Source organism: Perissodus microlepis, chromosome 4 (genome assembly GCF_051167445.1).
Source record: "Perissodus microlepis isolate ML-2025 ecotype Zambia chromosome 4, ASM5116744v1, whole genome shotgun sequence".
Taxonomy (NCBI): domain Eukaryota; kingdom Metazoa; phylum Chordata; class Actinopteri; order Cichliformes; family Cichlidae; genus Perissodus; species Perissodus microlepis.
The window spans coordinates 9,560,833-9,632,921 of record NC_140464.1 but is presented as its reverse complement, the minus strand read 5'-3'; the positions used below and the strand labels follow the sequence as shown (position 1 = coordinate 9,632,921).

Sequence of the window (72,089 nt, the reverse complement as noted above, 5' to 3'; positions counted from 1 at the left end):
AAAACCTTCTTGAAACCTTTGCGAAAGTGTTTGGAGACCAGAGCGTACACGATGGGATTGACACAAGAGTTGGCGTAGGCCATGCAGTGAGAGAGAAGCCTGAAGGCATATGTGGTCTGATTAAATGGGAAATCTCCATACAGGTAACACAAGATCACCACGTGGTACGGCAGCCAGCATATACAGAAAAGTACAGTGACGATGATGATCATTTTGGTGACTTTGCGTTTAGCCCTCTTGGATTCTGACATGCCGTCCAGAGGGTCAACAGCCGTCCACAGGTACTTGATAGTTCGAGTGTATGAGAGGCTCACGATGAGCACAGGGATGACATAGCCAAACAGGAAGGTGCACGTATCCAGCACCTTACGATTCTGCTCCTCCCAGCCGGGGATACACACAGTGCTGTTGGCATAATCAATCAGGTCATAGTAGCTGAGATATGGACCCGCAAAGACCAGGGAAAGACCCCAGATAACTACCATGGCAACCACAGCATTACAAGGGGTTCTTAGCTCCCTGGAGCGCAGAGGATAGCGAATAGCCAGATACCTATAAAGACAAGAAAATAACATGTTTGAGCTGTAATCTCGACTGCAAAATACAGAAAAATGGGGACAGCAGGTTAAAAACTTTAGTAATTAAGTCTGAACTTATAACTGTATATGTCAAAAAGTAGAAAGTGAAAGATTACTTGTGACTGCATATCTTTAGTCTATATAGCTGTAATTTACTTTAAATGTTTTAACTGTAATAATACAAGACAATACAAAACAGTCAACATATCAAAAGCACTTAAGGGAGAAAAACAGCTCACATGAGTGTGTGATTATGTTGCATATGTCTCCTAAATTCTTGTATATACTCATGGATAATATAACTGACAACAATGCATTACATTTCATTAGATTTACATTCTGTAATATTTATTCTTAATTTGCAAAATAACCAGTAACCAAAGCTGTAAAACCAATTTTGTGGAATAAAAGGTGAAATATCTGCTAGAGCTTCAAGAAGCTGAAATCAATGACTTGTCATTTTATCATTGTCTTGACTCTTAAAAGTCACTTGAAAGCAACAGTTTCCTCAAAGAATAATTTCAAAGGCAACAAAATAATGGAATTTTGCACACAGTCACATGTTCAACCACAATTTTCCCTAGTGTGATTGTACTATAAATCCAGAAATTTATAGTAAAGATACCAGCTTTTTGGCATATTTTCCAATACAGCACTAAAAAAATTAAAGAAACACTTTGAAAATAAATCAGATCTCAATTGGGAACAAAAACAAAATCTACACTAATATGAACTGGATAATGTATTATGAATGAAAGGATGCCACATTATTTGATCAAAAATCAACCTACAGACAGCTGAAGACACTGAAAATCACAGAGGATAAAATGATGTGACACATTTGTCCATTTTACTGAAACTTCATTGCAGCAACTCAAACAGGTACTTAGTAGCTTGTAAGGCCCACATGTACTTGTATGGATGCATAACAACACTGGGGCGTGCTCCTAAAGAGATAATGCATGGTGTCCTGTGGGATCCTCCTCCCAGATATGGACCAGGCCATCACCAAGCTCCTGACCGAAACATAATTCCCCTCAGGTGTTCTATTAGATTTATGTCGTGCGAGTGTGGGGGCCAGTCAATGATATCAGTTCCTTTATTCTCCGAGAACTGCCTACATACTCTCACCACATGAGGCTGGGCATTGTCACATACCAGGAGGAACCCAGGACACAAATCAGTGCAGTCAGACCATCACTGACTCATCCACAAAATGGTCATGCTGAACAATGAACGTTATGCTGCCTGAACAATTAAAGTCACTGTGGGGGGTTGGGAAGCGTATCTGTAACCGGAAGGTCGCCGGTTCGATCCCCAGGCTCTCTGTCCTGGTCGTTGTGTCCTTGGGCAAGACACTTTACCCTACCGCCTACTGGTGTTGGCCAGAGGGGCCGATGGTGCGATATGGCAGTCTCGCTTCTGTCAGTCTGCCCCAGGGCAGCTGTGGCTACAACCGTAGCTTGCCTCCACCAGTGTGTGAATGCGAGAGTGAATGAATAGTGGCATTGTAAAGCGCTTTGGGTGTCTTGAAAAGCGCTATATAAATCCAATCCATTATTAAAGTGCCATCCTGGAGGAGCTGGACTACCTCTAGTGCATCTCTAAGTAATTTCATTGACAACAAAGCACCTGAAATTGATTAACCACCCTCTCTGCTACTTAACCAACCAGATCAGTATCCCAGAAGTTTAACTGACTTGATTAAAAAGTGTTTCTTAAATTTTTTGAGCAGTGCAGTTGGATCCTTTGAGTAGGTATTATTGTAACAGTAGTGCCACCTATACATTCACAATGAATTCACTCACACTGAAGTTTTGTGGTTGACTGGTAATCATTCACTTACTCCACTGCTGTTTGTTGGTTCTACTGAATAAGACACCTTAGAGACAGTAATATCCACAGAGATGGCATATAGGCTTTTTCACTAAGACGAACTTGCATAAATTGTAAAACAGCAGGAATAACAGAAAACATGCTTGGTGCTGTGCTTTTGATTTTACTCAGCAGGTAGGAGATGAAGGCACAAATCCCACAAGACACTATGATGCTTTCAATAAAAGCTGTCTCTTTCACTAATCTTACAGCATACTGATTATCACATATTATCTCTGCAGTTGGAACCTCATCATTTCTTGGTTGGTTAGTCTTTAAATATTTGGCATATGTAACATGCTGCTTTATGTGTTATATGTTCTCCAAGGGAGTATTTTGCCAAAGGCAGGAATTCTCAGAAAACAAAATGTCCATGTCCTTGCTTTTCACATTTGTAGGACACTTCAGAAAGCCCAGTAGAAACTGAGAAAACAGCCTTTCTGGTTTTTGAAAGCTCAGTGAATTGGGGCCACGGTGTTTTACATTAAATTCAAAAAGCAGTCACTTTGAACCTGATGGTAACTTGAAACCTCAGTGGTTTGGAAAACTACAAGTATTCAGACATTACTCTTTAGTTAAATTGAATTAGCTTTATAAGGATTAATATAAAACAAATGGGTCTGTTTATGCGCTTATGGCAGAAATTAACTGTTTATGTATCCAAATAATGTTTTACTAAATTTAAACAGAAACAACATTTATGAATGATTCATCTGTGAGCCTTTTTTAATATATAATTCTGCACCATAAAAACAGAGGATACATATTATCTGCCTGCAGATAGCACATTCAGCAGCAAGTCATCCCTTTACACCGTTTTGTCTATGTGTGTGTGTCAGTGCTGCTATTCCCCCAGGCTTATCTGTGGCTTAATTTCTGCTGGGGATTCTTGGTGTAAACTGTAACAGTTAGCTTTTTGTATGCGATGTTGCTGTTTTTGTTTTGTTTTTCCTTAATAATCAGTGAAAGACGAAGGAAGAAGACAGGACATGTTCATTACCCTCCCGACTCAGGTGTTACTGTTCTTTTCCACACTGAGGGGGAAATGACTATTGAATCCTCTGGAGTGTAAACACAGCCAGTGTGAACAGAGGGGTCTGCTGAAGAGGGCAGCTGCACACTTACAGCTCATATTGACTGATTATTGCTGCCCAACAGCTATAATGGTGGCTTACGGCTTATTCTCCGAGGGATATAATTTTTAGCTTCTGGAGTCCATGTTTAAACTCCAGATGCGAAAAATGCATTTGTGACAAATTAAATGTGTAATATTTCGGAGACATTGTGGGAGAGTAAACAAAATAAAGCACAACAAAAAAATTAACAGCGTGACCAGGCAAATAAAAGCTTTCTCAATGCTTTCCTTAGGGACTTTTGAAGGCTATTGTATGTCCTAGAAATGAAAAACAATGGATTCAGTCGTTCAGTTTTTCCCAAAATCTTGGCAGATTGATGTATTTTTTTTTTCTTCCTTTATTTAAAACTATATTTGTTGTCATATTAGGAATGTAGCAGGTGGAATATCACATTTTTCATCATTTACACAGGCATTTTTCATCTCACCTTTAAACTAAATTTGTATTTGAGCCCAGATATTTGTGCCCTCAGTATCCTTCTCATTTCCTCTCTTTAATAAATTTATGTCCTTGCATTAAATAATTTCCTTACATTAATAATCCATGCCCTTGCTTGTTTTTCTCTTCTCCTTTCTTTTAGATATAAGACACTAGAAAGCACTGGCGATACACATTGGCATCAAAGACACTGAATGTCTTAGATGTTAGAGAAAGAACATGTCAGCTTTTAACGTGTTTTGTGCAAAATCCAAATACCTACATTTAGAGTTTAACAATAAAGGACAGACTGTGAGAGACACAGCTATAGCTGTTGATTTGATGGAAGTAATTTCTGTGTACAACAAACTTGAGGCTAATATTTTCTAGATTAAAGAGAAATATGTGAGTGTGTGATTAATTAGGTTTATTTTAATTTCAGATCCAATTTTTTTGTGTTAAAAAGGAGGTATATTAAAGTATGTGCCACCTGAGTTCCCTGAAAATCTATGTTGACACCAAGAAAATGACCAACACCTACTCATAGTTTAATTAATAGAATATTAGTAATGAATTTTGGGTGATATATCCAAGCACAAACATAGAGACAAAGAAATAAAGCAAATGCTTAAATTGCTGTGGCTCAGACTTCGGTGGTAGATCTGCTAAATGAAACATAGGTGGTTTGATTTTGTTTTCTTTTTCTTGTTAGCCAAAATGATCGTCCTGTTTAATAAAACAGAGTATTGCAGGGCATGTTGCTAACCAAGCTAGCTAGTCTCAGCTAGCCTTAGCTGATAGAAAAATAAGAGCAATAACAACGAAGTGGCAATAGCCAACATAGCAAACTTCACTTCAAAATGTTATCCACAAATGGGAGATGTTATATATAGGCTATGCATTTATCAAGCAAATAGAACAAATATGATTGATTTCAGATTCTTAAATATGATAATTTGCTAATTTTTCTGTTCTTTGTGGGTGAAATTTGCTTTAGATGTTCGGTATTTCAGCAAAACAAGTATTTTGAAGCAATACCTGTCAACAGACACGGTGGCCAATGTGAAGCTGCTGGCGTACATGGTAAGGTTGATAAAGAAGTGGACGACTTTGCACATGAAGGAACCGAATACCCATCCCTCCAGAGAGTAGATGGTAGCTTGGAAAGGAACGCAAAAGATGATGAAGAAGAAGTCAGCCACGCTCAAGTTGAGTATGAACAGATTGGTCGTGTTGTACGCGACCTGTCCACTTCGCAGCAGTACAGCGAGCACCAAACTGTTGCCAATGGTGCCGAGCAGGAATATGAGAGAGAAGACCACTGACACAATTACACTGGTGGGGTTCAGTTGATAGCTTTCAGATACATTGGCTTGCCCTCCCGGCCAGGTGAAATCCTCAAAGTCTGACATTGTGCAGGTCTGGAATGAGAGAAGAAAGGAGACAAATGTTAGACATCACTATCTTGGTGGTTTTAGAATCACTTCTGTGTACGTCTTAAATCCCATTAACTGATAACACTGTTGTCCGAGCCAAACCCTTTCTTATCGGCTTATGCACTGGTGGTCGATGTTGACAATATGATGAAGAGGTAGTTTCTTGACAAGTTATTTACAACTTTTCAGAGTATGCAAAAAAGGCTGCATGCACCAGAGGATTTTTTCATCCAAATAATCCCCAGTTGGCTCATGTTACACGTATTAATGAGACAACAATGAAAGGCTGCTTTTAATTGGCTGATGTTTTTGACAGATGTACTGGGAATATTTTGAGTGTTTAATTGCAAGAAATGTTGCCTTTAAATGTTACAGGATGAATTTCAGCGGTATTGCTTATTTTATTCCCTTTATCACAGCATTAAGTATTTTTATTAATCTTTCTAGGCTTATTCATGTCTGGGAGACTTGCAGTTAACAGTTTGCTGCTGTTTAATCATACACCACAGCTGCTGGTTTTCAATATGAAGCAGGTGGTTTTCAGTTTAGTGGATCAATCCATTAACAGGTGCTGATTGAGTAATTCTCCTTTGTAATTCAAGGAATTTTTGCAATGCTCACCGGCAAAATCACTCTGAGAAAATCAGAAGACCAGAAGCTCATCTCTGCTTGAGGGGATTTGCTCTCAGGAAGATTACATCAGAAGGGATCATCTGTTCATGATGACAAATGGTGAGCAGAGTATTTGTTTTTCTTTTTGACCAGCAACAATATCATATTAGAGCTTGTGATGTGCTTCAGTTTCATAAAGTGATGTCTCCAGTGAAATCAGGGTGCACTTTCGGCCATTTGTGGTAAATTGTTTTGCGACAAGTGGCGCAAAATAAGGACTTGAAAGTAAAGAAGTGCTCTTAATTGTGACTTAGCGAGACACACATGAGGTAGTCTCCAAACGTTTTATTCAAGCCCTTTTATTTGTCTGATTTCAGCTAGATAAAAATGTTTCATCAGTTGTTTTTAATTATTATTATTCCCAGCTGTCATTTAATAATACTATTAGCTTCTGGTTGTCATTAAAAAGAATGCTTGCTGAGCACATAAGAGCCTAGAGTTTGTGATTTATCCATTGTGCTTTGTCCTTTTGGGCCATAAATATTTAATTCAGAAAATTCTGAGTACCATTATAGGTAGCTGGAAACAAATACACTGCTTCCAGCTGTTGGGAATACTAATTTTTCTACGGAGTGAACTTCAAAGCAAACCACCAGTAGGTGGAGTGTCTTGCCCAAGGACACAACAACCGAAAGTGTCCGAGCCGGGGCTCGAACCGGCAACCTTCCGGTTACAAGCCGAACACCCAACTCTTTGAGCCACGATCGCCCTTCCTAAAACTGAAATCTCCCTAAAGAAGGAAAACAGTTGGACTAAATTGAAGCGATGTGAATAAAGGATGCTCATTATCCTACCTTAATCAATTTTTTATATGAAAGACGTGGTGAATGATTAATGCTTCGAGTCTGTAGTAGCAGAAATGTAACTGCTTGTAAAAGAAATCACTGAGCTTTGGGTGAAATTACAGCATGGACACGTTCCGACTGAAAATGGACAGAGTGGATTTTAATTTGGCAGTCTCCTTAGAAATTATGAAGAAATCAATCTTCTGTTTTTTAAGAGAGGGAAGCAAAATCAAAATGAACAAAAATGCTGTTAATGCAGATAATAAATCGTCGTATGTTGTGGCTTACTTTGACTCACTCTCAGCCTTTTTTGCTTTTATGTATCAGTCCTCAGCAAGCTGAAGATTAATTATTGAACATTGCTATTAAACGTTCAGCATCCTTTGGGTATTACACTGTACTGCCATCTACATCCACATAATCAAAATTGTGACTGAGAGCAAAATTAGGGGATATACTGATTACAGTCAGTGGCAAGTAAGTGGAACTTAAAGTCGTGAGAGGAGATGAAGTAATATATCCTCATTAACCTTACAAAGAGACAGGAGTATAATATCAGCTGTTTGTTGCTGCAGAGGTATTTTCCTCACAGCTTTGAGTTCATGCCAGGCTTTAACTTTCTCAAGCACGGTGAAGATGAGTCCCCTTCTTTCCCACTAGGAAAGGTAGTTGGGGCTGATATTACATTTCCAACTGCAGAGGGATATCTTGGCTAAGACTCCACTGAGCAGGGAAGATGTTTAAGCCTCAGTGGAATCGCAGAAAACAGAGACCCGTATACACGAGTTTGATCGTCTCATAGCAGAGCGTGCAGTACCTAACAGGTTGTGAAATTTACAGACTGTGATTGAACTGCAGACTGAATTTTCGGTGGAGAAGCAATGAAAATAGCTAGAGCTAGAGAAAAAATAGAAGTGCGATGGGGATGTAGGGCAGCCTGAAGCAGACATTGCCAAATGCGGCTTTATTGTGAGTCTAAAAATAATGACCACAGAGAAGACATTGCATCACTGGATTTCACATCATTATCAATAAGAAACAGAGCTCGAATAGAGTATGTCATTTTAAACCTTCATCTCTGGCAAACTTTAAATATCAGCAGAGGGGCTACAACATTGTTGCATCCTATAATCAGGTGATACAAATATGCTGATAAATATAGACCGTAAATGTTCTATACATACAAATGTTTACACCGCATGAACAGCAGAATTAGCATGCAAATCAGGCAGATGCAGTATGATAAACCTACCAGATGGGTGGACAGTATCCAAAGCGTCAGCACTCCTCTCAGATTAGGAATGACACTCCCAGACCCTTTCTGTTGAGATGCTCATACTCTATGCTGTGAAACCTCTGTTCTACCAATGCACACTGATGTGCATCTGCCTCCCGTTGCTGGTATCTTACTCTTTCTCCGCCCCCCCACCCCCACCACTCTTCCTCTGGTGAGGACTCCTCCTCCACATTCACTTTAATGTTCACACTTCACTGCAGAAAAGCATTGCAGAGCCAAGGTATGAAGGCAAGCCGCAGCAACTGGCGGTCTATTCATGCTCACTGTAAAATCAGGGGGATCACTGACAAATAACCACAATAAGTGGCAGTGATAGCCCGTCTCTAAAGACTACTCTGCACCCAAGCCAGCCTGCCCTCAAATGAGGTGCTGGTCTTAGTATTTAGGCTTTACCCTATCTTACAGGTTTGTAGCGAGTTTAGCTGAGGGGGAGAACAATTCAATTTACTCAATTCAAGAGGGAGCAAAGGGAATGCAGTATTGTCAGTGGTGGAAGTTGAATTATTGGGTAAAGTTAGGCCAACATTAGGTTTTGATATTTAAAGGGGTGTAAAGTCAATAGGAATGCAATCCATTTTACTGAATGGATGCTGCTGTGATGTCACATGACCAGTGTCAGAGACTATTTAACTGCAAGTAATTAAACAGAGTTAAAATTTGTAGTTCTTTGCTGGATGTTGGACTACTACTGTTAAACATGAATTTGTAAAGCTGAATGTGAATATTTCAGTTTTTTTTCTAGTTACAAGTTTTAATTTTTGTTATTTTGTAGTAGTTTCACAGAGGTTGTTGCATGTCGTTTTAAAAGTGTCCATTAGATGCAGTGCTTCCTCCTGATGGAAGCATACATACACCCAGCGAATATGGGGAAAATGTACTTATTTATTTTTACCGCACAATAAAAAACAGAATGGTCATCAAATACACATAAATAATACTGCACATGCAACATGTAAAACAAGGAAATTGAGATTTTTCTGTATTATATGTATTTCTTAGTTTTATGTTGGCATTATGAAGAGAAACATTTGGAAGAGCCCATGTTTACTACTGCATTATATTTGCTTTTAACTGATACACTGAGCTTGTGACCAAATCTGTGTTCCAGCTGTTTTGACCAGTAAAACAGTTTGCGGTCTCTCTTGTAATGTCTCTTTCAAAATGCCCCAAATGTTTTCAGTGGGTTACAAGTATATCATATTGAAAAACAGCATGCAGGTATAAAACTGTATTTTTGCACCAACGAGGACAATCCCAACATTCCCGTTATGGTGTGCAGCGTACGGAAACTGGACAAGTAGAGAACAAAAGAAGTGGCAGAACTAGAAAATTACTAGAAATAGAAAAACCCAAGAAATGTATGGCTCTTCATTTGATCCATCCACTGTTTGCCAAAGCCTCATCAGAAATGTACTTAGTGGAAGGGTGGCTGTCAAAAACCTCTTAAGGAAGGTAAACAGGAGAAAAGCCAAATTACACAAGAACTGGATTAAAAAGTGGCATCTCATGGAGTGGTGAAAATTTAAAATTTATGGTTCACATTATTATTAATATGTACAGAGGATATCAGGAGAGAGGCACAAGAGTGAGTATCATTCAGTAAAAAGGACTAGACGTTACAGTCCCTAATAATGCATTGCTGTAAATGGAGAGACTCTTGAGGGATGGCTGTTATGAGGAAAGGCAGCTCAGAAACTTTACCAGCAGCACATATCATTGTGTGCCTCAACTTTCGGTCTTTTACCCAAGCTAATCTGCCATCTACAACCATCTGTAAAAAACACGCCGAAGACTCTGTCATTGTTTGGGACTGCATTCAGCCAGTGCTGTTGGGGAGCTTGTCAGAATTGACAATCTATCTAAGCATACCTAGATAGAAAAAAAATACACAATGGAACATTATCAGTCATGGACTAGCTTCCCCAGCACTCCAGACCTAAACATTATAGAAGCAATGTGGGATCATCTGTCATGGCCTGGGTCTAGGGACCCAGGGCTCATGTATTTTAGTGTATGTTTATGTTTATATTTTCCGTGTGGTTTTTTGGTTTTCACTCCTTTTTCTCCATGTTTCTCCGTATGAGCTTCCGGAGGTTTTGGTTTGCTGAGGAGACTGCAAACCCGGAAGTGTTTCTGCTCTAGAGACAGCCACACCTGCCGCTCGTTGTCCTCTGCCAGCTGCAGCAGATTACGCTCGTCAAGGGAGCGGCATTTAAGACTGTAGCTGAGCTGAGGCTGACGCTGGATCCTTGAGTCAGAACTCGTCAGTACAGCCGCGGACTTGGTATAAACCTTCGAGAAAGTAGATTCCCTGCTAACCTGAATGTGTTTGTGTTACCAGGAATCTGGAGCGGAGTGTGTTTTGGAAGTCACGGTGTGGGAGTTTTTGGAGTCGCCACTGTTTCACCTTTCACGAACATCTGCACTGTGTGGGATTCAGGGAGAATCGCCACGGGACCACAGTGCCGGGATTTTGTATATAGTTGTGTGTTTTCCACCCCCTGTCAATAAATCCACTGTCCTTCACTAAGAGTCTCGCGTTTGGGCCCTACTTTCACTGCAACTCCACGGTCTGCCATCGCAGCCCGTGATATCATCTTGACATAGAACAGAACAAAAAGCAGGCAACTTAGAAATAATAGCTTTGGATATATTCCTCAGTAAGACTGGAGAATCACTCCTGAAAACCTCTTAAAGAAATTACAACAAAGCTTGTCTAAGAGAGTTCAGGCTGTGTTGAGGAATAAAGGGTGGTCATACAAAATTATTGACTTGCAAGGTCGTTAGAGTTGTGCAAAATGTTTCAATAAACCTATGTCAAAATTTCCTAGCAAAATATAAGGAAATGAGAGGTGGCTCAAGACTTTTGCACAACACTGTAGTTTCTAGAGATTGTCTGTGTCAGACTTCTGTAGTTCTGCCTAATGTTTTACTGTATGCATTCAAAGCCAATAGTGAGACTTGGGTGTGAGTGCTTTCATATCACTATGCATGTTTTATATCAACATTACTAGACAACTGCTAATGGATATCAAAGCAAACAAACAATAAAAACCATAGATAGAATCTGATTCATGTCAGGTATAAAATTAATGCTTTGAGGGCCAGTAAAGGGTCGAGTTGATCTGATTCATTCAAAATGAAACGGGGGACCAGAATGACTCATGTTGCAGGGAACAGGCACTCATGACATGTATGTTATTACTCATGGCGAGTTATGATTCATTTAGTCACAGCCAAAACAGTCTGCTAAATAAAAAGCCTCTTAATGACATGTTGTCTGTAATACTACAGAATGAAACATCTGCACATCAATCAAATTTTTAGTGTTTGTTTACCTGATAAAATAATTTACATTTTATTAATAGTGCCGATTTTTTCAGGGTATTTTTGTTTGTTTGATATTGCGATGTTTTATTGGTTATATTAAGGATTTAATGTCGAAATGTAGATATGGGCTCCTCATGTTTCCTCTTGTTCTTTTTCGCCCGATCAATTGTTCCTCTGGCCACCCACCCATCTATCAAACTGACAAGTGTGCACTCAGCATTACCCACTGCCTCTGCCACCTTTTATAAACAAACTACAGCACATGTCAGAGGGAGTATGGATTACCACTACATGTTACAATGAGGCCAAACAACTTATCCCTTTTATTAAAGGGCTGAATTTCACATTGTGTATTTACACACTAATTAAAATGCAAACCCAATTAAACAAGCTTTTGGGCATTGTCATTTCTACGCCATATTGAGTAGAAAATCAGCGGGATCTGACGTGGGTCTGCCCTCGCTGTGCTGCTTGGAGTGAATCAAATAACATTCAGATTCTATCCCAGGATCATCAGTCTGACACATTTCCACCTCTTCCTGTTCCAAACACAATCTCTGACAGCCTGTTTTCACTGCTGTCAGCCACCATCCATCAAGGAATTACATGAAACCAGGCTGGACCAAACGTCTGGGCACATCATCATTTCTACACCTGTGGACAAAACACACACACACATACACACACAAAAAACTACCTCCAGCTGCATCCATATTTAAGATGACCATCCTATATAAAAAATGAAGGTCAAAACAACAGCCAGTGAAAACAGCTTAGTTTGGTCAATGTTGGATTGTGCTCTTGGTGTAGCACGGTTTAACATTCAGAAATACCTCTAGGTTTTGTTTTATGTGAGTGTTTCCATGGCAACAGCATGGATCTCTATGAAGTGACACACACACGCACAAACCCACCGCCCCCAAAACAGGACGGATTTCCACTTAGAACACGAGGACTAGAGTAGTGTGACATTTTACAAAGTGGTCTACAAGGAAATGCAATGATTTTCTGAATCATTAAAAGTCAGTCTGAGACTAACGATAGCCAGCATTAGACATTTCTTTGTAGAATTCAGCAGCGTTGTAGTAAAAACACAATAACCTTTTTAGCGTTCACCCTTGACAAGCAACTCAAATCAATCAGGACTCGTTCAATTTAAAAACAAGGGGGCGCACCAACTTATTAGTCTTCTGCTGAAGTACAAAAACAAGCGTTCAGTATCGATGTTTTACAGTATAAGTTATTTTGCGCATTGTTTGTATGCTGCTGTGATCCTGCCTCATTAGTCCTTGCTCAGTGGAGAAGATCAATTACAGCAATGGTCTCAGAGGAAATGAGAAGTGCATATAAGGTGAAATGTTAAACTCACATTCACACCTTGACTCTTGATCATTGGAGCGTTTATATTTGCTGGAACCTGCTTTGCACAGACTGGTGAACCTGAACTGTGTCTTCACTGTGCAACTAACCGAAGCTGGTAATGGAAGAAGCACTTTGATGCAACCAGTATGCAACTTTAAAGACAGAAAGCAAACAAAATCATACAAAATCCCACAGAAGTCCGGTCAGTAGGAGCACAGGTGATTCCAAAATGTCTCCCGTGACTGATGTTTAATATCATAGGAAGTTCTGCTGCACACAGTTTTACTTATTTTTTATCACATTATTTGTCATTGTCAGTCAACTAGCTCAGAGTTTTTACCAACAGGAAGTAATGAATTGACAGCCAGCTTATTCACAGCAATTTCAGCACATCAGCCAGGGGGGCTTTACTCAATATGTAATATTTGACAGCAACACATTGAATGAGACTGAACTGGATGATGGTGCATTGATTTTGTCTCTCTTTGTGCACAACTTTAAACTCTTCTGAAAATGACGCATCATATATAACAAGAGGAAAATCACTATTAAAGGTGAAAATTGGAAATTTACATTTTGTTCACTGCTGAATTGTTATCAGTCACATTTGGGGCCAGTGTTAGCTTGTTCTATAAGCTAGCAAGCTCGGTAGCTAGCAAGTTCTCATTTGTAGCTGAGCTGCTGAACATAAAGAAGCCGGACTGGTGACAAAAATTGGGAAGAAATGTGTTTTAAGCGACTTTGAATGTGGCAGGGTAGATTTCCTTTACTCCTGAGCGTGGTAGAAATATTCTTGCATCACCAGTAAAAGTTGTGTTTTTGCACTTAATATCAACACTGCAGCATGTTCATGGATAGAGCCTGGTCAGTGTTCTGAATGTGGCTTATTTAGCAAGTCACAAATATTCAACAATGGCTTTACAGATTACAAGTTTTAGAGTTTTATTACTGTTTACATGGACTACCACCATCTTGGATCGTGAAATTGGGGTTGGTGTGACTGCTCTAACTTTAGATATTGGAAGTCTGTCTTGAGGAGAAATTACTGTACTCTGAAGTTATGACTTCTGACTTCAAATAAAAAGCATGAATATTCAAGAAACTGCTGCTCTACTTGGATTTACCACAACCATCTCTAATACCACATGAGTATTGTTGCTGAACATTTACGACCACTATGTATCCATTTTCTGACGACTGCTTTCAGCAAGGTAACACTTCACGTCTTAAAGCTCAAATCATCTCAAACTGGTTTCTTGAATGTGAACATGTTCACTGTGTAAAGTCCTCCACAGTTACGATCATACAATCATACCTGCTATTAATCAGTCATACGTGCTATTAATCTCTGTCTCTCTTCCACAGCATGTCTTTATCCTGTTTTCCTTCTCTCACCCCAACCGGTCACAGCAGATGGCCCCGCCCCTCCCTGAGCCTGTTTCTGCCAGGAGGTTTCTTCCTGTTAAAAAGAGTTTTTCCTTCCCACTGTCACCAAAGTGTTTGCTCATAGGGGGTCATGTGATTGTTGGGTTTCCTCTGAATCTATTATTGTACGATCTACTGTACAATATAAAGCGCCTTGAGGCGACTGTTGTTGTGATTTGGCGCTGTATAAATAAAATTGAATTGAATTGAATTACGAGATATTCATTCTGTAGAGCATGTTTAGAATGTGGTGGAGATAAGCTTCATGCCAACAAATCAGCAGCAAATATGTGATGCTAGCATGCCAATATGGACCAAAATAGAATTGGAGCAATGTTTCCAGCATTGCAAAAAACAACAATAAAAAAAAAATTACTCTTAGATGTTAAAAAGGAGCACCTTTTCCATTTTCTCTGTTTTGTTTTGATGGTAAAATTTCATATTAATGTAATGCTACCAGCATGGCTTAAGGACTGTCAGTGGTCAGCCTCAGTTGTTCATTAGGCTTTTCATTCTAGCATCATTAACTAAGATGGTGAATATGGTAGCTTGTCAGTATGCCCCATGTTACCATGGGCACTTCATTAATGAGGCCATAGCAGTCTCTGTGGGTTATCAGCCATAATTGATTATTGATGAAATAAGTCTAAGCAAGAGAGGAAATGTAGAGCGCTAGAATGTCGTACTACAGATGGGAAAGCTAGCCACCCAATCATAAGAGAAATACATCAAAACACCACACTAATAAAATGTGGCACAGCAAACTATATCACCATCAGGAAATGGCAAACACTCAGCCCACCACTACAGAGAGTGAGAGGCTAGATTAAATCAATTCTGAAATGGCAAATAAAATGGCAAGATAAAAAAAGGACTGAAATACCTGATAGTATATTAACTCTAAAGTAAGTGGCAGCCTGCACTCGGTAAACAAACAGGACACTGTCACGGATTTGTTGGCAATCATCTCTTTTCAGCTTCACTACAGGAAGAGCTATGGGAGAACCATTAAATCAATAATAATAAAAAAAAAATACAATGCCACCTCTAGAGCCACCATACAATAAAAACACTAAAATTAATAAATAATACAGCGAGTGAAAGGTTTGGCTTTCCGAAGCCACAAGCGTACCAAACAATCTCAGCCACATGAGTTGACTTTATTGTGTCTGTGTCTCTCATCTGATTGGTTATTGCCTCCTGTTTGGTTCTGAGTGTTCCCAGGAGACATTAGCATTTTGCTCAAAGTGCTGGCCAAGCTACAATTTTAGTCCTCTAATAAGCTTATGGAATAAATTACCTTTTACTGTGAAAGTACTTTTGCTACTTTTTAAGTGAACGTCAAACCACACTTGGGCTGTGTAAAGTACATTAAAAAAAAAACAAAAAAACAGTGTGTTGCAGTGAATCCTTTATGTTTGAGCTGTTCACACTAGAAGTTGTTTTACCAACTCTGCTGTGTGCTCTGGGACTGTGAGCCAGAGGAATTAGAGATGAGAAAAGAAATTGAAACAGAACAGATTTCCTTTCCGACTGTCCTAATTGCTTGCTTCATGAAAAGACTAATCACGGTGACAAAATGAGGGTAGATTGCAGACTGAAATAATGCAAGGATTGCAGTGCTCCCACAGGTCAGTCCAGGTCTAAGCTACACACTGTATATGAATATCCTGTTGTTGTCATAGAAACCGGTACAAATGATGTCTCATCTGTACTTACTGTTTAGTGCAACACATTTGTCTTACTGTGCATCTGGCAGAAGTGTTTGGTTTTTGTTCTTTTTCTGTCAGGCTGTGCTGAAGCTCTGTGAACAGGCTTCTCCTTCAAAGGGACTTTTTTTTTCTTGAGGTCTCTGCAGATGACAATGTTTGAACTTTTGCCAGGTTTACTTTCTAAAAACTGGCATCTTAAAAAATGATATCGATCCATATTACATGCTGTGTTCACGCCATGGGGTTCAAACTGACTGTGAAAACAAGCCATCGTTTGACTTACTTGCAACAGGCTAATTGGTTGCGTTACAAACAACTAATTTTCACCACTGTGCTGTAAACACATCTACTGTTATTTATTCAAGCATCCAGTTCAGCTTTGATGTGATCCAGACTTAATGTGGTGACACTAAATGACTGTGTGGATTTTGGTGTGATTTAAGAGAGAAGTCAGTAGTGGCTTGTTCCTGCTGCGAGTACAGTTATGAATGATAAAGGATTATTATTTTTTCAATCCAGAAGTCCCAATGATGTTGAACCTTCTGCTCCATGGAGAATCTGACTGATTTAATTGATTAGCAAAGAGAGAAAACATTCATTAGCCTTAGAGACACCACTTCAAACAAAACATCATCAAAACAACAGATGCACATCTCTTGTGATGTCATGATGAAAGGACTGCTTCTACATAATTAAAACACTTGAAGAAGCAAGAACAAACAATGGAAAGCTGATTGAAAAAGAAGACCCAACTTTTGTCACTGGAAAGAAGACCATGAGATAACTCAGATACGGTTTTTGTGATATTACAAAGTGAAACATTTCAATTAGTAATGTCATAGCTAACTCGTGTCCTGCAGTTTTTAGATGTGTCATCAATCCAACACAGCTGATTTAAATGGCTAAATGACCTCCTCAACATGTCTTGAAGTTCTCCAGAGGCCTGGTAATGAACTCATCATTAGATTCAGGTGTGTTGACCCAGGGTGAGATCTAAAACCTGCAGGACACTGGCCCTCGAGGCCTGGAGTTCGAGACCCCTGCATTAGAGTATTAGCATGAGAATTCATTAATGCAAAAACATTTTCCTGTTTACCCCAGAAAGGTAGGCATATTGGTCTGTCAATGAAATTAATCTATTTATTTGTTTGTGTTGATTCTGATGTACCATTGTTGAGTTCTCCAGATAAAATGTTTTTAATAACGTTGACATCATCTGGTTCTTACCAGTAGGGCTGGGCCATATCATACCATTCACGGTAATACCGGTATAATGTTGGGCAACGACAAGAAAATGAAATATCGCGATAGAATATGGGTAAAACGCGCATGTGCAGTGCCTTTGTTTTCATACGCACATGAAAAAGGCACTTCGGCGACGGAGAACGACAAGGGCGAAAGCGGATCGTTGAATGAAACGGATGAACCAGAATTGGTTTGTAAAAATGCTGCAACTTCAATGGTGTGGAACTGGTTTAGCTTTCGTCTGTCAGATACACAACAAAGCACTTTTTGGTAGAGCATGCTAGAGGACCGTCAGTATTACCGTGTTTTTTGGAAAATACGGCACACTTAAAATCAATCCTTTGATTTTTCCGAAAATCGACAGTGCCCCTTATAATCCCGTGTGCCTTATGTTTGAATTCTGGTTGTGTTTACTGACCTCGAAACGATTTTATGTGGTACACGGCGCTCGAAAATCTGTCAAATGTTTTAGTACGACTTTGCTAAGCTACGAACCCGCACCACTTGATGGATTGTCGGAGCATTACGGCTATCGTAGGCAGGAACCTCGCGGAGTGATACGTACGGTGCTTCAACATAATATTACTGTATTGTGTGTGTATAACCTCTTTTTAAGTTTTGTGGATATTATACATGGTTATGCTGAGGATATGTCGGCCAATTTCCACTGGAAATGCCTTTTGGTTAAACTGTCAGCAAGGAATTTGCATTTGCACTGTTACGTTTTTATATAACTTTAAAGCAAAAAACGGACGCTTGTTTAAGTGAAAATACATTGATGGGTTTTTTTGCACTAATAAAATTGTGGAGTTGTAAAGTATTTTGTCTAGTGTCAATTATATTGTCAGTTATATCGTTATCGCAAATTTTCAAATCTATATCGTGATAAATATTTTTGGTCATATCGCCCTGCTCTACTTACCAGGTTCTAAAATTAGGGAAATATCACCTCAAATAACCAAGAATATATGACATATTACACCATATTTAACAAAAATGGAGCCAAAATGCAGAACCAGTGTGTGGAAAAACTTAGTACACTCCATGATTCAACATCTTGAAGAATCGCTTATTGTAGCAGTACGCTAAAGAAATCATCGTCTGTTTAACTATATCAGTCTTTTACATCATTGTGAAGAATTTTGTCCCACTCGTTTCTTTTTTTTTTTCTTGCATGACCTTAATTCTTTCATAGATTTACTGCTGCTGTCTTTGAAATTACTGACCTGTTGCACGACCCAACTCCAATGAAACCTCTGACATCTGACTCTAGAATACTTTGGTACACAGCGAGTTTATGGTTGACTCAGGATGCCCAGGTTGTCACCCCTCCACCATCATGTTTGACGGTGTTTGTTCTGATATGCTGTGTTTGGTTTTCATCAGATGTATTAGGTTAGATTAAAAAAAAGTCCTGTTGCTGTGCATTACAACCAGGCATCTCCACTTTGCCTCTTCTGTCCAAATTACATTTCTCCAGAAGTCTTGTGGTTTGTGCAACTTTGCAAACCTAAGCCATGCTGCCATGTTTTTTTTTTTTTTTTAAAGAGGCTTTCTCTTGGCAACCATTCAAAACAAGCCATACTTTTTCAGTAAGCCATAACACTGTCATGAACTTTAACATCTATCATGCTAACTGAGGCGTGTAGAGTCTGAGATGTAGCTTTGGGTATTGGACAATCTGAAGGTAAATTTGCTGGTAAAATTGGCAGCCGTCTTAAAAAAAATTTTCACTTGTGAATAACCTTTATCATTACAGAATGATGGATTTCAAATTGTTCAGAAATGGCTTTATAACTGTGCCCATATTGATGAGCAGCAACAGTCACATCTTTCAGTTCAGTGCTGATGCCCTGCTTCCTTGACATTGTGCTAACACACACCTGAATGCTTCAGACCAACAAAACTACCAAAGTCTGTGCTTTTATAGAGGTGCTCACACTTACAGATGAATTTAGATTTTCACTGCTTTTACATTTGGCAAGATTTTTAATGACATGCTGTAATATGTCATTAATATGTTGTGCTTTGTCGTTCACCTGAAGTTACATTTACCTAATTTTAAGTCCTACATAAAAAAACAGATACCTTTTCATGTTGTGATACATAAACCCCAAAAAGAGGGTGCATTTTATTTATCATATGAGTACAAAGCAGTGTATCTGCATAGTTAGTTGTTTTTTAAAAAAAAAACAATAACATGAAATTGCTGTTGTAGGTCAATTGATATCTTAAGCTTGACTTCACACTTAATGATCAATCCCACACTATGACTTCAACAAATCTATGATCAGTCAAAGTAAGAGGTACAAGAATGTTAGAGCTTACAAAAGACCTTCCTGTTATTCTTTAATTATTTCTTCGTGGAAAAACATGCATACGTTGTCTAAAACAATTTATTCTGAGATATAAATTAAAGTGTGCCCAAGCGTCTCCTGCTGTCTCCCTTGGACTGGCTTCTTATTGATCATAGTGCAGTGTCAAGGCAGGCACTCCCCTGGGTCCTTGGACTTACTGAGATATGAATGTAGTGTTGGTTAAATGACAAGCACAGATAATTACACACAGAGGTACAGAGCCATAGCACAAAAGAAGACATATCAATTAATGGGAGCTGAAGTGGAAAAATTGGCAGCACTCAGAAATGCCTCAGCAGTTTTTACCAATCTTCCACTAATGCTCATCCATATTTTATGCTTTGAGATTCTATTGAGTGCTTTTGTTATATTATATAGTCTTTTTCCATCAAGTTAACAGCAATCACACTACCAAGATGTCTGGGTCAGATCTGTTAACACTTATATTTAGCTTAACAAAATGCCATAGGTCTGCAAGACATCACATTGACAGACAGGCACACGATAATAGCTGTGCATGTCTCTCAGATTAGTTCAACTCAGATTCTAATTTGTAACACGACTGAAACATTTGTTCATGATGCATTATTGTCATTCCTGTTGCAGAAAGGAGATATCTGTGTGTGTGTGTGTGTGTGTGTGTGTGTGTGTGTGTGTGTGTGTGTGTGTGAATCTGAGTGAAGGGTGGGGCAGTATTTTTAGTGGCAAGACCTTTGAGTGTTGTTACACCTAAGTAGAGTCTATGCTGCCGCTCTTTGTGTAAAAACTTTAATTTAAAGATGATCTATGTTTGAGTGACATATGTCATTAAAGTGCTGCCACTTTAACAGACTAATGAAACCAGAAACTGGCTTCATAAATCTTTTAAAGTGGCATCATATAATTTTGTTTGAAAGGGGCTTAAAAATGTAATTTTATGTATGACGACTTCCAAACGAGAACATTTGCATTTCATGTCAGTACATTTTAAGCTTTTGCATTCTCCCTTGGCTCTAATTATGAAGTTGTGTTTTGCACCCTGCCTGTATCTGCCAGGCTTTATTCTTGCACACTACTCATCTGTTCAATGACAAAACATGTTACACTGTGGAAAAAAATAATAGCACTCAGCCAGAGCTCTTTCTGTCCACCGTCCCACTTTCAAACCTTAATGAGTGTCAAGTGTACTTAATACCTAGAATAAAATTACTCTGACTGAGCTTCAGAGCTCTTGGTGAGCCTCTAGCTCCCGGTGTTTAATGGCTGAAATGAATGTTTTTCTGCTCAATGACACGTTGTTCTCAGAGAACAAATATTCAGTAAAGCATGAACTGTTGTTCCTGTTTTGAAAATAAAAAATATGAAGCTGCTATTCTGTTCTGCTGCTCGAGTCCTGGGAATAACCAACTGTGCCAATTCAGCTAGCAGTGTGTGTGACTGTGCCAACTGTGTCAGCTGTGCAGGGCTTATGGTTTCTTTGTGCCAAACCAGTTGCACAGGTGCTGGTGCTGCTGGTAAAATAGCAGCTCAAGTATAGTGAAAAAGCAAGTTCCTTAAAATTCAGAGTATGCTAACCACCCCTGAAGCAAAATCCTAAAGAGCACTTTGCTTTGGTTAATCTGTTTTACACACATCACATATGCACAAATTCTAATGTTATAATGTAGAAATAAATACCCTGAATTTCCTACTTATATTAGATGTGCATTTCAAAAATACATGTGGAAGCACCTTGCAGGTTTGGAACTTTTCAGCAGAAGGTTTTCTGACCCCTTAATCTCACAACTTTTCCATTAGCACTGACACAACAAGGCCATGTTTTGGCTCACTTTCTTGTTTTCCTGCTGTGCTGTGAAATAACATTTGTGATACCGGGAAATTGGAGACTCTTACAGATTTATGCTTTCCTCCTAGGCTATAAAACTCCAGCTGGGAAGCATGGCTCCATCACTCTATACATAACAACATGAGCTCTTATAAATGCATGCGTTTGGTCTTCCTGTGATCCTTATTACCTGTAGACACCCTTTGGTTTAAAATGATTATATTCCTGTTATTGGGAAATGCATATATGTAACTTTTATGAGTTTATGATAACAAACTGAATGGTTATTTTTTGTTTTTCACTTAAGAAAGGGAATCTTTACTTTTAACTTTTAATTTACTTTATTTTGGACACACACAGAGAATAACAGCGCTACTGACAAAACACGACTAGTAAAACTGACGCATGCTGAACCACTTGTAAAGTCACTCACTTGATTCATGATCGCATTTCGTGGCAAGCAGAGCTGACTCATTTTCTCCCCACAGAGATAATCTTTACCATTTACCTAGAAACAGTTTGTCAATTTCTCTGCAACAGACACAGCAGCACTCCAGCAAAAATCTCAAAACTTCCCCTGAATCAACAACACAAACGAGATCATGTCTCCATTTATTACTGAGATTAACAACATAATTTGTTTTGGCTCTATTGATGGATGCTGTCGTGCCTGAGAGCCCAGGTGCATAAAGTGTACGCCTCAGAAACCTTCATTGTGACCTGGAGTCAAACCAGGAGAGACAAGGGCAAGGAGAGACGAAAAGCTGCTATTGTAAACCTGTCGAAGTCTGAATGTTTTCCACACCTAGAGAAATGACCTTTAAGAAAATCCCAGTGAGATTTCTATTTTTTAACATTGGGTTTTCTGCTTTCCCTCTTTTCACTTCAAATTTTACTCACCAGTTATCGTGAAAGTAGAGGAATGTGAGAAGGTTTGTCTGCTTTAGTTGTTAGATATCCCAATCACCTTACTTAACAAGTCTGACAACCTAGGGAACAGCCTGTCTTCAGTTTCCACTTATAAAACTATTTACAATGACACAAGTAGAATCTCTCCTTTTCATAATTATGAAAGTCGTTTCCACCAAGGCCACTGAGACTGCTATCAGGGAAACACAATTATGTTTGACAGTGTTATGCAACCATCTACATTTAATATGAAGCAATTTGTGCCCTTCTCCTTTGTGGCTTATGTAGGTACTCACTAATAATGTTTAATAATAAGTCTGGAGAGGGAAAAAATGCTTAGCTTGTTTGCATTTCTCTGGTATAAAAAGAACTTCCAGTGGAGAAGACTGGACACATGGATTTATTGCAATTAAATGCAAAAATTACAGTACTGTTGGCTAATAAGGTTGACTGGAATATTTCAAATAGTAACAATTTGGTATTCCTTACAATAAATTAACTGATTAAATTAATGTTCTGCATAAAATGTAGGTTTTAATGTGTGCCCCAAATCCTGTACAGCTGTTAGCATCTACATTAGCTTAAAGAAAATGACTTTCCTAATGAATATGTAAATTTATGCGGCAAGATCTTACAACTGATCAGACCTTCTAGTGGCTACAAAATTTAAAAAAAATATATCATCCAGTGTTTTTAATAGCAAAGCATGCTTTGAATAGCCACAATTGGCTGTTTGCAGATAGCTGAAATTACAATTACGATCTATAACGGATTAAATCACTGCACGATGTAAGTGATGCATGCATAGATATCTAGTGCATCGTGCAAAATGTGAAATGACTGAGTAACCATTTCACTGTAATAATGATAATTAGAGTTTTGTGACACATGGTAAATGCAGTAGGTTAAAGAGGTCATGTCCAGCAGCTGTTCGCCCTTCAGCCATGCTTATTAAATATTATTATGTAAATTGCTTTGGGCAGCTAATATCACAACACTCTCCAACACTTCATCTGTTGCCACATAAACTGAAAAGCTTAGTGAACTTTTTTTTTATCCTGACTGTTTATCATGTAAATGGCAGCAAAGGAAAAAAACAAACAAACAACAAAAAAACATTAAAATAGTTTAAAAAAAGTTTTCTCAAAAATAAAGAGTTTGTTTCTGACTAACAGTTGTGGAATAATAATCAGCTTCCTATGGAAAGAAAATGAGCACCATTTATGATGCCTTACTGCCCTCTGCTGTACAACACCTGAATAATTGCTACAAGTAAAAGTATATAATAACCAGTGTAACCAGTTCCATTCTTATATCTGTATTTTAAAGATTTGTCAACAAAATTTCCCACATCCCAACTTACGTTGCTCAAAGAGGGATAATCTCAGGTACAGCAGGCTACCCTGATAGTGCAGCAGCAGTGAAAAGTGCATTTATTATACGCTGCTAATTACACTGCTGTCCACATATTTTTATTCATCCAACCTTATCTAGCCATTGTTTACAAAGAACATTACACTTTTAAACATAATGATTAAATTACTGCTTGCTTTAACTTCTTATGTAAACTACAGAGCAGTCAAGACCAGCATGCTGTTAATTATTTGCACGCATTTTCACCATTATTAGACCTTTATTATGGCTGCTGAAGGTCGAAGCATTGTAAAATAAAGTCCTTAATTGCTTGTGGTAATAAAATTCTCTGTACAGTACTGTGCATGTCTTGTGTCACCCCTAATTCTTAATATTTTGCTTCCAAGGAGCCAGACTTTAACATTTTTGAGATGGTCTTGAGGAAGATGTCTCAAAGTTCTTCTGTGGACAGTCAATGCTTTCTCAGTCCACACATTGTATCTGAGAATTTTCAGGAGACTTGTTCGTTAAACTACTTACTGATCTATTAAAAAGGGGAAGGCAAACTAGTATTTTATCTACGCAACTGAGCAAGGCAGAAATTTTAAATTTTAACTTTTTTTCTTTTCTTCTTATCTTCTTAATGAAGTGAAACAGGGTGAAAAGGCTAAGATTGGAGCTGAAGCCTATCCCAGCTGCCACAGGGCGAGAGGCAGGGTACACCCCAGACAGGTCGCCAGTCTGTCGTAGGGCCAACAATCCAATTTTTGGTTCAAATCACCATTAATATGTACAGAGGTGGTCAGGAGAGCGGTAGAACAGTGAGTATCTACAACCATTTGTAAAACACAGTGGAGGGTTGGGGCTGCACTTCAGCCAGTAGCTGTTCATGAAAGTAGAAAAATACAGGCAGATTTTCATCGACCATGGAAAACCATGTGTTGGCAGAGTCTTCATTTTTCAGTGTGACAATGCAGTAAAAGCACACCTAGAAAACAACACACAATGGCACATTAATAGAAATGGCGTTGTCTCCCCATTATAACAATATTTACAAATGACAAGAAAGCTTGCCTGAGAAACCAAATACTCGTTTTCAATCTTAACAAACTCAGTTTTCACCTTTTAAATTGTATTTACATGCACATTTGCAGACGTTTCAATAAATTGCTGCCACCACTTCCCCATTTTCAATATATAAAGAAAAAAGGAATCCCTCAAGACTTCTGCATAGTACTTCATAATTAGTAAACCTGACCCAAATTTAACAAACTCTACCCTCAACAGCTAAAAGGCTTTATAGATTACTTGACAATTCCAAATCACTAATGGATTCAAATGGACTTGCAGATTAGCCCAAATAAGAGCCCATCTTTTCCAAGTGCAAGTGTAAATCTGAATTAACTGACAAACTCGAGGGTTCAGGGTGCGTCTTTGACATAATTTATTCAATAATCATACATTTTAATATAATGGATTCATCATGATAGCCATATAAAATATTTACAGAGCAAATCATTTGTAAAAATGACAGATTCTGCTGGAAAGTATATGTGCTTATATTGTAGAAGGCGGTAATGTGTCAGCAACTTCCAAGAGCGAGTATGTGTCACTGAAGAATCACTGATCTTGGAAAGTGACACCTCACATGTGCAGTTTCTAGGAAATAATTAGCACAGCTTGAAGTCTAAAATGGTGGTCTGAGATTAAGAAAGGCTGCAGGTGGACTGTTTGGAGTCTCTTCCCTAAGCAAAGAGAAAACAAAGTTACAAAGATTCACCGCACTTGTACACGTCACATGACTAAAAATGTATTAAAAAGCAATTTGGTCTCATCTTCTACCAAAAAGACTGTTTAAAAAGGAAGGGTTGCTGTGACAACAGTGTACCTACATGCGTTCTTGTTAGCATGCTACTGACGGATAAGCTTTCCTGGTACCTGTTGTCTCTGCTGCTGGCGTCTGTATTCTTCTTCACTGGCAGCAAGAGCCTGAGCGAGAGCCAGATCCTCCTGCTCCTGAGGGCTGAGACACAAACAAGAAAATGTTAGTGGGGAAAAAAACAAACATTGGAAGGACTGAGACAAATTTGTTCAAAAGAAGGAAAGGAAAATAAAATCTGAAGACTTTAATCGTTTTTACTGCAGTTTAGTTTGTGTGTGAAACCACTTGTCATTTACACAACAGATAAATGAAGAATATAATTATTATATGAAGATGATTTTCCTGGCTCAACATGGACATTCAGTCCACACGCAGAGATGCGGTTAAAGATTTTATCTTTTTATTTCTATCAATTTTTAAAACTAAATCAAAGTCCACGTGATTTTTCCTTGATGGAAAGAAAACATTTTTGCTTGATGGAAAGAAAACATTTTTGCTGGGCACCAAAACTGACCTCCCCCAAAGAAAAAAAAAAAAAAAAGTCAATGTTTGCATAAACACATTATGCAGTTTTTGTTATGGACTTAAAATTCACTGCTGCTCTGCTGATCTGAACCAAGCCCATAAAAAAGGTCAGCAACTCCATAACGTGTCATAGCACCATGAATTTTACATGAGTTTATGAAACATCCTGCATCATGTTGTTGTGAGTCATGCATTAGTGAAGCATCACTTGTGTATATAATTTACACCTCTATTATAAGCGTTACCAGTCTTAGTGCCCCCTCATACATTACATTTTATAAACATCAGGTCTGCTAAATAGCTGTTTTGGAGTTTCCTATCATAAGTGTGAAGAAGCTAATGATTGGCCGTGTGGTGAAACTGTCTCTGTCAATTAAGACCGCTTGTTTAGGGGAATAAACTTGCAGCAAGCAAAGCTGAGGATTCGGTTTCCTTTAGCAATTCCAGGAAAACTGTCAAAACAATATTTTTAAATATGTTCACACCATGTAAGATAAAAGGGAAAACTGCAGAGCACGTTTCCTCCTTTATTAAATCTAATAAACCATCTCTATGGTTAAGATATGACATTAGATATTATTGCTTTCTATTACCGAGTTGATTGGAGGACTGAAAGTCAAGAGATGTATGAGAAGCACATCTCAGCCACACTGAGTGTGTCTCACAGGCTATCTGCTACTGGAAAAATGTTTCCAAGTGGAATAATATTTCCATAATGCACATAGATATGAGAGTTATAAAATATTTAAACCCCATAGAGGATAATGCAACAGCGATATTAGAGGATAAAATAATAGTCCCCTCTCAACATATCTGACACTCAAAAGCTGCTTTTACACATTTACCTGAACTTTCCTAGACACTGCATGTCCGACACATTTAGATCAGGCATTAAACAGTTTTCAATTTGGCAGCTTGCGCATACCGAGTCAGTGTTATGTTCGACTGAATAAATTTGTCAATTATCTGGTTGGTTCACAGTCAGTGAGTGGTCATCATGTTTCCTGTCTGCCTGCTCACGTCAGGCAGCACCTTTACCCAAACCAAGGTATTTCAAGTAATTAAACACAGCTGAAGCCGACTCTCTGCCGCTCTGACCTACATGTAAGAAAGGACTTTTGAATTAATGTGTGAAAACAGACAACTACTACTTTTGGCTGCTCCATTTAGGAGCTGCCACAGCAGATCATCTGCTTCCATCTCACCCCATCCCTAGCATCCTCCTCTGTCACACCAACCCTCCACATGTCCAACTCCACTACATCCTCTTTGGTGTTCCTCTTTTCCTCCTGTCTGGCAGCTCCACATTTAACAACCTTTGTCCAATATATCCACACTCTGTACTTTATCCAGACCATCTCAGCCTTGCCTCACTAACACAGTCTTCAAACTGCCCAACCTCAGCTGCCCCTCTGATGCAATAATTTCTAATCATGCCCAGTCTCACTACTCCCAAAGTAAATCTTAGTATCTTCAGCTCTGCCTCTTGTCTTTCTGTCCAAACCATATATGCTAGTAAGTCTTTTGATGATTGTTTTATTCAAATACAAATTCAACTGCTAGAAAACTTTAGATTTTTTAATTTGACCACTCCTTGAGGAACGTCACATGAGGTTCATTTCCTTCCCATCAAATGCAAAAAACAATACAGCCTGATAGCCATGGAACCATAAGAGCACTTGTGTTTGCTGATTCAGTCAGATTCATTAACATTGTTTAACACTTAATTTTCTCCATTTGCCTTCCCTTTCATTGTTGCTCTCAATGACTTTCAAAGAAGCAGCACTTTTAAGCTGAAGGTCAGTGAGAAAAACACTCCTCCATTCACACCAGCACAGGCATGAGTGGCTTCAAGGGGGGTGAACAATTTTGGCATTTGGAGAAAAACATACTCACCTAAGTGCTGGCGCAACTGTCTGCCTTGAATCAGCCAAAGACATCTCCAAAGCTCTTTGTAAAGCCTGTTCTTCTGTCTGCAATGAGAGCACAGCACCACACCTATGTTTACATTGACCAAACTTTTTTTTTTTTTTTTTAAATTAATGGCATCATGCTGTGTAAACAATATACATACCAGGCCGGCCTGAAATGATGCTGATGGTGGTATAACATTCTGAGCTGAAACTGAAGTAGAAATTCGCTGGGCAGAGCTAAAAAACAAAATTGCGCATAAATAAAAACAAAAAACCAAATCTTAAATTACAAACATTCCCCATTTTCTCTGACACGTTTAAATTTAATACCAGCTAGAAATACTCACCCAGTGCTGTGACTTCTGCTATTTGCATTCAGACCATTAGAAACAGGTCTTGTGTTTCCTGAACTGGAAGAACTGGAAGTAGAGGCAGAGGTGGAGGAAGTACCTTGGGTCCTCATTAAAGCAGCATGTCTGAGACATCAGCAATTAAAAACAAACAAACAAAAAAAACAACAACAAGGGAAAAAGATCAGTTCAAAGGTCCACACTGTCAGATTTCAGATGAAAGAACAGCATTATCGATGAACAGTTTAACGGTACTCACCCAGATTTGGACAGAGGTTTCCCGTCAGTCTTACAATCGTGGTCTAGTGGGTGACGGTGTTTAAGACAGTAATTTAAATGACACTGGTCACAGGTAACTCTTATCATCTCCTTCTGCTTACAGCCTCCTTTCGAGCATTTATTTGTGAAAATCTGAAAAAGAAAACATTGTCAGTTATTACCGTGTTGATTCTAGCTGGCTGCTGGGTAAAACACAAATCAGTGTTATACTAACCTTTCTCTTTCTTTGTGCGGGGTCGGATTTACAGTCCCGATCAATGTGTTCACCAACTTTAATGTCAGGCATCTCTCCTCTCTTGACGGGAATGGGGGTGTTACACAAAGGGCATACTGGTACCTGGATATCCTACAGGGACAAATATAAGAAAAAAAGAAAATGTTATTTAAAAAGGAAACATGATTACAGAACATCAAAACAGTCCAGTAGATTACTGTGTCTACTTTTGCATTTCACTTCAGTAACTGCTTAAACTGAGAGGGAGGAGAGCCCTGGAGTCAGAGCCAGTGTCCTGACAGCATGGTAGGTGCTTATTGTTGCTATGTGGAGAGTTTTTTTTATTTTTTTGGCATTTCTTTTATTTGTATTTATTTATTTATTTGTTTGTTGTTGATGGTGAAATCAGCTTTTCCCTGTCTTTTAGCCTTTATTTTGCCCGGATCCTGCCTCCTTTTCATTCAGGAATTTGTTACAGTGACCTGGCAGAAACAACAAAAACACCTAGTGGAAAAGGAGACGAGAAGGCAGAATTTGCTATAAATGTTAAGACTTTATTACCAATTAAACTCAGAGATAGACAAGCTGAAAGAAAACGAAACAACAAAACTCTGGACGCAAAGATTAAAAAGTCAAAGCACTCTCCCCTCCACAGAGGAGGGGTAAACAAACAAACACTGAGCTACTCCCTCCCTCATCTAAAGTACTCCCTAGCCTGATTACTGTGTGGAGTCGGCTGCAAAGAGCAGCACCTAATGCAGGTGAATGAGGGTAAAACACACACAGGAAAACTACAGCAGGCCCTGCTAAGGCCACAACAGTTACCACAACCTCTCTCACTAACTGTAAACATAACATCAATTGCAGCCACAATAAGAACAAAAATGTGAAAAGCATGAATAGCATTTATTGTGAAGCAAATAAATGCTAAAATATACATTTTTCTTAGACTCCAATATTAGGTTAAAATACCCGAAGATCAGGGACATCTAAAACAAAAGGATTTTTAAATGATCATTTCTGTAATCTCGTGTATTCTTGCCCAGTAATTACATACTTTAAACAGCAGTTACTACAATGTTGACTTTAATGAAATTTATAAGGATATTGTAACTAAATAATAATGAAACCTTTTCAACAAAGCAGTAAATCTGTACTTTAGATATAACTTACCTTTTTGTAGGATGATGTGCATTTGTGATTTGCATAGGTTATGTGATCCTTGCAGAATATCTCTTGACAAGCATCACATCTCATAGGCAGAAAATCTGTATTGTCGACAAAGTTATTATTATTAAAGTTCCAAACAAGCCTCGAAACGTAAACAATGGAGGGGACATGACTGTGCGCTTTAAACTCACCTAAACGTTTGCAGGTCTTCTCAGAGCAGTGCTCTCCTAAATCTGGGAACTCCATCTCTTAAAGCTACTTTTGAAGCAATATCCTGTGAATTTCAAACCTAAAGGAACAGAGGGGAAAATCTCACGGTAAGACTGGTCTTTCTGTACGCCAGGTAATGTTTTTATTGTGATAACATATGGTTATGAGTCCCTGATCTACGATGAGATTGCTAAATTGCTAGCCAGAAGCTAAGCTAACTTAAACGATTAGTTTAGTTACATAACCAAGTTTCTCTCAAGCTGGTTGCGATCTTGTGACAGCAAAGGAAAAAAATGTCCGATATTGAATCAGAATTATTAAATATTTTTAGCTGACGCTATTAACGTTTGCTTGATATAATAACATAGCTACTTAGCACTTAAATAGAGCTAACTAATAAGCCAGTATGAAACTGTCTGTAAACGTCGAACAGGTGAAACCAAACAAATGAGCTGCATTTGTTTTAGACTAGACCTCCAAAAAAGGCGTAGTAAACATGTTTAAAAGACAGCTGTTTTGTTCATGTTAATGTTTGCTTAGCTGTTTGCTTAGCTAACAAAGCTAGCAAGGTGAATCTGACAGTTAACCTTAGCGTTGGTCTAAATTTCACTCACCAGATTCCGTTTTCCTGTCGCTCTGCTGTGCTACTGTAGGAGGCAATAACGTTATCTTAACTCATCCACCTTAATTCTGACTTTGTCGGTCCTTCTTGGTAATAGTTTCACGGGTGATCCCTAAGCACCGACATCTGCGTGCTGTTATGCTCAGCTGGCTGTTTTCGTCGAATTTTGATGTGTCACGCACGCTCCTCCCACGTCAGGACGTACTCTACGTCAGAGAAACACGTCATCCTGGGTGTAGTTTCCTAGAGCTGAATCACAGATGAAATGTCTGGAAGGATCCACAATTTTACTCACTACCCACGATGACTGTCATTTATCTGGACGCCATGTAGCTGCTACAAAGAAATTGGTAGATTTTATTATTTTTTTAAGAAAGTTAAAGGAGATTATTATTGTTTTTATTATTTTAAACAGGGGTATACAAACACTGCTCTATTCTGACAGTTTTTTTTTTTTAATTTCACAGGAAGTGGTGTGACATTCTTAAAAATATTTTTTAAGTAGGTGAAACCACAGGCTGTGAGTGAAACAAAGACAAAGCGCAGTATCAGATTGTGTCATAGCATACTACAGTATCTACCGGTTCCTTTTTAAATAAAGTAACCAGGCAGACATGGCAACATGAGCGTTTTATATATTTGCATTTACTCTCGTAAAAATGAACAATCTTCAAAAGAAAGAAACGTAATAATAAATGAAAAAGTTACACTGTGATTTATCATGAAATTCTAATGGCTTTGTACCAACATATACACTAACTGAATGGTAACACTACTGTCATTAAACGTATAATTATAAAATAAACAGCTATAAGCATACAAAGTCATTCATTACAGTATTCTGCATAGCTTATTTCTATGAACTGTACCAGTAACAATCCTATTGAAGGCTTTTGCTCTTTTATTTTGTTTTGTTTTTGGTCTTAAGAAAAGCCCAACTTGGATCTTGACTGTGCCTACCAATCTCTGCCCTGAGACATTTTCACAGCTTTTTAACAATATGAAAAAACCTTCAGAAGCTCTACTTAATGTAACAAATGGGATACTTTGAATTTGATTGTGTCTTGTATCAGTTTGTCTGTTTCCCCCTTAATTTCTTAAAAAAGAAGAAAGAGTTAAAAAGAGTTGAAAATACTTGTAATTTGTTCCTGGAATCACTAGGATCTCTGGCAAACTGATCACCACATTTATATCAGCCGGAGAAGCAGGTTACTTTTATTTTGAAATATTTAACCTGAAAAGCTGTTGCCTACAAGTCATGAAAACATGTGTAACCTGTTTGAATTATGATTTTATGATGTGAAGACCAGTGCAAACTCTACATCTAAAACATTATTTAAGAGGAGTGAAAATTGAGTTTGTGGTTTTAAAATATTTCCCAAACTGGGATGAACAAAGTATATCTTGCCATACTTTGTTTATTCAGCTCATAGAGCTATAACCTAAATAGACACTGAGCAAAGAAAAACAATGAAAACCTTTAACAATCACATTAGTGCTGTGTGTAGTAGAGTTCTCATATATTGCTGGATGTTGTCTTGTTCACACCGACCCATAGTGGTCACAATGTGTAACTGCTCCACAGAGAATAAGGACACTCTAAGCCAGCTTAGTAATAATGGTGGTGGCTTAAAGTTTGCTTGAATAATAACCACCTTAATATTGATATTATGAACCCCAGCAAAATGTAATGCAGTTGAAAAAAAAGGACCTAAATAATAATCTATCAAGCATTCTTCACATCTGTCTGTAAGAACACCCGCTTCTCAGGTTGCCTGTAGCTCTGGCTAGCATTGAACAAAAGACTCCCATGTGTTCCTCTCTTGAGTGCAGAGAAACATAATGACACTTAACATCTCTTTAGCATTTTCATTTTCTGAAGCACATTTTTTTTCAGGCAAGCGATGCAGTCAAGAACACTTTACTTGTCAGGGGCTATTTCTTTCCCCAGCCTTGTATGTACTTCACAATCCCTGCCAGCTAATTGTCCTTGAAAAAAAGAGTTGTATCTTAATTAATTTCTCACTACAGTTCACTTTGTCTGGCTCCTATTCATCAGTTGAAGTGACATGTAAGAGTGAATCATTATCATAAATTCGACATAATAGTCTAAAATTGAGTTTCACCTTCTGGGCTTTTCCAGAGCCTTTCAGCTGTATATAGGTGTTTGTTGAGTTTCATTGGTTTTATTCACAGACAAGGTCAATAGAAGCCAGAAGTAAGAAAGGGTTAAACGAGGTAGGATCTTTATAGGACTATATTATTTACAAGACCATTTCTCCTGAGTTTAATACCTTTCCAGATATTTCAGACAAAACTGTTTAATGACATGAAGTCAAATTTATATTGGTTGTATGTTTAGTAGGAGTTCATTTAGTGTGAAAAAGCAGAATGTCTCTCATTATTTCTCTTCCTGATCTGCAGGTTAAATCTAGGCTGAAAAGAGTAATTTGTTACTCTTCTGTATGCATCTCAGGATATCTTCTTCCTGCAGGCTGTGATGGAGGAAGGAAACAGACTTCTGAGATTGTTCCAAGTCATCAGTAAATAATCAAGTTTTACATTTTGTACTGCAGCAGCATTCTGCAAATCTTTGTTGTTAAAGACCAAACTTGTTTTCTAGAAAAGGGACACATCCTTACATCTTCACAAGTCCAAAACATATTCATTAAAGCGCTGTAAATTTTATCCATAAAGAGTGGATTTTACCAGTGGAGTGGGTTATGTTAAGGAACTTGAAATAGGAGAGCAATGGGTTTGATACTAGATGTTAAGGTTTATCAGCATATTATCCAGTTCCTGTCATTAAGTCGTATTTGAGGTCTTGGATCCAAATCTTTTGAAGGTACAGTTTTTTAAAAGAAATGTGACACTTTTGTTTAATTTTTGATCCCCTCGTTTGACTTTGTTGATGCTGAATGCAGTGTATGTCATGTGTTTTCGTTGGTTTATTAATGGATGAATGGATGGATAATTGGCAATACAGATTGACAAAGAAAAGATGGGACAGTTAGGGTGTTGAATAAAGTAGACAGGAGTACTTGGAGTCCAGGCATATGTTAAGAGAGTTGTGAGAAAGGCAAAGAAAAAAGGCTTGCACTGAGTTTTATGTAAGGCTGGACAATAAGGAACGAGAACAGGACTTGTATTGACTGGAAAAGATGTGCAGCAGGTTAGGGTGCTTAAAGATAAAGATGGAAATGTGCTAACAAATGAAAGCAGAAGGAGTGCATGAGGAGCTGAAGAATGAAAAATGAGACAGAGGAGGACAGATGATGGAAAGATAGTAAATCAGGAAGTTCAGAGGATTAGTCACTTTGCCCCCCCCACCCCATTTATAACTACAAATGTATAGTACTCTCATAATGTAGCCACAGTTAGTGCAAAACTAGACATTTTCTCTAGCTTCAGAAGTGGATCAGTGAAATCACCACACAGTGGTCTGTAAGGGCACAACATCAGCACATTTCCATTTCATTTGTTTTGCAATTTACGAGTAGAGCCATGCTTCAAAACTAGCTGCACAAGCTGATAAATGACCTCTTTTTAGTTTCAAAGAGACACGAGGGGTACTTCCCAAAGTCTGACCTGCATAGGCCCATCTGCTCAGCGCCTTCTTCAGTCATGCTGACTAACAAGATTGCTGCCAAAGCACCGACTACTTTGAACCAAATAATTAAACTGAGGTTCCAGTGCAATAACTTTTTTGTCGTGTTTAAGTTTTTCATTGCCAAATTGTACAAATTAGTGCAACTTATTAGTGTATGAGTAGAATTCAGCTGAGAAGACACGAGGACTTTATTGGGTGGGGCTTGACCCCTGAGGCCCATACATAACAGACACTGGAGAAATATAGAAATGGTCAGAAGGAGTTGCACTGTGTCTTTGTGGATCTAGAGAAAGCATAGGATAGAGTACTGAGACAAGAACTGGTACTGAGTGGGGAAGTCAAGAGTGAGAGTTATCCAGGGCATGTATGAGGATAACAAGATAGTGGTAATGTATGTGGTAGGAGTGACAGATGTGCTAAACGTGCAGGTGCAATTACATCAGGGTTCAGCTCTGAGCCCTTTCTTGGTTGCAGTGGTGATGGATAGGTTGACAGATGAGATCAGGTAGAACTTTCCATGGACTACGATGTGTGCTGACAGCTACTCATACAGTAAGGAACAGGTGAAAGAGAGCCTTGAGAGTGGAGGTATGCTTTGGAGAGAAGAGGAATGAACCTCAGTAGAACAGAGTACATGTGCATGAACGAGAGGCAGACTAGTGTAACAGTAAAGATGCAAGGACTAGAAACAGAGAAGGTGGATGATTTTAAATAACTTATATCATACCAAACCAAAAGACAGTGCACCAGAGATGTGAAGAAAAGAGAGCAGGCAGGGTGGAGTGGATGTAGATGAATGCCTGGGTATAAGTAGTAAGAATGGAAGGAAAGGTTTGTGAGATGGTAATGAGACATAGTGAGGCCTATTGACCAACAGGATGTCAGTGGAAACTGTGCTAATGTTAGAAAAGGGAGAAGGTGTGTTTGGCATTAGGGGGAGAAAAGGAAAAGCAAGAGTGTGGAGGTGAGAGTACTTTAAATGTCGGGACTGTGACTGGTAAAGTAAATTGAAACCCTGTATAATGTATGGTTTGGAGATGGCAGCACTAACATAAAGACAGGAGGTGGAGTTGGAAGTAGCAGAGTTGAAATGCTCAGATTCTCATTGGGAGTGACCGTAAAGGACATTAGAAATGAATATATCACAGGACCTGCTAGGGTAAGAGGTTTGGAGACAAAGAGGCAAGGCTGTGATGGTTCAGACATGGAATAGAGGGATAGTGGATACATAGGACAAAGGATGTTAAGACAGAGCTGCCAGGCAGAGGAAACAGAGGGAGACCACACAGAAGATACATGGATGTAGTGAAGGACATGCAGAGGGTTGGTGTGACAGAGGAAGATGCTAGGGTTAGCATGCAATGCAGAAAGATGATTTGCTGTGTCTCCTTAATGAAAGCAGCCAAAAGAAGAAGAAGAAGCAGAAGAAGAAAAGGAAGAAGACTATTAAAAAGGATTTTGTGTTTCATATGATGTTTCACAGCTTTTTTATAATAAGCCTTTCGAGATAGGAAGAAAAAAAAACTCCAACAGGGAATAACAATCATCCATACTTTGGTGTTAATTATGTGCTGTATTCAAGGTTTGGCTAAAATTCTCAATTTTACTATTGTTTGGTTTTAGCTAACTTGATTTAGACTGAATAGGATTCATAATACATGCCATTTTGTGGTCCTGGAATTACAGTTAAGTGTCTCCCTGGCAAATTGATCATCACAGATATGATTTGTCAGCCAGAAAAATATTTAAGTGCTCTCTATCTTTTGAAATATTCAACCCCAAAAGACTCCTTGAAAGTAATGCAGTTCATGAAAATGTGTGTAATTCAGTTTTATTAAAAAGTTTTATAGACCCATATAATAATAATTCCAATCGACATTAAATATTTAAACCCAGGACCAATCATCCAATCTTCTGATAATTTGCCAAGAATGGATTCTTAAATTTTAGTTTGGACTGTTCCCTATAATGAGTGAGCATAATGTAGTGAAATAGACTTTAGCATTGTTTTAGATGGCACACAGTTTAAATCTTGCGCAAAATGATGGCTTAAAATGTTAATTTATCAGAGCAGAAACCCTGTTGGTTTAATTCCCCACTAAGTGGTGTCTTTGCAGGTTTCACCAGATGATGGCAGCAGGATTCTTCCACAAGCTGGCACTCTCTGGGTTAAGGGAGATCCACAATTCCTGACACAACAGTTACACTTTGCAAGTGCAATGTGTTTTTGTGTTTATATGGTCATAATGACTCAGAAATCCAGTCATTTCTTTAATGATTCAAATTTCCAACACAAATACAAAGAAGTTACACTAAAAAAGACATTCGCATGATAACAGCAGCCTATATTTTTACTGCATTTAAAGCTTCCGTAGTTCAAATGACTGACCAAATATCTCCGGTACTTTAATGATTTACACGAATATTTAAAAAATGTTATGTGTATTTGAGATCCTTCATAATTACAGCATAATTATTTATAAAAGAATCAATAAAGGAAGCGATCTAAGTGACATCAGTAGAAATATTTCCCCACTGAGATGTTCGTGTAGTAGGCGAGTGGATCACAGGGTACTGACAGAAGCAGTTACACAGCTTAAATATCTCTGCTGTTCTACAGCACCTGCCTCATAAGCTGCCAAAGCTGAGGCCAGATGGTACTACTCTGAAAACACCTGGTGCTCTGCACACATCCCTTCCTCACACACTGTGGACTCAAACCTCCTCTTCTTCTGCTATTGTTAAGGATGCAGTTAGATTATCAGTTGTATTAGAGGATTACAGCAACAACTCAATAGAGGATTTGAGTAATACAAAAGTACATCTAAAGAAAAGAAAAAGTCTTAAATCTCTATTCTTCACTCAAAATCTGATGAAACATCTTCACCTAAATTCAGGCCATCAATATTTAATAAAAATCTATATAAAAATATGTCAGCGTTGTCAAACTTGTGTGCTTTTGACATTTTGAGCTATTAAGAGATCATAGGTCAGTGACATGGTGAGGAATGTATTTCAGATTAAATTGCACCCATCTGTGGTATTTGTTTTATTTTGTGGGATTTATCTAGATCTAGTGAACCTCTTCAAAGGTGTCTTTATTATTTTTGTGTGTCTGTCCACTACCTACCTTTTGCTAAACAACTGAAAGTGACCAGCCACTAGAGGGCACAGCAGGTCTTATTATCCACCACTAACGCGTCCCTTGAGACGGGGTTTTGGTGGAGCTCTGATGTGGGGTCAAGGTGTCCTGTAGGTTTAGAAACTTATGGATCCATGTTAGTGTGCAAGTGTATAAACTGTGTGAGAGGAAGGCTTGTAACAAAGTAAACCACACAGAATGTGTGAGCATGATTGTATTCATGGAGAAAATACCAACTTGATGAGAAACACAATAATAACAGCAAGCAAATTTTTCAAAAATCTTTTGTAGAGCATGAGCAGTCTTAAAACATGCAGCTAAAGTTTGTCGAGCAAACATTTGAAAAGCTCATATTGAGCTTCAAAATGTATTTTTTTTCGCCTTGTTTATCCCCAGTGTAGTTCTAGTGAATATCTCTTGGGTTGGTTTTTTTTGTTGTATTTTTTTGTACAGAAGCAGATGGCCGGGCTGCAGAGTACATTCACCGCTCTCTCTACCAGCTCTGCAGCGAGGAAACAGCGAGGGATTGATGGCAATCCTGCCATCACTTCCAAGTTGGCTTGTAAAGTGAACAAGCCTAGCAACTAGTTAATATTGGACGGTTAAAAAATAGCTACATGTCTGTGGCCTCCACTCAACTTTATCCGCAGTTTTTTATTTAATACTTTGATTAGTTGTCAAAGTTTGGGGATGCGGCTCTTGAGCAGTTTACCTGCACAGCGTGTAGGCAGAAGGTGAGCTGAAGGGCAGGAGGGTTTATTTATTGCACGCATATACCTGAAGTTTTGGAGGATGCTGCTTCAAATCAGACAAACCCATCACTTGTAACTACAAGTCTTAAGCACAGCCAAGCACAGAGGCTGCACTGACTACAATAACGCACACGGTGACAGGCAGACTGCATGCATATATGCACCTATTCACATTTTCACCCATCCACACCCATTTGGGATTATACGCAGGGTGGCTTAAAATGTGGATAGGCTACACTTTGTCATATAACTGTAGAGTTGAATTATTAGATTGAAGTTGAATAATAAGCACTGAGTCAAACAGCACACCCTTCATCTGCGGAGCTGTAATTAACGGGGGCAAAATGCAGGCGATGGCGAAGGAAAAAAAAATGCAAATTATTCTGCACAAAGGCTCCTCACAAATTGGCGTCACCATTTCTCAAATTATATCATTACTATATTTTGAAAATGTTAATCTGTTGAGCGGATTTCCCGGGGGAGTTGAGTAAATTAGTTCTATTTCCGAGACTGCCTCTCTGCAAAGGCACGGCAGCGACAAGCACCTCTGATTTGCTGATTACAATTAGACTCCCCAGTTTGGGCTCCTTCAAGCATTGATAATTTTCGGCATATTAAGCACGTTTTAGCAAAGGTGATAAGTCAGTTTTAATTGAAATGAAATTATTATTCTAATGGAAGTTTGGTTATTATTATTAGGAGGCACTAGTCATTCTAGCTTCATTTTTAATATATAAATGCTGGGGAGTAAAAAAAGATTTTGAAGGGCATTAGGGTGTCAGGATTGAATGAGGTAATTTGAAGGGAATTACTTTCTCTTCTATCAGAAATGAACTGAATTAAAAGTCCAAATCAATCGCTTTCACTTCTCCATTCTACTTTGACAGCGGCACAATTACAGATAATTAGATGGGAGGAAACTTTTAATTGTGGGATTAGAGGGAAAGAGAATTTGTAGGATCAGAGGAAAATTTCTAGGCAGAGTTTCTTGCTTAAAATCGAATCAAAGGATTTGCGAGCTTAAAATGGCAACCAGCTTTTTTTCCTCCTGCTGTTTAATTGGAATTGCATCTAGTTCATCCAAATCATCCAAAACAATTAATTTAGATTTAATTCTATAATTATCATCAAATCGAATAATGTGCAACCTAATTTAGATAGTTAAAAATTAACGTGCGTGAAGTTAATTGAGTAATTAAACTCCTAAACTGCTGCCTATTAATTTGCCTGCCTAATTAAAAATGAATTTGATTCTCTGCTACTAAAGTAGGCATCAGTGTTGGATGGGCATGTTGATAAGGCCTCTGTCTTTTTTGGGGTGAGGGGGGTGGTTGGGAGGGGATTGGGGTGTATCATTTGAACACCTATATTAAGTTGGCAAGCCTATGAATTTCAGTTATCTGGTTATCTGGAGTCAGGTGAGTGTGCTGCTGCAAAATCCTCTTATTGGATGCTCAGCCAAACAGACAAACAACACACAAAGTTGGCATTAAAGAGCCTTATTTAGGGAGGGGAAGATAAAGTGCAAGTACACAAAGTTAACTTCAGGTTATTTAGTTAAAAATAATAACTTTAATGGGTGTAAAACTCTAGGCAAATATGCGTCTGAGTTCCTATAGTCTGCTCGCTTGGTCCTTTGATCCCTTGATTAGAGTATGACTAGTAAATGAATGAGTGGGCATGGGGAGTTTGTGTGCTAAGGGGAGTTTAGCACTGCCACTGCTGTTTTTCTTCACCTAATTCATCACTGTGGCGAGTAGTTGATTTACAGCCTATAGCAGCCACCTTAAGAGCACCCCTAAGAGAATAAAGCAACATTTAACGCTCCTATAAATGATTTAAATACGCGAGGATTGATGCAGTGGTAGAATAAAACTATAAGGTGTACGTAGCTCCGAGTATATGGCGCTCATATAAGAGGAAAAACAGACTCTCAGGGCTTCAGTCTGCGTGACTATTCTGCTATTAGTCTTAAGAATGAATTTAAATATATTACTAAGGGTTGGGGAAGCCTTTTGTCATTGAATCTGTGCATAAGGAAAGAGACTAAGCCTCAAAGTGAGAAATGAGCCATCCATAGGGAAATATCAAGTAGCAGGAAAATGTCACGATAATGTTGAGTTGCTTTAGACAGAGCAAGCTGTTTTCTACGTTATTTTGTGTAAGTGCACACCTTAGGCTTGTCAAGTGCTGTAATTTACAATTATTTTTAAAGGAAAGTGTTGAAATTGCATTAGTGTGTATCTGTCAGCCTCCCCTATTTACTTGTCGTGGAATTTATCTTCCTGGATAGAAAGTTAATCAATTAGTTTATAGGCCCTGTGCACTTATTGATTCAGATCAGCAATACATAAATGCAATAAAGATGTTGTGTCCTGTTGTAACAAACGGCTTGGACATATAAATCAGGAAGACAAAAAACATTAATATTTTCTTTTTCTTTTTTTTTCCTCTGAACAACTGCCAAAAGGTCCAGCTGTAAAAAAGGTAACAAGGCAGGGCAGCGTCGCGGCTGAATGCTGGCCTTGTTCGCCTTATTATCGGGTTAATTAAAGCTAGAATCTGACAATGTCACCCGTTGTAGAAAAACGGATTTGAATGCAATGTCTCAGGAGACTGTGTCAAGGGCTGCTTTTCACTGAGCTCCTGTGTGCGCCCGAGTGGGGGGTGGGGGTGGGTGGGGGTGCAACCCATATATATGCTTGGGATTGACTAAAAGCAATTATTGAATTTTAGATGTTCAAAAAAAGGGGAATGAGCGGGGAGGAATTATTCATAAGATCTTGTCCATGTGCGTTAAAATTAAAGTTAAAATACAAAGAGAGAGCGCTTCAAAGACAAGCCCACCGCTGCTAAAAAGGAAGATGGATAAATGGGCGAGATCATTTCTGAGGAGTTCATTAAAATGTAGAGCTACACGCTGAAATACAGAGGGTTGTTATTTGGGCTTGGGGGTCAAGTGACGAGCGGATTATATACTTCCTCATAATAATATTAATTAAACAATTTGCATGCTAATAGGGTAACAATTATCGCAGCTTCTGTTGAGAGATTCAGGTTATTACAACATGCCAATCCGGGTGCCAAGGGTCAGGGAATGAGTGGGGTGCGAAATTTCAACTCTGATTAACATTATGACAGCGCCAGACTTGGGATAAATAAAGTCGAATTAATTATTTGAAAACCTAATGAGCAGATAGGATTTAGGCTAGTCACATATTGAGTGCCAGGTTGCACAAGCAGGGGAGCTTTCCACTTTTGTTTCCTGACATGAAATGTTGTGTATGTTTGTATAGTGCACATATGGGACTGGCTTTTTTTGTTGTTGTTGTTGTTGTTAATTCTGCTCGCTTGTATTGTCTTTGATGTTTAGCAGTAATCTCTAGCAGCTGACGCTTTTATTCATATAGTTATGTATTTTGCTCATAAAACCCTGGTCGTAATCGAAGCTTTCGCCTTGTAACAGTAAAAGTATTATCGGTTGACTTTCACTTTGCGCCTTCAGCTACCCTTTAAATACACCCATATTTCCAACAATCACCCTATTTGTTTTACGCCCTGCAGGTGACCTGTCTGAGTATAAAAGGTTTAGTGCATTTAAATGATGATCCATACCTAACGTGGGGGGTTCCTCTTAACTCAGTGGTTCCCAAAGTAGGGTTTAGGGACAATGCTTGACCCCCACTGTCCGCAGAAAAAGGATCAGCCATCCCCAGGATCGGAGGTCTTTTTTAATTTTTACTAATATATATATCTTTTACTTTATCCCCATCCTTTGCACTTCATACATGCAAGTAAAAAAGAGAAAGAAACAATGGGTCAAAAAATAATATCAGCAAACATATTTAAAGCCAATGGGTCTACGTGATAAAAATACATATATATCATTACTGTCGTTATTATTTAATCAGGTCTAATATTTATCTATCTGCAGGTCCTCTAGTGAACAAAAAGTCTGGGATCGAGCCTGTGGCCTAATCTATCCGCCTGTAGCCTTTTCTTCCCGGCATTCAGTGAGCCCTTCCTCCCGGTGGGTCCCCCGTGTAGTTGCGATGTAGTTCTTATCAAAGCCCTCCTGTCTTGTTGTGACAGCTCTGATATTGTTTATTGAGGTGGATGTCAGCTTTAATTAGCAATCGATACGGGGAGCGTTTGCAGAGCGCGTCTCTGACGTCAGAGTCCATTACCGCTTTTCATTGGGTCTCATATTCCCAGAGCCTGGGCTAATTATTGGGAGGTTCATGTGGATAAAGTACAGCTCATCGCTCCCTTCACATCATGTCCCCTACTCGTTGGCCACACTCACTGCATGCTTTTTAAATTCCCATCACCGGCCTCCAGACGTCGTTTCCTTTTGCCTGCGGGATGATGGACAGCAGGATACTGGATCCACCTCACGCCCAGTTCGGAGGCTCTCTCGGCGGGATGGTGGGCTTCCCGTACCATCTGAGCCACCATCACGTTTACGAATTAGCCGGGCATCAACTTCAATCTGCGTCCGCGGTTCCTTTCTCAATAGACGGATTACTTAATGGTTCGTGCGCGGCTTCAGTGGGTAATTCCAACCCCCTCTTGTCTTCGGGTTGCGGGATGAATGGAGATAATCAGCAGTACAAACTGACAGGTAAGCCACATTACACAGCACACAATAACCTCCCATCAATGCTGGCTTGTTGCACAGAGACAAAAAACCCAGAAAGAAACAAAGACAGGATGTTGCGATACAAGTTGTCTTCTTCATCGCGTGTTTAAAAGGCGAGCAGAACCTCGCACACAGGCACAGATTTATCTTCTTCGCCCCCCGACTTCATTTCATTCATCGAAAGCTGAAGATTCATCCAAGGAAAACAATGTTTCTGTCAGTCAGTAATCACTGGAGCAGGGGAATGCCCGTGTTAGTGTTTTAAGCTTTGCTTATTTATTTATTTTTTTAAAAGAAAGAATTGCATGGAAGCTGCAACACACACGTGTGAAATGCTGCAAATTTTCAAATGAGACCATAATTTTCGGGTCTAAACTTTGCAAAACCCTTTACCCGTGCATGACACCGACGCTGTTAAAAATATACTAAAATGTGACAATTAAAAGAAAAAAAAATACTTATCCTCTGTTTACATTTATTCTCATTCTGCTGTCAGACTCGGGAGACCCAGACAAAGATAGCCCTGGCTGCAAGAGGCGAAGAACTCGCACAAATTTCACAGGTTGGCAGCTGGAGGAATTAGAAAAGGCTTTTAATGAGAGTCACTATCCGGACGTGTTCATGAGGGAGGCACTGGCTCTCCGGTTGGACTTGATAGAATCAAGGGTTCAGGTAAATACGTATTTATTTTTATGAATCCGAGTCGTGACTGTGAGCTCTGTCTCTCTGTTATCTCTTTGTTTACGTTTTATTTATCCATGATAGATTAGGTTTTCAATTTTAAGCTATACAGAGACAGAAAGTGTAACTCAGTCTTTCAGCAGTATGGGGCAATTTGGGAACTAATATAAGCTATATTATATGTAGGATATGTTTTTGTAATAAATAAAATATTTCACAATATGATTGTGTTTTTTCTGGCATTTCATAAATTATGTTAGTGCATAAATATAATAATAACAGGTTTGTTTAAAATAACAAACAAGTGATGAAGTTTTAGGTAATTATTTGGGGGGCAATGTTGGCTTATATTCGTCATATATGTTAAAATATAACCAAAAATAATGAGATATAATAAGACATAAGATATATGTCCCTAACATACCTGTTTTGTTTTATTTTATTTTATTTTATTTTATTTTATTTTATTTTATTTTATTTTATTTTATTTTATTTTATTTTATTGGTTAAATTTTTGAAAACAGCCAAGTGGAAGTTTGCAAAGTTTGATCGTATTCGACAGTTTACCTTGGAAAAATATTATTTGAAAAGTCTTCTAATGACCCAAACTTCAGTTATCATGTAAAACCAGAGCTTTTTATTTAAGGCTATTTGGATGTAATCAAAGGCCCAATTAAAGAGCTGCACAGAAATCAGCAAGAGCGAGACATAACCTGAGTATTTGTTTAATTACCATATTGTTAACACACCGGCGATTTTGGGCCTAATTAACTTCCCCTTTGCAATGACAGACGTGCTCATTACACACATGTTCACCTTTCTTTTCTCCGCAGGTATGGTTTCAAAATCGCAGAGCCAAATGGAGGAAAAAGGAGAACACAAAGAAAGGTCCAGGTCGACCTGCTCACAACGCCCACCCCACCACCTGCAGCGGGGAGCCCATGGACCCGGAGGAGATCGCCCGGAGAGAGCTGAGCAGGCTGGAGAAGAAGAAACGAAAGCAGGAACGCCGGCTGCTAAAGTCCCAGAACAAGCTTGTTTCTGGGGATTTATTTCACACCCCGGGATCAGACAGCGACAGCGGGGTGTCGCATGTGACCGACAGTGACCACAACACAGGCCCACCCTTTGACTCTGTGGGGGGAAATCAAACGCAATCGAGCTGCGACCAAACACCTCACTCTCTCCAGAGCCAAAACCACAACCAAAGACACTTGGACAGGGACGCTGGCGACTCCGAGCTGGACTCGCCCGACCCCAGTCACGGGCCAAGCCTGTGTTCCAACAACAGCAGAGCCTCCAGCATGCAGAAACTCAACCCTTTTAGCGTCGAAAGCCTCCTTTCGGACCACAGACCGAGACGCAACCCCGCGGCCTTACCCTCCTCACGGCCTTTGATAGGGAAGGGACACTTCCTGCTCTATCCCATCACACAGCCGCTTGGATTCATTGTTCCTCAAACTGCCCTGAAGACGACAACAGCAGTAAACTCTGACTGTGACACGCCGGCGGAAAGAACCCAGGCTCACGTCCGCTGCAGCGTCTCTGCGAGCTCTGCGGGATGTACGAGCAGCTCGCCGGACTCTGCAGAAACCACGCAAAGGGCACAGGTGGGATCAGAGGCCAAGACAAATTCACCGCACACGAGCCCGCCCAGGGCCGCCTTTTCCACTGGCAAAAGTACTCAGACCTCGGTTATTTGCAGCGATTCGACTTTCGCTCACGAACACGGTTCACAGCTCGTTGAGTCTGTGGATGCAGGCAAAAAAGAGCATTTAGAAAACAAGGATCACCCCAGCAACTCCGAGTCTGTCCTCAGTGACTGTCCTGCAGATACAAAGACAGACTCTAAAGAACATGTCGACATGGAATAAATGAGCAGGGGGGGTTAAAGAAAAAAAGAAAGAAAAACAGCAGAACCATACCGATATAGCCCCTAAACTACACATTTCATTAGGCCAAAGGTTAACCAGAATCTACATCTTTGCATCTAATTTCTAGCCCCCCCCCTCCCCAGCTGATATTTTGACAATGTGCTCTCTCTCTCTCTTCTCCTTCTCGCTCCTTCTCTCTCTCCCAATCTCTGCGAGTGTGTATGTGTGTGCGAGTCGGGAGTCTCTAGATATCCTTTAATGTGTGATAACTTGTCAAGAAAAACAAAACACGAGACCACGACACCAACAAAAATCCTCAAGAGCTGTAAGAAAGGTATTATACTATTTATATATGTAAGGTTTTTCTTAAATAAATCTATTGTATACAAGCACCTCAAACCGTGTGAGACCTTAAATAGCAGCACATCCAGTGCAGGACTACAGTAGGAAGGGCTTTCTTAAGAAATCTCATGTTGTACTTTGTATATTGCCTTAACAAATTTATTCATCTATAAGCCCCCACTGAAATGAGGTTACGAGCCTGAGGCGAAAAGGACCCGCTCGACTCCTGCAGAGTTTTGATATGAAAGTAATTATTTTCCCGGTGGCTACTGCAGGGGGATTCAGTTTATTTTAGCTCAAAGGGGGTTATAATACATTACCGATTTCTAGTGATATGAAATCACATAAACTTCCAAGAATAATAGAATTAGCATGAAAAGGCCTGGGTGTCAAATTGAAATAGGAAAATAATAGCCCCGGCAGCTGGGAGTGTGTGTGTTTGTGCATATTGGATAGAAGATGGGGATTCGTGGGGAGGCATTTTCATGAGCTTTTTTTTTCTTCCTCCTCTCCCCTTCTTCTTCTTCTATCTCTCTCCCCACTTTGTCAGGGCCCCTTGTAGCAGGGCTATATTAAGATAGATGTTCGATGATATCCCTCATTGTTCTGTCGCTTTACATTGATGTTTCTGTGTTATCAGCCTATTGATCATGCGTCGGCTGTAATAGGACGGGCTGAGGCAAACGTGCCTATTTACAATAGCAGAACACATTTGTTCTAATAGGGTTGGTGTTCCCCAGGGATGCCGTGCAGGATCTGGGACATCTGCTCCCTTTTGCAATATTAGCAGTGTTGACCACAATATCAAGACGACCAAAGGAAGAAATGTCGAGGCGACTGTGTAGCAACATTATATATATATATATATATATATATATATATATATATATATATATATATATATATATATATATATATAATCTTTCGACAAAACTACAACAACAACAACTAAATAAATCCCGTACAGCTATATGTAGAGTTGCTGGTTCACTATTAAGAGCCACAAGCCCTTTAGTGTTCTCTTTGGGTCTTGATTTGCAAATAAATTGAAAATAAGAGGGGTGAGCTTTACATCTGAGCCGGCGCAAATGAATTTCTGAGCCAGTGTCCCTTTCAAAATATTTACATAAATTTCAACCCATGCAGCTGTTTGCTCTAGGAAGCAATGTCTTATTAGGTTGGTGGGGGGCAGGGGCAGGCGCAGCCAACATGGCACACGCAGTGAACACGCACAAGATTAGGCCTGCGCGGCTCTGGGTTAGAGGTGTATCTCTGCATGGTGTTTATAGTGCTGAGATGATAGATTCCACATCGATTTTGTGCTTCTTCTTTTATTATTAATTTATTTTACATTCCGCTATTAATCCCAGTTTTGAGGGGAGTTTTGCAGTGTTTTTGTATGATGCATAATGGATTACATTTTGCGCGTTTCCGTTATAAACTCTGACACAAATGCAGACAGAAAAGACCAAACTGCAACCACTGCGATTTGGCTAAAAAAAAAAAAAAGGGTGTATTTACTAAATTGTGGGATAACCGAAGCCAATTTGAAATAACCCCTAAGATTCTTCGGTGTGTTTTTCCATGCTACTCTGAGGCTATTTGGGACGTATGCCCAGTTCATCCATAATTCATTAGCGCACTGAATAGGAGTATCGCTGGCTGCACATTGGTGGCCTTAAGGTGAAATTAGCGATTTGCTTAAGTAGTTAAGCTTTTCTTGCCTGAGAGCTGCACGCTGCATGATTCAAGACAAACTATCAATCGATATGCCCAGGCAGCCTCCAGGAGATGTGTCGTCCATGAATCATACTTTATGAATTCAATTTATACCCGGAGAAATTTTCAATTTGAACGCCGGATCATTATGGGAGAGTGTAAATTGTTTTTGCTCTATTATGCATCGGACGCCATCATTTTTCTTTCTAATTACGGAGGTGTCAGGTCGGGCTGTCATGCAGACGCTGATTTTCAATTTAACTGATCATCATGCATTCATTTTCCCATTTGATAAATCTGCTATCTCGAAGCTTCTCCATGCCCGGAATGCTAAAAGAGAGGCACAGATTGGCAAAGTAATAGGGGCCTGTATGCGGCAATAAGTGCAGATCAGGCAGCTAATTTAGCACCTCCTGGTATTTCCATTTCCATTTCTCATTTCCAACTCTCAAAGGAGGAAAAGCAGCCCAAAGGCAGAAAGCTGGTAGGCTTTTCATATCGGAGAAAGACAGGGAAAAAAAAATCTACCAAAACGGCTTGTTTTCAGCCACACATTCCCTAAATTAGGATATCAAGCTTAATTAAGGCTAATAGAGTTTTCTCAGTATGTGTTAGTTTTATTTAATAGAAACAAATTTGCGCAATTAATTATGGCCGAGATATTAAGAGTCTCATTTGCAGCATTCGAGCTGCAGACTAAATCAGCGTCTTCAGAAATAAGCCTCTCATTTCCAAGCCAAATGACTATCCAAATGTTTTTATACGAGCTTCCATCACACGGTATCGGTTTATTTTCTGTAATATATACAAGCAAACTAAGTCAGATTGGAGACAAATTTACACAAGTGACGATCTATTAATGCACAGATTTAAATATAGATTTGTGGGGTTTTGTCTAGTAGAAATTGTATTATTTTGCGCACTGAGTTTGATTATATATATATATATATATATATATTCAAATGAGAGTGACGGGAAAGGATTTACAATTTTCATGCTCAAATCAACTCAAATGGACAATGGTGTTCTCCCCACAAATCCATCTGTCAGTACAGGCTACTCTTGTGCGCTTTGTGTTCCTGCATGAGATCTTAGAGGCTCTGAAGGCTCAGTTTGGATAAGAAAAAACCGTGTCCCTTTAAAAAGGATCCTCCATAAAATAAAATGGCACTTGACATTTGGCTTCTCCTGCAGCAACTCTGCCATGCCTTTAAGGATTATTTTACATCTCATACTCATTAATGCGCCGGCGGATTTAATCATTCTTATCTTTCCTGTGCATACCTGGGATAAGCCTGAAATTACCATCTGCATTGATTTCTGGACAACCCTTAAAATAATTTTAATTATGGCTGAGTATTGCGCGAAAAATCCCTCTAATCAAAATTTAGTTAATAACGCTTCGACTCTCAGATTTCGGTGCGGTGCACAGGTGAAAACTCAATTTTAAGATTTTTTTTTTTTTAAAAAGAGCTTCACGGTTTTGCTAAGATCATCTGCTCATTTTGCCCATTTAACCATGTGCACTCAGGTTTTTAAAAATAAATAATTTTTATTTTTATTTATTGTTTTTGCACACATTCAAGTATTTTTGTTGGGCTTGATGATTTTCACACAATAAAGTGATAAAGTATTAGAAGATATATTTCCCTATGCCACAGTTATTACACACTCTGAATAGTTGATCTTAATAGCCAGATTAAAAAAAACAAGTGAATCATATATACATACATATATATATAGAAATGTCTGTGTTGATCTATGAGCGGGTATAGATGGATTTTTTAAAATTGTTTGCAAAAGACTAGCGAGGAGCTAATTAATATATAAAGCTTTCTGATTAAGTATATAATCAATATGATCTTCCTCAAAAACTCTAACATGGTACATATAAAAAAGAAAATCCCTCTGCAAACAAGCATTTCATTTCCTCAACACATCTCTTCCTCCTGATGAGTAAACTCATCATTAGTTGTATTTACACAACTTTTCTTTTTTAACAGTGTTTTGTTTCCCCTGCATTGCAAACGTGGGAGTATGCGAATATTTGCAAAACACAAAACAGGACCATTAATGTACATCACTGACAAGTTCTGCTATAACACACAAAAATAACACAAAGGACTCTCTTTGCTGTGACAAATGAAACAGTTAAACTGATCTCTTTTTTAGACAAAAGTGAAGAATGGGATGGGAGCGACAGTTTTCTTAAGTCCAATAACACAAAATTTCCATCTTCTCTCTTTTTTTTTATGTCTTTCTCATTAAATGTTGCATATTTCTACATTATGAGAGTATATTGTCTTGAAATGGCTGCAGGGTAGGATTAGATATTAGACTCCTCTTCACAATGAGAGCACTTGAATCCTGGTATGTGAGAGGTGACAGGAGCCTTTTCAGAGTAGTAACACCTGTTGCTATCTGTCTGGCCTCATTATCTGAAGGGGGCTGAATTGTGCTTTTGGATTACACAACCTAACAATTCATATGACAAAGAAAATATTAGAAAAAAATAGATAATGGTAGTTTAAGAGGGATTTATGTGACTACCACAGCAGACATGCTTCTAACATGGCTTTTTGACAGTGTCTTCCTTTCAAAAGGCCATCTTGAATTTATCATGTATCAAAATTTTGGATAACAGATAACCGAACATGTTTGACAGTATGCTACTTTGATATTTCTCCTACAGAATTTCTCAGTCTTAATACTGAGGAATAGTTTAAAAAAACAAAACAAAAAAAACCTCAGGTTCTCTGAATCTGGCATGTGTACTGACTTAGCTACTAGGTGAGTATGTGGGTCAAAACAAGAAGACATATCTTGATATGAATCATATTTATAGGTTCAAACCCCTTTTCAGGGTAGCCTCGGTACGGTAAAGTTTGTATACACTTAAAGAGTGGGTCACAGTACAAATGTATTTATTTATTGTTTTTATTCTAGGCAGTGAAAGTAATCACCTGCAAATTTAATACTTAAAGAAGTAAGAACTGAAAATAGCGTGTAAAGCCTACACAAAAAACACAGAAACTACACAAAGTTAAGCAACAAATATTTTAAACTCATATTTAAGGCATTGCAATTTTTACAAACTAATTAGGGTGTTATTTTTTGTAACAGAGCAAAGAACCATGGACACGAATTACATAAAAGGAAAGCACTTTAAATAAAGTAGTTACATTTGAATGAACTACATGACCTGACAGCCCAGTCCAATGTTGCACATATATAGTTAATGAAGGTTGCAAAGGGTGTTTCTAAGAGGAGAAAATAATGGCAAGTAACATTTTCTATTTTGATTAAAAATATGTCTACAAAATTGTATTGACGGTTTGTGTTATTTCAAACATCCTGCCAACATATGAGTTACGTGAATAATATATCAATGTTGATACGTTTCCAAAGAAGAAAAGAAAAACAGGAGAACCAGTACAGTAATATATCTCCATATGTATATGTATATACATACCAATTATCACCTTCTTTGCTGGTCTGATTCATGAAAATAATATAGCCAAAAAAAATAATGAATTCCTTGTCCTCTGTTTGGCTCCAATTCCATATTTACAGAATGTAGGATAATTGGCAGACTATTGCTCGCGAGTATGTGATGTACTTGGAACATTCAAATATGCTTCAGCTAGCTCCTTTACTAAAACTGTTATTAAAAAAACCCCATATAGAATATGATACTCTAGTCCAAATGCATTGCAATAAGCTCAACTGAGTGATAATGTTGTTTTTTTAACAGATGTATAAGTAACTGTTTAACAAGTTCACCATATAAACTTACAAGAAAATAGCACTGGCAAAGAAATGCTGAGGTGACAAAAACGTTGACCTTCTTGGCTATCATATATTCATAAATTAACTATTATTAATTAATAGAAGCATAATTATACAGTCTTGCAGTCTGCTACTTAAGCCAGCCAGCCAGTTAGCAAATGTGTACTATAGTTTACACTAAAGTTGACTATTAGTTATCAACTGAATATTACCATAGCCGTACTGTATAATGTGTGACAGGCGATTGTTCAGTACAATTTTAGCATGTATGGCAATTAATCCACAAAGACTGAACTTTAAAGTTTGGTAGTTATTCCTGATTTAACTGCAGTCAATCTCCAATAACCTATTTAAGGTTAGCTTAAGGCTGTGATTAGGACAGAAATGCTTGCCTAAAGTCAGTCTATTCTAAATTCTGTCTTGTAATAGATGCAAATAAATGAAATCTGTAGGAATCAGGATTGCAGAATATAAAAAAGAAAAAAAAAGAACTAATTCACACTGCCAACAGTAAGTTCATGAAATAGTTGATAGAGCTGGGTTACTTTAAAAAAAATTCTCATGGCTAGATACAGGACCTGCCAGATCAAGGGGCAGTGCATAATCACTGGATCCACCATGTGCTAGTGGCTACGCCAAAGCAATGTACAAGATGTAGGCGGGGTTAGACTGTCACTTAGCCCTGGCTCTAGTTTAACAAGATGTGAAAGCAATCCTTGATCCAAGAGGGAAGGGTGACACTGAAAAAAATAACAAAAACTCCAGGCTATAACAGCAATCAGCCTTGCTTCTTAAAAGGTTTGGTATAGTATGTGATGACCAGTAGCGATGATTAGCCAGCTGAGGCAGGAGCAGAGGCTCTTGAAACAGCAGTTCAAGGAGGCAGAAGACAAAGTGCAGAGCACATTAGAAAACCTTCATTTCATGATGAAAAGGGACCTTTATAACATTAATAGCGCAGAATTTCACAAGTGGTCCTTAGCAGAAACAGACTGAGGAGCACTGCGAGATTTACGCAAGAGCAATCAGGGTAACAAATAGGATCCTTTATAGTCTCCAAAAAGATCAGTGGCTACATTTATAACATGTACAGTAATGCAGACATAGAAGAGCTTGAACTGCCAGAAAGAAAAAAAAAAGCTTGTATCGCAGAACAGACCCTTTAGAGTGATTTTTTTCAGCGCACAAAGTTGGAGTTGATTTTACAGGACCACCAATAGGAGTAAAAAGACGGTAAAACATAAAGCCTGACACTTCAAAGAGAAAGTGGCACTCAAATAATCCTGAAGAATTCTGTAATGCTAGCAGCTGCCCATGCCCCAAGAGCCAATCAATAAGCCAACCTGGAAACATATGAGCCAGTCATCTTGTCACTGTGACATGTGCACACAACTGATGTTCAGGAAAGATTTGGCTGTGTGGTAGCAGTTATCATAGTAAAGATGTAGGTAGGCAAGTGTACATTTGTTCAAGTGCTCTGGTGGGGAAAAGAGGCTGATCACGTCAGCACTCTGGATTGAGTTGTAAATAAAGTAGTTATGTTATTATATATTTGAGCAAGAGTGCTGTTTTTATTTGAAATGCTTTTTGGAAGGGGTATATATGAGCTAACAAAACAAAGTATAAAAAAGGCTTCAACATACAAATACATCAAAACATAACACCCTTTTTAGAGATCTACTGCTCCAAAACATAAACTGGTGCACAGTTATCTTCAGCCAAACACCTAAACAGCAACAGCATGATTGGGTCTAAAAGCTCTGCATATGTGTAATGCAGATCCAGGCATTTATTGATTTGTATTTTTAAAATGAGTTTACTTAATTTAATTAATTGTAAAACCTCATTTGTCATCTATATAGGCTGGAATGCCCCACAGACAAAGTTAATTACTCTACTGTTGGACACTACATATTCATATTACAAGCCTTTGGCACTGACCACATCCCATTTTCCACATGGTGAAAGACACGAGAAACTGAAACAAAAGGAAACTTTCTGGATTTATAAATTACAGACCAAATTAAATAATATTCTGGTTTAAATTAGGACCTATACTTTACTTCTTTTTTGAAGACTTTTTTTGTTTTCTTGAACATTTGGGATGTGAGCATTACTAGGATACCTACCAAGACTTGCTTAATTCCTTAAACTGTTGCCTGTAAGTGGAGGTTCCAGCTTACCAAAATATAGCATTTTGACATAGCAGCTGCTTTTTCTGAGGCTGCTTACATTTATTCATAGAAGATGTTCTGACTTGGCTTATCTTGTTTTCTGATTTTGCAGTCTACCTCTCCTGCGTAAACCTGAAAATCTACTATACACAAGCAATGGTTCCTGGTTCCCACTGATGATGGGAGGAAAGTGGTTATCTGCTTAAGTCATTTATCTGTCCAAGCAGGAGCTCGTTGCAACGTATAGTAGTTGGCAAATTACTACAGCTAGGTAACCTTGGTTCTAGAGGTCCTGGTATAGGGTTTCATGGCTCAATAATCACATAATTTCTCGGAATTTCTCATTGGATCAGTGTGAATCATAACCAGTGTGACTTCAGCGTGGAAGAGCTAGCAAGGAGGAGGAACATCCTCAGCTGTTTGGAGTTGAAACCATCTTTTGTTCAATAAACACCTCCCAAATGCTTGCAGAAGCAGTATACAAAACATTGATGTGAACCAAGAAAAAAGAAATAACAGTTTGCATAAAGAAACAGTTATACATTGTCACAGCTAAATGGTCCCCCTTGCAAAAAAATAAAATAAAATTTGTATGTTTACTTCCTCTCCACTCAAGGAAGTTTAGTATTTGTCAATTGTCATAATTTTGAAAATGTAATTTTTCAATTTTTCTGTGGATGGGTTAAGGAATCTGCAGTTGGATTTCCGTGCATCAAATGTTTTCAGTGGATGAACTGTAGGCAGGCCAGTTTAGCACCACGACAGAGCCATGCTGCTATGATACACTCAGAATGAGGTTAGTCATTGTCTTGCTGAAAGAAGTTAGACCTTCCCTGTAAAAGACTTTCTTTGGATTGCAGAATACCTGCATCTGTCATTAAGCATTAAAGGTGCCTTTGCAAATATGTGGGCACTCAAAACAATCAACAATCAATATTATTGTGTTGTTTACCATATAGCCTTAAAGGAAAAAACATTCTGGCTCTAGGAGAATTATGGCTGGAAAACATTTAAGAATGACCCTCTATAAGAGATCTGTGATTCTGAACTTAGATTTTTTTCAATAACATTTTATTCAGATACCGCTAAATCACAAAAGCAGTTTCTTCAAGGGGCTTTATATTCTAAGGTAGAGACTCTACAATAATACAGAGAAACCCCCAACAATCAAACAACCCCCTTTGAGTAAGCACTTTGCAACAGTGGGAAGGAAAAACTCCCTTTTAACTGGAAAAAACCTCCAGCAGAACTGGGTTCAGGGAAGGACTACCATCTGCTGTGATTGGCTGGATGGGTGCGGTGAAAGAGAAAAGATAAAGGAAAGAAAAATAGATGTTCTCAATATAAACATAACATCAATTTTAAGTAATATTTTTATGTGTACAAAGGGTTAATGGTAAAAACAGGAGACAGATATATATCTATTTTCCTCTTGTAAATTAATGATGTGGTTTGAGGCAAAGATTCATGGGGTTTTTATTGTGGGTTAACACACGTCAACTTAAGATTTACATTAAGTCACAGCATTTAAGTCAATGTTGAATTTTGCATAGAAAACAATTAGATAGATAGATAGATAGATAGATAGATAGATAGATAGATAGATAGATAGATAGATAGATAGATAGATAGATGCATGTTGGGTTAGTGGTTGCTGGCATATGCATGTTTCAAACAAGTAAGGTTTTCTTTAATTCCAGTTGTTTTTTGGAATTAGTGCAAGCATGCTTTTCTCAATAGCAGAATATTGTATTCATGCACGTATGTTCATGGAAATTTGTGATCGAGTGCATAGAAAGAGCATGCTGAATTGCACCAGAATATCAGTTATTATCTGGTATATTGTGTGCATGTAAATATTGTCATTGGGAGCTTACCACTTGGTGGTGATTTATATGAAAAAGACAAGCATTTTCCTGCCTCGACTTCCCAGGGAATCTGTGCCCTAGAGGTTAATGAAGTGTGAAGTGTGAAAACTTCCTGAGATGGGATGAGTTAAATAGTGTTCTCAGATGTTAAAGCAACACTGTCCAAATTTATTTGTGTGTGTCAGTTCTTTATAAGTCTTAAATCTGGCAAACATGCCCCATGGGCCATCTGCTACCACTACTGGAGCTAATGCTATCTCGTGTATCCCAGTTGGTCCACAATAATGGGTGTAATAACAAGATCTAAGTGAGAATTTGAACAGAAGTCATGGAATTTCTCAGCATTTGTTTTCCTGTTCAGTGTTTATAATAACAAATATGTTGAGATATTTCCCGTGCAAAGGTGACAAACCAGTGAAAAAAATCCATATACGTAAAATATATGAATATAAAATTTTGATTTGAGCATAAAAATGGAATTGTGTGCAATTTAAAAACAAATAAAATAAAACAACAAAAAACAAAACCGTATAACAGACATTCCTTTAAAAAAACAAGGCATCTAATTTTTCAAGATGTGATTATAAGCATAACAGACATACTACGAATACTGCTACTACTACTAATTACAATAATAATAATAATAATAATAATAATAATAATAATAACAGAAATAATAATTTCAATGGCATATTCCAGTTTAACGGTATGACCTCTATAATGGATATAATATGTGCCTAAGGGAGACTTCACTAATAGACATTTTTTGGCTGCAATTAAAAATGGTTCCCATGAAAGGTCTGACATGTCTGCTAAGGCAAGAGTCTCAGACCTGGCTCTTTCCTTTCGTCATTAAAGTGGTATTGCAAATGTTCTTAGCACATCAAGGCCAAGACCTCAGATCTCACTATTACACGCGCATTATTTAATCCTAGGGCTCTCTGGTAGTACTGACATGTACAATTTCTGTCATTAACGTGCCTGTAAGCCCAGGGATGGACCAGACTCTGAGATCCACTTGAGGTCCAGGTTTTCATTTAATGGCCCGGGGGAAATGGGGTTCAACTGGGCCTGAAATTTTACTATAAAAGAGCTCTGTAGAGGAGCACGATATGGTTCTGTGGTCAGTCCAGTCGATCACGTTAGGGCTGAGGAAGTGGTGAGATGTGACAGCACAGAAACATTTCAATACTGACACAGTGTGCTCAGGAGCTTCAGGCACTCTTTCTGAAAAAAGAAAAAATGTCTTGTATCAGTCCTGTAAATAGGTGTGATTAGTCATGAAGGAGCTTATTGTGCACAGGCTAGAAGCAAGTTAGAGGTGATAGTGGGACACAATCAATCCCGTTTACCTCGTGGAGGTGTGAGCATATAAATCAGTAGCTCTGAGGACGGTTGAGGATGCCTCCTTCTCAACTCATTATTGACAAACTGAGTAGGACCTGAGGAAGGAACATTTTAGGACATAACATTAATTTCTTTGCGGTCGATGAGCAGACAGGCTTTCAAAATAAGGGATTAAGAGAATGAAGGTATAATTAAAGCAGCATCTTCAGCTGAGTATAGGCAGGGACAGCACACTACAGTATTGTACAGTGTCTAATCTTCACAAAATGAGTTACGTTTTTAACTATATGTTTGATGCAAATACAAAAATGGTGCATGCAAAAGCAAATGTGTAGATTGAAGTCTGTTACCACAGAACCTGTAGCTGTGAAATCAACATGTTGTGCTAAAAAGGTTTCTTTATGGTTTTATTTCCACTGGTGTTTAGAGACAACATTAAACAAGTGAATCAAAAGGAAAGTCACATACTGGGATGTAGACAACATTAACAGAATAATGGTATAACTTCCAGCAAAGAGGTGAGCTGACCTAGTTCTAGCTGTAGACTCACAAGCCATGCTGTCTCTCAGAGGACTCGATTGTCCTCCAGAGAAAGGTGACTGTGTCCTTGATGGAAGGCAGTCAGTGGCCTCTGCAGTGCAACACATTTTCCCCCTTCACTAAGGCAGATGTGATGCTAAGTTCATATACATACAGTATAATAATCTGAATCTAAAATTAGAAACATGCTCAACATTTTGGTAATATCATGCACTTAATATAATGTACTTCTAGATTGTTTCTATAAAGTTATTTTGTATGATATATTTGAGCTGGAAAACTATTCCTTGCTACAACCAAATTTTGGAAAATGGTGTGGTTCTCTAACATTAACTGACCAAATAAATTAGTAAGGCCTTATCCTGAAATGGTAGCTATGCTAAAATGCAAAACTATGTTAAAATAATGGCTAAGAATTTCTAGCCATAGGTAATACTAGATTAACAAGCAGCCCATCTCAATACAGGAGTGATGCGCCTAAATTTCCCTTTTTTCTCTGTGATTCAAGTGATAAAACATCACTTCAGTTTCTCATATTACTGTTCTAGAATACACGTAAAGTGGATATTTAGTACATTTTCTTGCTTTTAAATGAGTTAGTTTCATCCATTAAAAAATCCAACCCAGATGATACTCAGAAAACCTAAATTTAATTTAAAGTTAGTTGCAGAATACAAAATCTGTTATTGACACTTGTTTTCCAGTCAAAAAAACAAAAAACAAAACACTTTTATAACTTGTTATACTGGAAAAAAAGTTTTTTTTCTTTTCCAGAATTCTGAGAAACAAGTCAGAACTCTGACATTAAAGTCAGCCATATAGCCATTTGCTATATGGCTGCTAGCCACATAAGATAATAATATCTGATATAAATAGGAACCTTCAGAATATCATTGTAAAATTATGTGAGGTATCTATTTTGATGATGCATTCCTGACTTGTTAAGTACATGGCTGCACGTTAAACACAATATCTAAAAGAAATCTGAGGATTTTATTGATGTCCTTGTGAAAGAATATGTAAATGCCAGGAAAGTTTAATCATGCTAATAGTGATGATGCTATGCTTAGCAGTGTTTGTCCAAGACAAATTTTCCACACAATAAAGTAAATTCTTGCTATGTTATGTTATATTAAACGAAACCCAATACTACCTTGAATAGCATGCAACACTTACTTTCTGGACTAATACCTGAAAAAGACACACATTTGCTTTAGAATACTGAAAAACAATATCAATAAAAAGATAACTCTTTGAAGTAGACTTGAAACAATGGTAGCATTTTCTGTTACAGCTCAGTAATAAAGTAATGGTAGTAGGGTAACAAGGCAAAAATAAGAATGTAATAATGTGGTGACTGAAGTTATTACAACTCAATTATCAAAGTAATAACCAGTTAATATCCTATTAATATCATGGTAGCAACAGTGGTTACAGCTGACTAATATTACACTGAAATTTATTTAACAGAATGTGGAAATAAAGACCTCCATCATAACACAGAGCATAATATGTTGGTAACAATATGATAACCTGCTAGAAATAAAAAGGTAATGTCTCTGAGTTTAAATTGTAATATCCTCATAAAAATATGGTAATATTGGGTGATGTTTTAGGATTTTTGGAGAGTATTACTATATTATAATGCGTAAATTAATCCTACCTTAGGTTCCCAGCTTTCTGCCTTGCTTAAAAGGAAAAATTTAAATATTATGTTTAATGCTCTGGATTATCAAATGGAAACATCTGTGGTGATTTCTATGGAATAAGCAGGAAGCAGAGCTGCAAAATACAAAACAACCAGTTTCTATTTAATATCACAATAATAACCTATTAAAGCTAACTTAATGAGTGTTTGATTATTACGTGGAAATAGCTGTGGTAGTTTCTGTGTAATAAGCAGAGCTGCAAAATGTAAAACAGTTTCCGTTTCTATTTAGTAACATATTAACTATATTAATAACCTTTTAAAACAAACTTAAAACAAACTTAAAGAACAGGACCCTCTTTCATGGCATATTTTATATATGGATGGCAATACATAACATAATAAACATAAATAAACATAAATAAACATAACATAACATAATAATATTTCAGGTCGGAAAAAGTGTTCATGGAATACATATTTAAAATGTCCAGTACACAGAAATAAGATGTCCTCCATATTATCCTGCTTATCCTGCTGCCTTCTTCACTTTAACCATCCGAAGTTTCAGTCTCTCCTGCAGTAAGAAGCACATAACCGCTCACTTGCATACTGAAAATGTTAAAGTTTTGAAAGAAGACTAATGTTAATGCAAGCATGATGTAATTGCCAGTTCCTTAAACAATTTCACAGATATGGATTGCCTTATTAAAAAACAAAAATGCACTATTATAATTTGTATATACAAAATTCACTGGGGGTGGATCCTATATTCAAAGTACACCACGCCTACAACCCCCTCACCTAAAGTGTTGAAACTGAATTGCTTAATTTTCGGGCGAATACTCTAAATATCATTAGCCACATTATATCAGTGTTTACTGAAATTGAACATATTTACAATAATTGTCAGCTTATTTCAAGACAACCTTACTTTTATACAAACTTAGTTTTTTAAAATACTTTAATTAACATTAGCTACTAAGCCAAAGTTAGCTGCTAAGCTACTCTTAGCTTCTCTGTCAGTAGTGTAAGCTAATAGTATGTGGTTTAAGCTAATAAGCACAAGAGACACGATCCTAAATATAACTTAAGGAAAAAAAGGTTTTACTTACCTTGCAGTCCTAGCTAGAATGTGGATTTGATTCCAAATATGTGTTATAATCTACTGGTTTATGTAAGCATATGGGGCAAGCCAAAAAGGAGGCAAAAACCGGCTCTTCCCAACACATGCGTACATATATACTGTATTTTAGCAGTATTTGATGTTGTACATTTAGGTTGTCTGCCCACTTACTGTGTTAATGGCATGTAATACTTTAAAGCTCATTATCTTAAACGCACTCAGGCACAATTTAAACCTCATAAGGTGGTGCACTATATAAAACCAGTGACCTGTTTGTTTGAAAATTATTGCATGTGCTCTTATTATCATTGTAAACAGCATTTTGTCCTCCTGTGAGAAAATAAAATTAAACAGATTTAGCAACAGTAACTAAAGGAATGGTCAATTAACAGTAAAGGTTGATCTCTTGTTCCTCCTCAGAGGAGGCTTAAGTAGCATCATAATTAATGAAATGTAGGGCAAAGTCAGTTCTTTTTCTTTTTTGTAAGTCTTTAAACTCACTGAGAAGAATTATTTTCAATCTTCTGGATATTTGATGAGAATATTTTTTAGATAAGATCTATTATGACAAATGCATCGGCTTGAGATATCAAAGGACCTTTGTGTGCTCTTGTTTCAAACTGTTTTCTGATTTTCAGTCATGTAACAAAGATACCTGCTGAGTCTCTTCCAAAAAACTGTTTAGAAGTTGAATCAAGTCAGTAAATGTAATTTCTAAGTTTTGTTAAAAGCAGCTTTTTAAAAAATAATTGACCCAACACCACAGCTTTTTCTAACAGCCTGTTCTGTCACAGATCTTATAACATGTCTGCAAATTTGAGATATCCTCCCCTTTAAAAGTGCTTTCCCATTAATGAATAGAACATGAGCCAAGGAAATTACTCCTTGAATTCTCTGGGCAGATAATGATTTTCATCTTTATCAGTGGTTTATCTTCTAAGGTCAAGATTAAAGTGAAAAATGATGTGAACCCCCAGTGTCTCCAATTAAGAAGAGAGAGAGAGAAAGACAACGAGAAGGGGTGAGAGAGACCAGAGGTGGAGTCTGCTGAATTACTCTGGTTTCCAGTCCCTCAAGTATCCACGAGAAATAGAAAACAACACAATTAAATTATGACACCTGACACCTAGACCTCACATCAGTGTGAATCATAATGGACTAACCGCTGAAAGTGAGATCCTGCCAGACGATTAATGTGATCACACACATTAGCACCTTTCTAACTTGACTTTTTAATGTTTTTTTTTATTGTTGTTCTCGACAAAGACCTTATATCTATAGAAATGGTTTATAGCTGAATCTTAGAAACAATGATGATAATAATAAAAGAAAGGCACTGATATGTGTCCATGGCAAATGGATTCTGATAATTCATTTCCCAAATATATAAGAATATATAAACAAGTACCACCAGCAGGTAGCCAACTGGTAACAGGAAGTAGTAGGCTTCTGTTGTGCACTTGCAATATTGGAGGACCAATTAACACAAAACCCCTGCCCAAAAATGCCCCATAAAACAAGGAGATCTGATTTTTAGTTTTACTTTTACTGAGTGCAGAGTTTTAATGTTTTAGAAATGTATAATTTTACTAGTCTTTGTTTTGTTTTTTTTACAATAAAGAAAAGAAAACCACTTTAGCGCACAGAAAATAAAGCTTTTGATGCTTTAGCAGCAATAATGGTTTGCACGGAAGCAAAAGAAGAGATTTGTTACTTGCAAAAGAAGCCACGCATAGCTGAAAATAAAAGATCAGTCCAAATTTTTTTGATTTAAATATTCAATATTTTGATTGTAGTAGAAACTTTATTAATTGCAGTTCAAAGCTCTCTGGCTTCATTCATCAGAGTTAAGAGGCTGAACAAGAGCAAAGGTCTTTCAGTCTGCTCCCCATGGTGCAAACTGTGTGGATTTGCAATGAATTTGTTTTTCTCAAACATGCTGTGGCTGGTAATGATTTTTTTTTCTTTCTTTAAATATGGGCGATGGCAAAGAAGCTTACAAGGTTTTACAAGCAGGGGTGCTACTAGAAATTCTGTCTCCTCTGACAAGATGTCACACTGGACACCCCCTACCTGTTATCGTATAACAGTAGAGTATCACCTCAACATACCCTCCACCTCAGGGTCCTATTAGGATTACTCAGTGCATTTTCATGAGACCCTCTACCAGTGGCCCAAATTAAGAGGCTTTCAACACCAGTGAAAATAGCTGCCTAGAGCAGTGCCTCCCCACTGAGTGATTGAAGGAGCTTCAATCAAGTGATAGAGGAAGTTGTGAACATGTATTTTTTTAAACGTGTAGTCAGTCGAATACCTTATAAGTAACTACTCCATAATTATTAATAGATTAGCTTCGCCAGCTGAGCGTCATCAGGTGGTACAAATGGTTGAGCAGAAAAGTTGGCTCTTTTGGGCAAAAGGCTTTTATAATTATAGCAACTTGCATGTCTTAGCAAGATTTTTTGTCCTTTTTATAATACTCACACTAGTGCATTCCTTAATCAACAGACACTGCTCTAAGTGTACCTCTGCACCACAGTTTCCTTACTTTTTTAATGCAACCCATCAAGACAACTAGAAAACTTTAAAATACATAATGTGATTGTGTCTGTAGAAAAACATACTCTGTTGCTTCTTGGTGTTTGTTAGATCAGTTTTTTCTTTAGATTAAATACTTCTGTAGGTTATCACTTGAGAGTTTGTGAGCCTTAGCAGATAAAGTTAAATTTAAATACATGGATCTCCAGTTATACTTCAGCTGACTGGACTTAATGCACCAGTTGAATTAAGTAGATAAATGCTGGGAGGTATGAGAGGTCAGCAGAGTACTTATGCAATAATAAATATATATAATTTGCCTTATGATGTTTAAAAAATAAAACAGCAAAGCTAAGGAGCTTCATACTGATGAGGTTTATTCGGTCAAATAAGCCCGTTTCTATCCTTCCATACATAAGTAGACCTGAATGTCTTAATATAAATTGTTGATTTAATAGAATGAAAGAATTGATAGTGGCCACTGATCAATGGTCACGACAGTTTGCATATTAATGATTCAGAAACTGAGCTCACAGCCCATTGTTCACCAGTGATGCTAGTTTCAGTCATCATGCAGATGTACTATTTATAAGGTTGGGGAAACCTGCAGTCGACTGAGACTAAAGAAGTCACATGACAAAATGTTCCTCCCACTGAAAACCACTTCCTCATTCAGATGACCAGAATCAACTTTTTGGGTCTAATACAATGTCTGCTGAGTGTATATATAATGTAGACTGAAAATGCGTTTTTGGGAGAGGCCAGCTGGCAGTTCAGTCACACTAGGATATTTAACTTTATCAATAGATAAATCACTGTCTTTTTATGAAAAGTTAAAGAGAAAAGAATGTTGTTCCTTGTATTTATTTGAAATAAGAGTGTGGAAAACAATAGAAATGAGGGTCTACATTTGAGCCACTGTAGAACAGTCTGTTCAAAAGCATGCTTCTGTGTATTCAGCATGAATAACTTTGAGCTACATCAATTTTCCTTTGTTTCCAAATGAACAGAAATGATATTTAAGCACTAAAAACACAAGCGCACATACACTCACATAACACCTACACATTATGCCCACATTATAACAGTGGGTGCTTTGTTATCAACATGGTTCCTGATTCAAGTAGGATATCCAAGTAATTCAGTGGTAGCACAAAACAAGTGCAACATATTTAATTGCCTTATAGTACTGTGTCGCCATAAGAAACGAGAAAAATATGTGTTAGTTAAATAAAGCCCACTCAAAGATGAAAATATCACTGTAGCTACAGAGAACAAACATTATAGTACTTTCTGATGTTGAAGTTTGACACTTACACTATTTATACAGGAGAAACAATTCTTTACTCTGCAATATGAAAAATATAACTTTTAAAGAAATTAATAACCTTTGATTCTTCTTGCCCACAAAGAATAAGAGAGAAACAAAATCAAACCTAGTGGAACCACTCCACCATAGCCAATGCCCAGTTCCTGAGTTTGAAAGAATATGATTTGAATCTGCACCAACATTTAACATGCTCTTCTATTAAGTTTCATGAAGTGCAGCCTGGTTGTCTTTCAGTAATCCTACTCTGAGCCTGGTTCTGCCTGAGGTTTATTCCTGTTGAAAGGGAGTTTTTCCTTCCCACTGTTGCCAAAGCCACTACTCATAGGGGGCCATATGATTGCTGCAGTTTTCTGTTTTCTCTGTATTATTGTAGGCTCTTTACTTTACAATATAAAGCATCTTGAGGCAACTGTTGTTGTGATTTGGTGCTATATAAATAAAAATGAATCAAATTCAACTCAGTTGAATTAATTGAACTGTGGCAATTGATCCTGTTGCCACAGAGACAGAAAATCTGCTGTGAAAAAATAGTCATTTCAACAGCCTCAGAAAATAATATAAACGAAGTTAAACTTTATAGGTTTTCTTTGTTTTAACATTTTAAAACCATTACATTAACAGAAGTGAAGAATATAAAATTACTTATGTGGCTAAAATATGACTCAGAGAGAGTCTGTAGAAGGTTGTACTACCCCTGACTTCCCCATGGATGTCAAAGTGTCCACTGTGCAAGGAACAATAATCCAAATTATGTGACTATGTGGGTGATACATTAAAACCATTCAAAGTGCTTTTCTTCAACATTTTCAGATTGTTGTGTTTTTGATTCACGAATTAAAAAAAAATAAAGCACTGTATCCATGAAATATGTGTCTATCTATGTGTAAAAACACTTTAGGTGCTCAAAAAGTGCGAAAAATAATAATACTAAAGTACTCCATAAATGCCACACCAAATTAAAAGTAGCAATACAATTATATCACATTACATTACAAGTACATGCCTAGCCTTTGTTTTGCTGGATAATAAACCATCCAACAGAATATATATATTTAAAAGGAGCTCAGTCTTAAACATCTGCAGCATTAATGACCGTTGTAGCTTAATGCTAACATCCTATAGAACAGCTAAAAAAAATCTGCAGAATAAGTCATTTTACTTTTGATATATTAACTAAAAATTACTCATGCTCATCCCTTTGTAAAATTTTGAATGCAGAACTTCTGACTTCTTCATAATTCCTCCATCCCTGGTTATTGTTGGCTAAGGCTAAATATTTTGCTAATCAAAAATATTTTCCTTCCATACTAAAAACTAAAATGTTAAGAGTCTATTATAAAATGATAATCATCCCACGTCTTTTACCAGGAAGTGCAGAAATGTGGAAAAAGTCCAGGCAGAATACTGCAGGATGTTAGAGAGGGTTTTAGGTATGCAGGAAAAAATTACTAATTTGACCATTTACCTCTTTGTGTGTTCTACAGCTGAATCACCCATTGAGATGAAATGGAAATGAGTAAATTGAATCAAAGCACATCTCTTCTGTCAAGACCTATGAGTCATGCCTGAAGCATAAAGGTCTGTCTGCTCATTCTGACTTGCTATGTTATCCCCACTCAAAAACACCATTTAGCTTAGTGGCTCCAAAGAGGTCTTCATCACAAAGATTATTATTGCCTATTAAAACATTGAGTAACACTGTCAACATCGCTGACAACTAATACCATTATCACACTAGTGGTTATGCAACATTAAAACACCAAAAGTTGTTTACCAGGAAAACATTTGAGCTTGCAGATTTTGATTTAGAATTCTATAAATCAAATCCCAACTATGCAAACATTTAGCTATTCATATTATGATATTCCAGTTATATAGACTTACATATTGTCCAGTTACCGTTTAGATATTCATTTTAAAAGCTATAATGAACGACAATAGCAGGGCTGTCTTCTGCAACTGTCTAAGTTGCAGAATCAATTAGTCTTCAATGAGTTTTAATGTGCTAAAGAGTCTCACTTTATTTTGCAGGAAGCATTGAAAGAACAAGGCAACAAAAGAAAAGCAATCTTTTTGCTCCAGTGGTCAATGGCAAATAGAAGATTCCTCCCAGCAGATATTTTTTTTTACTTCAACTGAGCTGCATTGATTTGGCAGCAATGGGAGGATGTCACACATACACTGAACAATACTCAATGACTTTGCTATCCTATTCCCATTTAAATTGCCTCTACGTTTTCTTTCTGACACCTGTTTAAATCAATGCCTTCCTCTGCAGGTCATGGGCTGGATGTACTAAGGCGCACACCAGCCGCCTCTCAAATCCACTAAAATCAACACAATAATTGAAATATTTTCAAGCTGATTACACCGAAGCCCAGGGCTTGGCTGGTTGCTAAGAGTACGCTCCCTAGTTGCTAGGGGGAGTAAATCATCTTGCATTATTTGATTTTTGTTACTGATATGAAACTGCTAGTCCCTCGATTAAATGTCTCACAGTCAAACACCTAAGGGATGGACAGGAGAGAAAAAAAATAAAATAGTCACTGCGAACCTGTAAAATAGCATCTCTAACTTCTGTTTTCCATGGGGCGTCAATACAAATCTATCTGCTTGTTTATATTTGTTCCTGTTGAAATAAACAAAGCTCTGGCCGTGTTCTCATTGAAGGAAAACAGAAAAGACAGCAAAATATCCAGAAATCCCACAACACACTCAGGTTGGAAAGATCATGAGTAATCTGTCTGTTTCTCTTATCAAAACAGATTGCATAGTCAAGACGATGATGTTTGTTTTTTCTTCAGCTGCAATCTTGGCGAAATTTGGGTGTTATCAGTGTTAAAAATAATAGTCAGTCAAATGGAAGAGGGAAACGTCAACCAATCAATGTGTTGTCAAAGGAGATTCAAATATAAATCACCTCGAGTCGTACACTTTCTACATCTCAGACCTTTTTGTGTGTCGTATCTTTACAGGATTCTTTACATGAAATTTCCCCCCTGAAACACAGCAGTTGATTATAATAGAGTCCATTTATTTTCTTCCTTCAGTGTGAATACAGAAGGAACTACAGCCTTCTGCTCTACACACTTGGATCTGATGCTCACTGATTACAACTGGACCTTCACTCTCATTCCATTTAATATTAATACCGCATTGAGGAGGATTTTCTCCAAAGACTTGTCAGACATTGAGGGCTGCTCCACCCGGCCTTGTCAAATGAGATCAGTGCTCACCATAATGGTGAGGTCAAGTGCCGGGGCAGCCTCTCAACTCTATAACAGCCTGACAGTGAGCATTATATTATGCTCAGTAAGTATAAAGTGCATAGACATAGGCAGTCCTGCACATTACAAACTGCAGATGCGCTTGATGCACACCCGAGGTGTGCCCATATCATTTAAAAAAAAGTGTCAACATAATCCTCCAAATGGGTGTCAGTTGAAGTAGTTAATCGACTTATGCAACATTAGACTCTATCTATCAAAGAACTAAACTCCCGTGAAGTGAATACAAGCCATTTAACAGTATTCCTTGACCTCAGCTATTAGCTGGCCCCTGATGTTGTTGTCCTGCAGCCAATAGGAAAACCCTGCCTGACAGCTCCACTAAAGGGAGGCTGAGCAGTGATCAGAACCTGGCTGCTAAGTCCCTTCATTAGCTGGCCATCAGGTCTGGCTGGCAGCAGTTGGATCGATAAAGCAGTCCCACTCTTTTTTATTTACCAACTAGCACATTTCTTGTAGCCGAGTTGTCTTTAAACTGTGCCGCTGTTTAACTGCTTTATTCAGCCCCTGTATGAGACCATCTGGTCCCCTGTCCTGTAAGTCTCTTCTAAAGCCCAGGCCTGACAAGCAAGAGATATGTCAATGCAGTCCTCAGCACAAAGCAACATCTGCCATGCCTGACGCCCACTATTGTATGGCCATTTAATCTGTCCCCCTCCTCCCCTTAACGGCACACAACAGTTCCTAGTATTATGTTTTGCCACTCAATTAGCATTATCATCCCGCTGAAATAGAAGCCAATTTACCTTTAATGACGTGATTGTTAGATGAGTGACAGCAGTCGGTGCTGCCACTATCGCTAGATAAACGGAGGCCTGCCCCTGTTTTCCTGACTGGTCGTGCCGAGGGCTGGGAAGTCAGAGCCAGCCAATCGTGATGGCCTGACTTCACCCCTTCACCACCAACATTGTTTCCTCCGGTTCATAGAGGCAGTGTGCTGGAAAATTGAGTCCAGATTCATTAGGTTTTCAGTGTGCCGCTCGAGTCAGTTAAATTGATACATTTCCTAACAAAATTGAAGTGCTTTTGTGGTGCCTGCGGATGGCTGGTGACCCCACTCGGCCCACTGAGCAGCCGAAGCAAGCTGATGGATCCATTAGACCGCTTAGACTGCTTATTCCTCTCTCTCCATCTCTGACTGACACTGTAAATCTGAACCAATTTCAGACTCTAATCACCATTACAAACCCCTTCCACTGTCCATTTGTTACTCTGCAATTCGAATACACTACCTAGATTGGTTCAGAAATACCAGTTTAGAGGGGCCCTCCTGCTTTCCCATGGTTAAATGGCTCATGACTGGTCCCTTTTCTCAGCTGAAGCAGAGAAGCAGTGGCTACTGGAGGAGGAGGAGGGGGAAATAACATACAGTGAAACAAAAGGGCCTTGAACAATTCCCAAAAGATAAACCGGGATTAAGAAAAATGATAGATAAATGAATAAATACGAGGAAAAAATGGGGAGTGTGAAATTCAGTGAAATGACAGACAGGTCTCAAGGCCACACTGCCGGCTGTGGCAGAAGGGTGTTCCTTGAATAACAATCACTGTTACACCTCCAAAACATTTCCTCATCCACTAGCCATTTTTACCCAAGCTTTTATCTGCTCAGTCAACCGCACAGCACTAGCGAAGCGGCTGGAGGATATTATTTCCCTGTTGGCCCCAGTCATATAACTCTGCTTAATATGCACTCTATAATTTAAGAAACTTGAATTATAACCCGAATATGCCTTGCTTTATATTATCTATCTAACCTTCAACTTTGTTCAACTTTGAATTAGGGACTCTGAACATTTACACATAACAGGTAAGAAAATGCTCCAAAAAGACTCAAAGTAAAGTCTTGCATGCATTATTTATGCCCTTAAATCATAGCAGTTCAATTGAAGGGCTTATATTGAAAACCGGTGAGCTCACCCGTCAGTCTCTACATCTAATTAACTGCTGCACCTCATATCCTCTAAGTGCAATGGAAACACATTTTAATTGATATTGAGATGTTTATGCCCTTAGAAAGTAATTAAGATTTTCAATTAATCCTGTCTTATTTCTGGACATCTTGGTTCTGTGTCCTTGAGCGTCCAGCGATTAATTCCCCAAACCTTCTCCAAATGAGGGAACCTCAATTACTTTGCACTGAATCACAACCCTGTGAGTGACCTCATCCAAGGCTGCATCATCATTTAAATTAAAGGCAATACAAACCCAATTAAATCATATAAGGCTGCTGAAATCACCAGTAACTATTTGGTATATCCCACACAGTGAGCTGAGAATTTTCCTTCAGGTGCACTGGGGGTGAGAAGAGAAGCTTTTAGGAAAGAAGCTGCTTTTAGGTAATCGGTAGTCAGTAGCAATCAATTAAAAAGGCCTTTTCTCAGAAAGTTGGGTTCCCTTTGGGATCACAAAGGCTGTATGTGCCATTTACACTGACATCTTCCCACCTCCCTTTGTCTCCATTTGCTTGTTTACTATGCTGCGTCCAAGCATTCAGCACTCTGCACTACAAAAATGTTTGCTCAAAGGAGACACACTTTATCGATCAACTCAAAAAAACATTTGTTTCCGCTTCCCAGACACCCACACTGATATGGGTAGAAGGTATGGACTGATATGAAAACACAATCTATGTGCCACAGTACTTTTTATTTTTTTACCTTTGGAATTACATCTCCCCAAACCTCAGTGTACATACAATATGACAACACTCTGACTATCCAAACCTCTATTGTCATGCCAAGAATAAATAATAATTTCTCCTTGCTGCCCTTGCAGTACTGCTTTGCTCACACATAGAATCACCTGCCCATCTAGGCAACAAAAAGCTTGCTTAGGGATTATGGTGACATAATCTTAGCAGTGGCCTGTGAGTCGGGGGCTGAATGGGTTTGAACCCTCTATGCCATGCTGAGATAACATTTGTCACTGGGGTTCCTGGGAGCCCTATTCATAGATTAGTGGACTGTCGCCTTTTCAGAATGTGAAATGGCTTTGGCACCGCTGCATGTTTATTTTCAAAACCTATGCCTCCAAGGATGAGGGGAGCATCTTGTCCTCTTCTTGAGAGCACAACCGCTTGGCCTCATCCAAGCACATAGAAATCAGTGGCCTCTGTTGTCTATGTGAATCTGTGAGAGCAGCGTACACAGGGTGGTTCTCCAGAGATAATGCATGATATGTCCGTGGGGTACTATTCCTGATTCAAATAAGGCAGCCAGATTTTTATCTAAATATTGACAAAATACCCCTATTAAAGCAATAATGAGCCATTTTGTAGGAAACTTTTGTACTCTTTCTTCATGAGCGACTGCCTTGTAAATTTGCTAAAAGTTATTAGCTTAGCTTGCCGTTAATAAGTGCTAAAAACGGGGAGAAAAATTTATTTAGCTTCAGTGAAAAAAATGTAAAGCAAGTATGTGTGCTTGCATTATGTTTAATATGTATCAAAACAAAAAAAGGTAATTTGCCATTTTATTGGGAGCTTTTGTTTCTTCATCTCTTGCTAGCTGTACTTACAACTGTTTGCCTCCTATGAAAAAAAAACAACTTGTAATTTTCTCACAAACTGTTTTTACTGAAATATAAGATGCTCATTAATGACTTGTAGATAATCAGGTAGACATATTGCGTTCTGTTTGGATAGCCGTGATACATCCTTCAGCTGTTTCCTGTCTTTACGCTAAGATATGCTAAAATAAGCTAAAATAAGCTAAAATAAGCTAACCTGAATGACTGTAGCTTTGTATTTGATAAAAAAAATATAAGATTTTGTTAATGTTCTTTTGTGGCATTTTGCGATAATACAAAAATTGCTTTCTACACTGTCTAATGAATTCTTTAAGCAATAAACGTTCCATTTTCCAGCCATCAAATTAGTGTCAACTCATTTTGAAGCGCAGGTTTTGCAAGGTTTCTTACTTATTTATTCACTGACATTCATTCAGCAAACAATTTGTGGCTGCTCACTGCTGAAACATCTTCGCTGTCCCCTCCATAAACATCAGCTGTGTATTATTTGAGCATTCTTCAAGGGATCTTTAATCAGCCTGAGCAGTCCCCTCAGTTAGCATTTAAAGCGAATCTTTGCATCACAAAAGGGTGGGATGTGTAAATGAGATGTGACATTTTATTTGTGTGGGGCTATGCAGCAAATAAATAAATATCAGGCCATGACAGACAGAGACTGCTGGGAAAATCTCCTCTACATTGCAGTCGCTGGTTAACTGTCACACCATTAAATTGTCTTTCACGTTGACATGTTTCCTTCCGATTGGTTAGCAGATGTAAAAAGAGGGAACACACTTGCCAAACAGTTTCCAAGAGCATGAAATTGATATTGTGAATCATATGTGACAGTGACTCTTCTGCCCTATAATTGATCTACATTAGGGCTACAAGGCGTCAACCTGTGATTGGAAAGCGAGGCACATCATGAGGCACTGTGTATCCCCGGCTGGCAGCCAGAGGAGTTTATTCTTGCACTGGAAAGATTACATCTTCAATTTTACCTGGGGTGTATAGACCTCAGCGGGCCAGCAGATATCTCTCTATAAGTGGGACCTTACTTATTGCTCTTTCAAGTGGTAGATCTATCCATTCACTCTAATTAAATTGAGCTTTTTAATCTGGTTCTTCTAATCCAGAGTCAAGTGTGTTGGGACTTGGATGATGTGATTTGAAAGGGAATACTCTTGATTCACTGAAACACTGTTATCTCTTCTCCACTATTGAAATAAATTTGAAAATGAGGTTTGTGCTCTTAAGCACCACACACTCAGATGACCTGAGCCAAGTGCTTTGGCACACGATGTATTCCAAGT

General features: G+C 38.2%; 3 protein-coding genes across 5 annotated transcripts in view; 1 reads left to right on the top strand and 2 right to left on the bottom strand.

The window, feature by feature from the left end:
• The window catches only part of galr2b (galanin receptor 2b), a 10,067-nt gene extending 1,742 nt beyond the window's left edge, over positions 1-8,325 (bottom strand). The window contains exons 1-4 of one of the 2 annotated variants that reach the window (XM_084925507.1): positions 8,152-8,325; positions 6,064-6,155; positions 5,045-5,427; positions 1-552 (exon numbers count right to left, since the gene is read on the bottom strand). The exon at positions 1-552 is cut by the window's left edge and continues 1,742 nt beyond it. In XM_084925507.1, coding sequence (XP_084781633.1) covers positions 1-552; positions 5,045-5,427; positions 6,064-6,105 — 977 coding nt within the window. In that variant the 5' untranslated portion in view covers positions 6,106-6,155; positions 8,152-8,325. The remainder of the gene's footprint in view (positions 553-5,044; positions 5,428-6,063; positions 6,156-8,151) is intronic. The other variant, XM_084925508.1, reaches the window with a different exon arrangement.
• Positions 8,326-25,113: 16,788 nt separating this feature from the next.
• zfand2a (zinc finger, AN1-type domain 2A) lies at positions 25,114-31,048 on the bottom strand. Of its 2 annotated transcripts, none has more exons than XM_084925506.1 (10): positions 30,851-31,048; positions 30,218-30,315; positions 30,030-30,124; positions 28,857-28,988; positions 28,623-28,774; positions 28,361-28,489; positions 28,175-28,250; positions 27,997-28,073; positions 25,586-25,716; positions 25,114-25,438 (listed from the first exon to the last, which is right to left on the bottom strand). In XM_084925506.1, the coding sequence occupies exons 2-9, from the start codon at positions 30,270-30,272 to the stop codon at positions 25,605-25,607; spliced, it is 828 nt and encodes a 275-aa protein (XP_084781632.1). In that variant the 5' UTR covers positions 30,273-30,315; positions 30,851-31,048; the 3' UTR covers positions 25,114-25,438; positions 25,586-25,604. The 2 variants fall into 2 exon arrangements, with proteins under 2 accessions (XP_084781632.1, XP_084781631.1); XM_084925505.1 differs by having other exon boundaries at positions 25,632-25,716; positions 30,851-31,047.
• An 11,227-nt stretch (positions 31,049-42,275) lies between these two features.
• On the top strand, positions 42,276-45,951 carry uncx (UNC homeobox). Its single transcript, XM_084925504.1, has 3 exons — positions 42,276-42,986; positions 43,501-43,676; positions 44,519-45,951. The coding sequence occupies exons 1-3, from the start codon at positions 42,728-42,730 to the stop codon at positions 45,557-45,559; spliced, it is 1,476 nt and encodes a 491-aa protein (XP_084781630.1). The 5' UTR covers positions 42,276-42,727; the 3' UTR covers positions 45,560-45,951.
• The last annotated feature ends 26,138 nt before the right edge of the window (positions 45,952-72,089 follow it).

Bases quoted from the DNA above. Each gene is read 5' to 3' on its own strand.
- uncx (XM_084925504.1), top strand. From the start codon at position 42,728: ATGATGGACAGCAGGATACTGGATCCACCTCACGCCCAGTTCGGAGGC. The intron at 42,987-43,500 runs GTAAGCCACATT...TTCTGCTGTCAG, and splicing joins TCAGCAGTACAAACTGACAG to ACTCGGGAGACCCAGACAAA. The intron at 43,677-44,518 runs GTAAATACGTAT...TTTTCTCCGCAG, and splicing joins TGATAGAATCAAGGGTTCAG to GTATGGTTTCAAAATCGCAG.
- zfand2a (XM_084925505.1), bottom strand. From the start codon at position 30,272: ATGGAGTTCCCAGATTTAGGAGAGCACTGCTCTGAGAAGACCTGCAAA. The intron at 28,775-28,856 runs GTTAGTATAACA...TTTCTTTTTCAG, and splicing joins CCGCACAAAGAAAGAGAAAG to ATTTTCACAAATAAATGCTC. The intron at 28,251-28,360 runs GTGAGTATTTCT...TTTGTTTTTTAG, and splicing joins AGCAGAAGTCACAGCACTGG to CTCTGCCCAGCGAATTTCTA.